Source organism: Ammodytes marinus, assembly GCF_949987685.1.
Source record: "Ammodytes marinus genome assembly, chromosome: 12".
NCBI lineage: Eukaryota > Metazoa > Chordata > Actinopteri > Uranoscopiformes > Ammodytidae > Ammodytes > Ammodytes marinus.
In genome coordinates, this window is record NC_137216.1 from 21,939,814 (window position 1) to 21,995,949 (window position 56,136).

The 56,136-nt window shown below is 39.8% G+C and overlaps 3 protein-coding genes and 1 long non-coding RNA gene across 5 annotated transcripts; 1 reads left to right on the forward strand and 3 right to left on the reverse strand.

The window, feature by feature from the left end:
- Positions 1-766: 766 nt before the first annotated feature.
- kpna3 (karyopherin alpha 3 (importin alpha 4)) lies at positions 767-15,432 on the reverse strand. The gene is made up of 17 exons (XM_080037495.1): positions 15,301-15,432; positions 12,342-12,386; positions 10,279-10,368; positions 8,830-8,859; positions 8,654-8,706; positions 8,472-8,567; positions 7,144-7,229; positions 6,054-6,140; positions 5,786-5,955; positions 5,461-5,505; positions 5,216-5,347; positions 4,944-5,072; positions 4,223-4,327; positions 3,836-3,907; positions 3,369-3,531; positions 2,994-3,088; positions 767-2,863 (listed from the first exon to the last, which is right to left on the reverse strand). The coding sequence occupies exons 1-17, from the start codon at positions 15,367-15,369 to the stop codon at positions 2,765-2,767; spliced, it is 1,566 nt and encodes a 521-aa protein (XP_079893621.1). The 5' UTR covers positions 15,370-15,432; the 3' UTR covers positions 767-2,764.
- Positions 15,433-16,038: 606 nt separating this feature from the next.
- Positions 16,039-21,534, reverse strand: spryd7b (SPRY domain containing 7b; the record flags this gene model as incomplete). Its single annotated transcript, XM_080037479.1, is given in 7 exon segments — positions 16,039-17,227; positions 18,260-18,362; positions 19,375-19,541; positions 19,922-20,038; positions 21,213-21,336; positions 21,338-21,432; positions 21,435-21,534. Coding segments are annotated over 7 exon segments (804 nt in total). The 3' UTR covers positions 16,039-17,129.
- Positions 21,535-22,274: 740 nt separating this feature from the next.
- trim13 (tripartite motif containing 13) lies at positions 22,275-26,291 on the forward strand. 2 transcript variants are annotated; one of them, XM_080037476.1, is made up of 2 exons: positions 22,275-22,309; positions 22,971-26,291. In XM_080037476.1, the coding sequence occupies exon 2, from the start codon at positions 22,977-22,979 to the stop codon at positions 24,156-24,158; it is 1,182 nt and encodes a 393-aa protein (XP_079893602.1). In that variant the 5' UTR covers positions 22,275-22,309; positions 22,971-22,976; the 3' UTR covers positions 24,159-26,291. The 2 variants fall into 2 exon arrangements, with proteins under 2 accessions (XP_079893602.1, XP_079893603.1); XM_080037477.1 differs by lacking the exon at positions 22,275-22,309 and adding an exon at positions 22,400-22,867.
- Positions 26,292-27,133: 842 nt separating this feature from the next.
- Positions 27,134-38,154, reverse strand: LOC307258332. Its single transcript, XR_013845124.1, has 2 exons — positions 38,036-38,154; positions 27,134-27,963 (listed from the first exon to the last, which is right to left on the reverse strand). It is a non-coding gene; the product is annotated as an uncharacterized lncRNA (long non-coding RNA).
- Positions 38,155-56,136: the final 17,982 nt, after the last annotated feature.

The window sequence follows — 56,136 nt, forward strand, 5'->3', positions numbered from 1 at the left end:
TGATAATCAAAATCCCCGGAATTAAATATGGCAATGATGGTTTTTTGTGGTGTTTTTGGAGGGGAAGGTAGAATGAGTGGGGAGAGTAATGGTGTGTTACAATGTTCAGTGAATAAGATCGGAGGGGGGGCAGAAGTTACTCTCAACAGCAGAGAGCAGCATTGACCATTCCCATGGCAAACTCCAACAACAGGGAGAGCACACACGACTGCAGCCACATCTGATCTCCCCTTTCCAAAATGTTCTCAAAGTTGCTCAAAGAATCGTTTCTATTCAATAAAACCTTGTTTTAGTTGAAATGAAAAACAAAAGGCACAATGATTTTCAACTCATTCTTGTCTTTAATATGCACAAGAGTTGAAAGCATCAATGAGCCACCTTAAAGAGAGAGGAATTCAATCTAAAATTTATAAAAAGATATAAACAATCAGAGGCCAAAACGCTGTCTGTTGCTTTTTTTCTCCTATTATTTCATTTAAAACAACTTTTTTCATTTAGCAAGTAAAAATCTTGCAACAAACATAAGCTTGTATCCAATGCGGATACAAGGCAACAAAATTGTAAATCTTTAAAGTGGCTCGGTCTAGTCTGCTAGTTCATGACTGTACACCCTCTCTATAGTTTTGTTCAGTAATAAACAGCTAGTCCCCCCAAAAAAATAAAACAAAAAAACAAAGCCTTGGCTGCTCAAAACAACCCCCACCCAATATTTAAAAACCCAGTGTAACCCCCCCACCCCCGCTCTGACCCCCTCTCAGTAGTTAGCAGCCAACCAGGGGATCAGAAAAGTCTTCGAAGACCAGGGCTATAGGGTCGGGTTCACAAGTTTGACATGGTGAACCCTCACCGCAAGCCAACTGGGACATGGGACGGTACATTTTAAAACAGCCCGTCACCAATACGAAGAGAGACAGAGAGAAAATAAAACAGCCTGTTCCAATTTATCAGCATGTCATCACAATACATATGCAAGTCAAAACAATGAAACAAAAGAAATTTTGCTTAAAAAAAAAAAAAATCCCCAGCCATCTTTGACAGTAAGGTTATCGTCCATCCAATGACTGTCAGCTGCAGCAGCTTTGTACAGGCTTTATGTAAATATATTCATATAGACGGCAAGGAGAGATTACGCATCACTTTTTTTTTTTTCATATATTTTTTTTCTTTTTCTTACAAGTATTCAAATTGAGTGATGACATGTGACCTCTTCATCAAAAAGTAGTTTAGTTACTGTAAAGGTCAGGACCTGTACTCTTTATATATAAGTCTAGTCTTCAAGGAGTATAGGTGCCTTTCTGCAGGCGGACATCAATATGCCTCTCAGACGTGTGCATAAGACTGAAGAAAAAGAACAAAGTAAAAAGACAAATGGAAGCTCCGCAGACTCAACCAGGAGAAGCTGAAACATGAACCTAAAAAATATTTGTTTTTTTTTGAAGAGAGAATTTAAAAAAAAATATAAAAAAAAAAAGCTTAAGGTCGGATAAGCAAATTACGCCAATTTAAGCTCAACGTTTTACAACCCCCCCCCCCCCCTGCTTTTCCAAGTTTCACATTACAGGGGAGTCCAGAGCAAATAGTTCACTGCATGACAGGACATGACCGAACCCATGCTGCAGAGATGGATATCCTGTAGGGTGATAAACGCTACAGCTGACATGTTCCTCTTCTCTTAAGTCTCTGCACCTTCACCTAAAAAGGTGTTTACTCCCGTGACAGATGTCCACATCCGTTAAAAAATAAAAATAGTTGCAGCTCTGCTGAATCAGAAGCAGGCAGTTAGCAGGTCTTAACAGTTGAACTGGGGGACAAAAAGGAATTATGGCATTTTCTTCACATTTGATTATTATTTTTCTTTTAACAAGTTTGATAATTCAACAGAGGTCACGTTAAAAAAAATGAGTGACGTCATTGAGTCCTGTCAGTCAGTTTTTGCCACGGAGTCCTCTTTCTGCCTCGGAGCCCTTTCTCCCCTCCACCAGTGGGAGTCCGTGGTTAGTCATGGCTTAGCTCTGGGATTAACTCTTTAAAGTGGGTGAGAACAGTGTTATTGGGGTGCCCGGCCATCGGGGAATCTGAGTGACTATAGGTAGGCTGATGTGTGTGTACTTTGTAACGCCAGTGTGCGTGTGCGCTTGGGTGACGTAACACCAGAGGACAATCCAGGGGAGGGAAAGCACAAAAAATAAACCACAAACAAACAGCAGTATTTCTTTCCCCATAAGTGATATGACTTCTAACAGAAGTATGCACACAAATTCTAAGTGTCAAAAACTGTGTGTGTGTGTGTGTGTGTGTTTGTGTGTATATATATGTGTTTGTGTAAAATGTGCTTGTGTTTTAGTCATTATGAAGAATTGACATTTGGCAAATAAATCTTGCCATCGAAGGCTTTTTTCCCTCCTTCTAGTATTATCTGTGTGTGATATTGAGAAGCAATGGCAGAGACGGTTGACAATCCTCAGGGTAGCAAGTTGCCAGATGTTGATGTTGCCTTGTTCAATGACCATTAGTGCTTATGTAGGATCGCTGTGTTTCGGTGAAGGACGACCACTCAAGAAAAAAAAAGAAGAAGAAAAACAAAACACCCCGCAGTGCAGAGGGTAGGGGTGGGTAAATCCTTCAGTGGTGAGTTTCCATGTTGAAGTGATGCTAAGTAAATCCTTCGGTACCAGGTTGCCAGGTTTGGAGGAGAGATGGATGAATGTCTGGGGTGATTACAGAGTAACCCGTGCAGCTGGTTTAAACCAAACATCCTGGCCTTTTAGAAATTGAACTCCTTCGTTTGCATGTTGGAAGCTGGATCAAAGTTGAAGGTCCCCCCTTGAGTGGTGTCCGGGATCAGGCTGGGATCTTCGTCAATCTGGAAAAGGGACAGATTTGGTGAGTTCACAGCGGACAAAAAATAAAATGAATAAATAAATAATAATTAAATGAATAAATAATTATGATAAAGGACATTTTGAGGTGGAAATAACTGGTGGAAAACTTACATCATCCCCTGAAAAGTACTGATCAATAATCTCAAAGGCTAGTTTGTAGATATCCTCATTCTCGTGCTGCTGCAGATTTTCTATCTTCTCCAAACCTGGAAAATCAAAACAGTGACAAACATAAAATGTCTCATTATGTAACAAAAGTAACAAAGGGAACTGAATCCAATACATTTTTTTAACATGCACTTTTGCTAGATAACAATAAAGAAAATACTATTAAAAAGAAAATCTTACAACTTGTCATTAGGGAGAAAAACAATCCCAAAATAAAAACAGCTCACATTTATGGAGAGGACAAATACTAAATGCAGAGAGCAGAATAAGGACAAAAAGGCAAGGAAACAATTGGCCACAATCAAGCCAGACACAGACCTCCACACTCTTCTATGATCTCAGCGATAGTGCTGGCTTCATCTCCGGCCATGATGAGGATGTTCTTCAGGCCGTCCAGAACCACCTGCACCACCTGGGAGTCCTTCACTGACAGCAGGCTACAGAACGGAGGGATGACATTCTGCTCCACCAGGAACTCCACCTACACGCACACACATAACGCAGCGATACTTGATTACAACATAGGAACATGGTTATAAGAGTGAAACACCTTTCATATCTCAACAAGTCAAAATAGCCTAGTTTCATCCTTTAATAATGGGACAGTTCTGCTTATTGTAAAGTGTGAAATGGTGAGGTAAACGATTTACTTTTGAAAAAAAAAGTAGGAATATTTCTGCAGTTCAATAAAAACCCTTATATATTGAATACATTTTTTTTTTAAATTAAATCAACCCTGATAGCAATACAATTATTTTAAACAAATGTCTTGTTCTCCAGCTCACCTGGTCTTTTCTCCCACTGATGGTGAGGTTGCTGATGGCCCAAGCTGCCTCCTTCTGAGTGCCAAAGTCACCCTGTAGAGAGACAGGCTGTCACTGAGATGTCGACATAGCAGGTCATTTCTAAAACAAGCATTATGCCAAGGCATGCTGAAAATCCAGGTCACGCTTTGCATTCGGCGTTTAATTCATTTGTCGAGAGCTGCGTTACTCCGACCTTAACCCCTTCTCTGGTTACAAAACAAGTGTGCCACTGAAGATTCATGCAAAGATTAACCACATTTATAAATCTGTTGAAAACATTTTAAATAAATGATGTACATAAAGAATGGAGAATAAATATATAAAAGTATAGTGAATGTATTTCTTGTTCTTCCACAATGCACAAACCTTAGCCAGTTGGTGAATGATCATAGGAATCAGGCCAGCATCGATCACAGCCTGGACCTGCTGCTGGTTCCCAGCTGTAATGTTGGACAGGAACCAGACTGCTTCCTACAAACAGACCAATAACAAATGCTCAAAACTGGCACCACATCTCCCACATACATATGGGTATTCTTCCAAAACCCCATGAATGACTCTTCCACTGCGAGAGCTTTTCCTCACTGGGTCAGTAAACAGGGGATAGAGCAGATGATTGGCCTTCCAAATAGCTTCCATAATAACCTGGTGTAAACCTCCACTTCAATCTTTTACACTTTTTGTGCACATACATCTGGCTTCAGCTCTAAGGCATGACTTACAACAAAGGCTAATGTGAGATGGGTGTTTGTTCACGCTCATGGTGAGTATGTGTGCTTTGAAAAGAAACCAATAGATAGTATATTTTTCCATTAAAAAGAAATTAGAAAAAAATTAAATAATATGTATTGTATGCTCAAAGATGTAAGACAATACATTCAGTGACAAACCTGTTCCTGATATATTATCCTTCCTGACAGTGAAATGGATGACTCTCATAAAAAGGTCATGAACTTAACTGCAGTTTGCAAGGCACGCACACATCTTGTTCATATTTGCTCGCCAAGCCATAAGAAACTGCCAGACTTTAAAAAAAAAAAAAAAACACAAAAAAAAAAAACACAACTACATTAAAAGGTTGTGGTACCTTGTTGATCTTTTCTTTAGGGTGTGTGAGCAGGTTGGGAAAGTGTGAAAGGACGTCGCAGTTGAGCACAACCTGCGTCTGCTCATCCGTCCCTGTCACGATGTTACCCACTGCCCTCAGAGCTGCCGTCTGCAGGGTGGAGAAAAAAGGAGAGCGAAAAATGTATTAATTAAATGGCATTACTAATTCATTAAGACTAATACTTTTACTGTCATCTCACTGTAGACGTGTGTCCCGAGCTCAATAAAGCCATCGATAAAATAAAGTCTCACCTGAACTTTGACCTCCTGATGACTGAGGAGAGGCACAAGAAATGGAACGACTCCAGAATCAATGACCATTTGAATTTGCTCGTTGCCCCCGTCTGTCAGGTAGGACAGGGCCCACACTGTGTCTACTAGGATCTAAAAAAAAAACAGACACATGAAACTGGTGAGGCTGTGTACAGTAATTATGCTGAAAAGGGCATGCCAACAGCACAAGAAACAAGAGATTTTTACTTAACTCTGATACTTACATTTATATCGGTGTGATATATTAGCACACAGAGGGCGGGCAAAATCTGCAAGGAAAGAAAAGTGGGTCGTGAATGAGTTGGATGTTGGCAGAGTAATAGATAGATAGATAGATGGATGGAAGAAACAGGGCAGACTGCAGGAGACAAAGAAGCTTTTTACTTTGTAGATAGAAATTCCCCTGGGCGACGAGGCTGATTTGGCTAGTGAAAAGGGGCTTTAGAAACTATGTGTGTGACTCAGCCTGAAGTGACACGGTCAACTGCGAAGAAACATCCATCTGTCTGGCAAACACACACACACGCACGCGCACAAACACACACCCACCTCTTGCACAGTCTCCATGGGCGGTGGTGGATCCTTGTTGCGGCAGAGGTTGACAATGACCCAGGTTACATTGCGGAGGAAGGTGATAGGGATTGATGGGTTGATGAAAGAAAGCAGGGGCTTGACCACGCCCAGGGAGATGACGTAATCCCTGCACTGTGGACCGTCACCTGGGTAGGAAGGGGGCAGGTCAACATAACTCTTAAAACTTGCTTACACACATTACATATACACACACATACTTTTTCAATTAGAGGACACTGCTTACCTATAATGTTTCCTAAAGCCCATACAGCCTGTTCACATACGTTCTGGTGGGGAGAGTGCAGCAGTCGCAGGAACAGGGGCACTGCATCTGGACACATAAAAAGAAAAAGTTCTGGTCACAACTCCTGAATAAAATAGTATCAACAAATGTAATAACTCAAGGAATTGGTATAAGGAAACATATATTGACGCCTCTTGGCAGTCAAACGATTGCAAAGTAAAAATGCCCATTTGAAGACACAAAACTAAAGAGGTACACGTTAAGCTAATTAAATATATATACATTTTACCCAATTAAACCTCTTCTCTGTAATGTGGGACATTTACAGACAGTGCTTGATTGACATTTCCCGTTAGTTTTAGTCACACCTCTTCAGCGGGATAACTAACTTTATCTTAGTTACTGGTTAAGTTTTGGTAACTGCATTCAATTCCAAGAATCTACAAACAAAACGTCCAACTAAAGTGCAATCTGATCAGCCAGAATAAACGCAAATAGCTGTGTGACGGTTCAAGATAATCAGCCTTCAGATAGTATGTGGATATGGTAGATGTAGATGTTGATGCAGTCATGTGAATACTTTGGGTTTATTAGCTTTGTCATAACCAAACAATTTGAAAAATTATGCTCGTCTATAAACTCATTTTAAATTCAAATGATTCTTCTTTTCCAAAAACAACAACAACAATATAATATAATAATAAGAATTTGTTTAAAATAAATGTTAAGCTATTAGGAATGTTTTAAAGATATCAAATATAACAATATTCAAACGCCTATTTGCGGTCTTAAAATCTTAACTAGGGTGTGTTTAGATAAGTGACATTCCTCCATTGTAAGCTAACTTGTGCCATCTCTTTAAGAGCTGAATGACATGAATGGGGGATCATGGTTATCACTCTCTCCAGTCATGTTGGCTTTATTTCAAAATAAGACTGCACTGTTATCTAGTAAAAACATAATCTCGCAAAAAACAGCCGACTGCCTCATTGAGTGAATAAATAAATAAATAAATATGTTAGCTGGGCAGATTGCAGACAGTACACAAACACAGACTGCAGGGGGAAGACAGAATGTCGGGTCAACTTACTGGATTTAACCACAGCCTGAGTCTGTGCTGACGTCCCAGAGGCAATGTTGGTCAGAGCCCAGGCTGCCTCAAACTGAAGAGAGGGGCTGTAGGACAAACAAAGAAAAAAAAAATGTAAAAGACATAACGAAAGCCAATTCATTTTCCACCGTGCAGTGGGGCTGAGACTGGGGTCTAATAATAATGATAAATGTTGATGTAAAACACTTCCAGAGTTACTAGATGATATGTTCCATTTTTTTCCATGGCCTGTTTTTTTATTTCCCTCTAGCACCTCTCAGTGCTAAAAGGGCTTTTCAGAGAAATGCAACTCAAAGCTTATTTATTTGCTACAATGGAGCCATGGTCAAAAAGGAAGTCTATGGCGAAAATGATATATAAAAATAAAATAAAAATTATGCAACAAAATAGAAGGAAAAAATCACACAGTGGCAAGTGATCCTCACACCACCCACCAGCCAAATGCTAGTAAATCAAAAGGTAGTAAGTCTGTCTACACCACTAAATATTTAAATCAGTGAGCCAACCATCGATTCCAATTGGTTTCTAAAGCTTTAGCCGGGATGTCAAACAGGAAATGGGGTGAGATGCTATTTATGATGCAACCAGGCACTTTAGTTGCCTATGGACAGACTAGTTTAATTTTCTTCTCCTCTCAGGGATTCACAATTTTAAATCTGAAGGTGTCTATTCTTGTTCATGTGAAAGTTGCTCATTTCCATTCTGTACATTGCATTGGGATCTTGTAGCTCATTGTCATCAGGCTGAGCTGACTGGCTTCCTGCCATAATGCTATGGCAACATAGAAGACAATTATCTTCTCTTTATGAGGGAACATGGGTTATACTACATTCTGCACATAATCGAAAAATAGCAAACATTTTCAATATAAGATGGGTTTGGATGTTAACATGACGCTGTCTGTTGTTGGTTTCCATGGTTAAATCCTTGACAACGTCTCTCTTTCAAGATGTTCCACCCCAACTATTCAGTATCCCCCCTCAGTGAACATAAGGTCCTGGGAATTTGGGAACTCCGAGAGGCAGGAATGCCGTTATATTTGGCTTGGCCTGGACTGAGAGGACCAGCCAACTGTCCTGCATACCTCCACACACTCTCACATGTAGCCGCAGTGTGCGACACTGACGTGCGTGCGTGCACACACACACACACACACACACGCACATGCACACACACACACACACGATGTAGCACTGTCAGTAATCCATCACAGCAATCTGCAGTCTTAACGGCATAACACTCAGTTAATTGCGACAGATGAAAATAACACTGAAGACAAACACACTGAGTTGTGGGAGCAGACTTACTTGTCGTCCCTTTCCAGGCATTTGACTAAAATGGGCAAGATGCCAGACTTTATCAAGTCGTCGATGGGAGGGTTTCTGTCACTCGAGAGCAGTTTCCTGATTAGGCAAGAAAGAAAAAAAAATCAAATATTCCATAGTGCACATATACAGACGGCAGCTGTTTTTGTATGTCAGTCACTCACCTTGCTGCCTGTACAGCACTGAGCTGGATGACTGCATTATCACTGACAGCATTCTGTAGAGACAAATAGCAAAGGCCATTAAAAAAAAGTTAGCACAGAATGATTTAGCAACAGTTTAAGAGCTATTTCTGGTGCATATGATTGAAGGCTTGACAAGGAATGATGTGAGCCATTACCTGTAAGATGGCTTCAAGCGTAACATTTTGCTGCACAAAGAGAAAAATAATCATGATTAGCACACTATCGTTGAAGATAAACGACAACCACCAACTGCAAACCTGGGAAAACAGTGCTTTTCCCTTATGTCACAAGAAGTCTTTTCTTTTCATTTTATCTGATGCTGCGCAGATATTATTTCCACAATGTAGAATGAAGGTTGTATGATTGATTCAATTTATAATACATGAACAGATGTGAGGTTGGTGTTAATCATTTTGCAGTAAAACAAAGCACTGAAAAATAGCAACTTAACTTACCCTTGACTTACAACATCTCATTTAGTCTATATTGTGACTTAGACAATTGCATCTTGGTGCCTGGCTTAATAAAAGTATAATGCGGAATATGCAAAATGTCTGGTGGCTTTCAACTGCAACGGATGAAGGGATTTACAATGAGCTGCACCCTTATCCTTTCCCTGGAGGGTCTTTGCTTGTGCCTTTGAACATCGTATAGGGCTGAAAGTAGATAGCAGGGACTTCCCACCAAGATCACGTGTTTGAGAATCAGGGTCAAGTGATATTTTTGATTATCTGCCAATATTTGAATGCCAATGCCTCTCTACACAATCGTATTACTGTACTGGCACTACACATGTAAAACCTAAACATTATGACAATGACAGCACAAGCTTTCAATCACAGCTCCCATCAGACTATGACCGTGCTAAATATAAAGAGGTGCCAATAACGTTGCATGGACCAGTTTGATTGTCTCTGTAGATATTTGTAATTGAGGTCAATGGTATTTTGGTTGTAGTGTTTAAAGCAAGGGATATTATGTTTAAAAGACACTTAACAGAAACTGTTGTTTGTCGCAAAAAAAAAATAGTAAAAAATTGTCCTCATTTCTCAGAATCATTTTTTGCAGACAAAATGTAAATTATTACATAACACATCATTATCCTGAGAAACTAAAACTTTACTTTCTTAAAAGATGCATTGATGTAGAGTTATTTTTCCATTGACAGGCCAGGTATAAACAACCAAGAGCAAAAGACCTAGCTGAACTACACATCCTGTAGCTTATATGGAGCATCTCCAAATAAAGAGGTAAACCTAATCTGCTGAGGAAGAATGTGCGATATGCACCAAAACAGCCACTAACTATATCAAGATTCCAATATCAAGAAATACACTTTTAACCTTCAATTAAAGAGAAAATATGTTTTAGTCTGGGTGGCCTGGCATTGACTTCAATCTATTTGCAATTTAGATGTTTTTTTTTTTTTTTTATTATTATTATTATTTGGGAGGAAATCCCTTTAAAACCACATTGAATACACTGCTCACCTAACATCAACCCTTCTGACCCGTTATCTAGACAGTCCAGTCTCACTACATCTATCTCTTGCTCAAGTACGCAGCCACACACACACACACACACAGTCACACACACAAACTTACTCCTTTGAAGTCTGAGTCGACATCAGAATCTTCCAGACTTTCCTCCTGAGGGACATTTCTCTTCTTCAGTAGATGTTCGTCTCGTTTGTTCTGACAAGAAGAAGAAGAAGAAAAAAAAAAGATGATGAGCAATGAGGGAAGGGGGATGAAAGTGTTTATTAATGCATTTAGAACTTCTTTAAAAAGTAGCACAGAATCTAGGCGTACATCAAAAAATCATTTTCCAAAACTTGAATTTTTCTAGATTATAGCCAAATCCCAGAAATCCAACCTGCAGGATAGTTCATGAAAGCAAACACAACTTATCTTTGAAGGACACTGAACCTTGACACACTCTGCAAGCCCTCTGTAAGCATTCATGTAGCGTGGAAATACTGCCCCACACGTCTCATTAATTTGCAGGGCATGTGAGTCAGTGGTAGGAGGAGATTCCCTTGCCCTACATTCCCGGGGCATCGTGCTGCTGTGCGTCACCAATGACTAATCAGCTAGTGCAGTGCTGCTGCTCTGGTCCAGCTAAATTTTAATGTGCTAAACTTGAGAACACCTCAGCACTGCACTGCAAAGCAATGACATTCTCAGTTTTTTTAAGCATCACTACATGTGCCAGTGCTCTCCTGCTGATGGCTCTGCCTCTTCTACATGCCTGTTTAACAGATTTCTCAGATATAAGTTTGGCCGGCCCCTGTACCAAATCATCACTTTGCAAATTAAAAAAATCGGCCCACTATCTAAATGCTAATCAAAATATGTTTACATGTAGCAATTTTTGTTCACCGAGTCAATTTTGTCAACAAAAATATTTTTTTTAAAGAGCAAATACTTAGCAATCGTTCATTTTCATTTCTATAATTTTGTCTTTAATTTGTGTTTTAATAAAAGTGCACCTATGCACCTACGTCCGCAGTGCAGCCCCCCGTCTCTGATGGTAATGGGATTTTCTAACCATTACAAAATATAGGACTGACTTGAGCTCAATATTGGTATCAAAAAGTCTGTAGTTGGGGGCGCCTTTAGCTCAGTTGGTAAGGCGTCCCCTCCATGGGCCTCGGCCAGCAGCGGACCCGGGTTTGATTCCAGCAAACCGTTCTCTGCATGTCACTCCCCTCTCTGCCCCATTTCAACTCTGTCTCTACACTATCAATAAAGCATAAAAATGCCAAAAAATATCTTAAAAAAAAAAAAAAAAAAAAAAAAAAGTCTAGTTATTTACTCAGACCACAGCTAGCATGGTTTTTTCACATATTTTAATGGGATGTCTATATGTATCTTATGCACCATCAAATCTATTTGGACAGTGCCTCCATAAAGTGCCTGCAACAGGACAATTATCCAAAAATATCTTAAAAGCACATTCCCACTTTGTTCATGTGTTTTGGCAACATAAAGATAGACGATAGAACCACATCTAATTAACGGTAGCTCCTCTTTTTTTTCCAATCCCATCTCCGTTTTGGAACAGTGGGAGTGCAGCAAATAAACAAAAACTTCAGTTTGGTACAACAACAAACAAAAAAATCGATCCTCATCCAACTTTTGTTGCAACTCAAAATAATTTTGCAATTAAGTTGCTCATACTGAAAACCTGTTTGTGCTAATTGTACCTTGCCTGTAATGTCATAATACAATCACATTCTGTCCTTTATAGGCAATTTAGATTAATACCCCCATTATAATAAAAAACTTCTTCAACAACTTCATTAGCGTTCTTAGGGTTATAACAATGCAATTTTAATCTAAAACTAAGTTTTCTTGGAAAACTTAATCAGTTGTAGCAGATTCATCTTAAAGCAGCTACGAGTAACATTTAAATATATTTTAAACAGCCCCATGTTTCCTCTGATAATCATAAATTACCTTTAACAGCAAACGAGACCATCAGTGCAAAGAAAGACGTTTTTATATCGTTTTTATTACTGCGTTTGGTCTGGTCGCACACCCAGTCCGATTTTCGGTTCGCGCATTCAGGCTCTATGGTCACATATCCGTATTGGTCGCAGATTTCAGAGTAGACGATGAAATGTGTGCGAGTGTGTGTATACAGATGATGCAGCTTCTCTCACCTTTCTCAACTCAACCGTCACCTCATTTCGATGTCTTCGCATAGTCTGTAACAAAGGAACAAAAAGAATGACAATTAATGAATATACATTGACTGTGTTTGCATTTTGACATTTTTGACAAATTCAACTATTTACCGCATTGGCAAATATACATTGTAGCAGTTTACAATGATAACATAATGGACCTTATTCATCTAAATATTGGGAGCAAAAGATATGAAATTCTATGTTTCCTATAAGATTACGTATCTCATAAGTAAAATAAATTTCATTTTGGGATCTTAAAACCATTTCAATTGACACAACATGGGGCTAGCAGATGACGTTTATTTTTCAATAAAAAAAGGCAATAGATCTGTTACTGAAAACAACAATATATGAACACAAGTCAAAAAAAGCACAAGTGAAGAAAGACAGTTTGCTTTACAAAATGCAGGATTTGTGGCCGTTGAGTTTGGAGTTGATCCTGAACCGTTTGAGATGGTCTCAGATCTTGTGACCGTATGAAGAGGTTCATGTTGCCTTCCTAAATAGCCTCTTACATAATCTGGGACAGTCATAACTCAGATAGGTGTCTCCCAACCACTGCAAAACAACAATAATGCCGCTACTTTGAGCCAAACGAAAATATCCCTCGACAGACCAGCAGAACATTAAAATACGATAGTGCGTGTGTCAAGAGAAATCTAGCCCAATACACTTAAATTGGCTTCATTTGCCTTAATATGTTGGTTGGTGTATAGAAAATATGAATTGATCCTAAAAGATATATATGTATAACTAAACTGTAGGAGCCAATAGAGACACCATGCTATAAAAAAGAAGAAGAAAAACAGACTGTGAAACCTGGAATTCTGAATCTGCCTGGCAAAATATATTTACTATTTTGGGGGAAAACAATGTAAAACCATAAGCACATTCTCTATAGAATATATAGGAACACAGAGGGGGAATTTCAACCAGCAGCATGTGAGACTTTAATGCTTTGCCGGTAAAAGCTGTTCCTAATGATGGCAGAAAGAAATTTTACAATTTGTTATGCTTGACCTACATAAATAAAACCAATACGGGCATTTCCTCTTTTTCTTCCCTTCTGTAGTCTGAGTCATCCAACTCAAATTGAAGACAAGGCTCTTAGGAGGACCCAGGTCAGACAACCAAGATGCCTGAAATAGCATCAGGAATGCAATTGGCAAGGTCTTGTCTGTCATAGTAGCCATGTGCTTGTCACACCGACTCCAAGTTTCAAAACAACCACCTATAGGTCATCAATCTGGGCTTTTAGGCAGTTGATGGTGAATAACCAATCCCTGATGGACTTTGAAGGGCCATTTATGCGCGCACACACACACACACACACACACACACACACACACACACACACACACACACACACACACACACACACACACACACACACACAACACACACAACACACACAACACACACAACACACACACACACACACACACACACACACACACACACACACACACACACACACACACTACATGATTGTTAAACCCAGAAAGTTGAAAATACACATTAACAAAACCTAAACCAGACGATATGTGACAGTAACATCTTTCTTTGGTTGACCACTGTTTGCTCTTGTCCTGACTTGTCTGAACACAGTCTTTGCCAAATGGTTTGGTCATCAAGTCAACAGAGCATTACAGACAAATGCTGCCCCACAGAGATTTAAAATTAGACTGGTTAGCTGAATGATGCTGCAATACCCAGAGAGTTTTAGGACACATAGTACACTGGTGATGTTTTCTAGAATATGTGACTTGCCAATGAAGTAACCACAATCATCCTTCACATTTACATAGCACTGCTATCTTGGAAATCGTTTAAGAGTAATATGACACATGCCACATTTTGAGAGGTGGCATTACAGCGTTAGACCATTAACAATAGTACTATTCGCTCAATGATGAACATAGTATTCGCCAAAAGGCTTGGTGATCATGTGAATACAGCATCACAGACAATGCTGTCAGAGAGATTTATAATTAGACCTGTAAGCTGAATGATGCTGCAATACTCAAGAGTTTTAGACTGTATAAGCCTGTAGGACATGGCATACTGGTGGGTGTTTTCTTGAATATATGACTTGCCAATAAGGCAACCACAATTATCCTTCACATGTATGTTAATATGAAAATGTCCGAGTGGGAAAAACGTCTAGGTTTATCTATTACGAAATGTGACCAGCTACAATAGTGCTAGCCTGCTCAATGTTATCCAAGTCTAACATGCCTATTTCTCACCGATGGATAATAATCAAGAAGTTCATTCGTTGGCTTAATTAGTATTACATGTGTCGTTTTTCACCTCAACCATTCAGCTAAGTGTTTAGTGGCTTAGCTAGCGGCTCACCTGGCTTGACACGCTAGCTATTCGCTTGACAACGTTAGCAGGCTAACAAGGAGGGGCAATGTTTGGTTAGGGTGGATTAGGTGTGGACCGACCATGAAATTTAATCCAAAGCGATATATTTTTCATCATCACAAATACGCAAGTTACCAATGATGTTATTTAAGGCCAGCTGGCTGTGAAGCGGAGCAAGTGTCAGGATTACCGGCCTGGCCCGGTGTCCATCCCGATAGCTAGTTAACGTTAGCCGGCAGTGACAGCTACACAGCCTGCCCTTAATTCCCCCTATTCCAACGGTCCAACTGTGATGTTACTCACTCTTACAAACATCAATTACTAAATATCTTCAGACCATATGTGTTAACTGGATAACAGCCGCGGGCGTTGATTAATATGGAAATACACCGCTAACAAGATAGGCCAATAGGCACTTTTGATGGCGAACACTTCACGATAGCTAGGTAGCTAGCTGGATGGCATCAGGCTCACCCCCTAACGAGGCCCAAACACTGTGGGTTATTTTACGTAAAACTAATTACAACCGCGTTATACAGACTCGCATTTGTTGTCAGCTCACCTCGACATCGCGTCCCTTGTTTTTAAAGCTCTTGATGCGGTGGTTTTCCAAGCCGGCGTTTTCTGCCATGGCTGTATGGTGTTTAGCTATTACTCCGGCTTTCGGGATCTCCTCGGTGAAAGACGAGGCACGGCAGCTCCTGTGCTGCTGCTGCTCCAGAGAGGGGGAGGACAGTAGGACGTAACAGATCGCAGAGTGAGAGGAGGAGTTAATGCATACAAGCCTCCTGCAAGGGCTGCCCTGGTTTCCAATGCTTTCTCGACGCAGTCTGATATAAATATTAATAATACATTCTCCTAGTCCGACTCACTGGCTAAAGCAGACATATTTAAAGGTGATCTAAGTTTCAGGGGAGGAGGGGATCCGTTTACATTTACAAAACATATTTCTATACCCTACATGGAATTCTTAGTATTGAATAAATCTATCATAAATCAAAACAAAATAATTGAGACAAAACTGTGGGCCCTGCTGATGTAAAAAAAAAAAAAAAAAACACAACAGTGCTTTTCTAACTTCAGTGTTCCAAGGATCCAATTGTCCTGTAGGGAGTTTGTTTTTTCAGCTATAAGAATAACCCTTAGAAAATGTTCACTTCTCTGAAACATCTAAAGTTACATAGTGCACCTCTATACATCAAAAAAGCTGTGCGGCACCAGCACATCTGTCATTTTTGTGAGAAATTGTGAAGATCTGCAATTTGACAACCTAGTATAAAATATGACAGGACTCCAGGAGTATGCATCCAGTCACAAAACTTTAATAAATCAACAGTATTTGGATTATTTGTACAGGAAAAGCATTAGTGCAAACAAAGACAAGCATTTTGAAATATTTTACAGACACACTTCAGCAGCAGATATGCAATGCCAATACAACACAACAGATTGGCTTTTTTTTAACCATCTCTCGTACAAGCACCAGCTGTGATAATGATATTTGGATTTGGAATAAATACAACAGAAAAGATTTCAGTAGGAGAAAGGTTTCGGGGGAAACTTAATGGCTGTCCATATAGGTGATGTGGAAATCAATCATAACGCATATTAGTGTCACCTATTTAAAAAATATTTCTCTTAGTAAAACATTTCCTATTTCACCTCAGTGTACCTCGTTGAAAGCTCAGCTTCAGACCCTGGTTGTCCCCTGAATCGTAGAGTTACTGCTTAAAACCAACTCTGTGATGTGTCAACTCAAATTAAAACAGTGACCTGAATTGAAAGAATTGTTTTTATTTAATTAAAGGCAACATATAAGTTGATGGGTGATCTGTCAGTATTTAGTCCACATATACTTTATGGACAAAAGAATTACACAAATTGTCATACCAGACACAGGAATTTGATCTGTGACTGAAATAAATACATATAAATATATGGCGTACGGTGAGATGTCAGTATGGCATTTAGGAGAGTTCATCATCAAAAACATAAATAGAAACGCAATGTTAGTGTAACATGGCTTATGATCCTGAAACATGGGAGCATTTTACCATTCAAATCTACACACAGATTGAGAATGTCAGCAGTAATTGAAGTGTTTTTCGGTGAATAAAAGGCTGATTGCCACTGAAACAAAAATTATTTGACAGTTTTCCATCTGCACAGACCGCAACCTCCCATCGTAGCCGAAACCCACTCCTTCAAGGATACCCCAACATCAAGCCAGAGCAGGAGTAAAGACAGATTAATCAGAGCAAACAAAACAATGGGCAACAATGAGCCTCACATAATGATATTATCCAATCAAGGTCGAACTGAAGCATCACAGCGGTTGCTAGGAGATATAGGGCAGGGGTTAACAACAAAATTCAAGGCCGAAGGGATCCTTTAGAAGATTTGTTGTTCAAAGAGGATCTTCTCAAATCCTTGTGGAGGTGTGTGGTAGAAGTCACTAAACTGGCAGTCTAAGATGGCACTGTCATCCACTGGAACAAGACAAGAAAAAAACATTGTATGAATGTGAAATTAGCAGCATTTACAGCAAGTTAAGAAAAAAAACATCACATGTATTGGGTGTTTTCTTGCTTTAACCTTTCTCTGAAGTAAAAGACTGTTAATGAAGTCAAATCCAAGATGCATGTTACTTTGGTTGTACAGTACATCAAATGTGTGATTGCTTGGCTACATCATGCATCTATAGTCAGGGTGGATGGGTAGAATAAAATAAAACATACAATAGTTTTAAATGTATAAAACAATGTGACCATTTGTGTGAACATTCTGTGTGTGATGATGTTGACTGGGTTATTCCGTTGAAATAAAGTAAAATTAAGTTGAAATGATGTCATGTCTTACTCTCGAGTAATAAGATGAATATCAAACATTACTACCTTTTTTTTGTTAATTATTTCTTCAAATGATTTGTTCGGCAGAAATGCGGTCAAATGCCTTGTCACAGCAATTATTTGAACAGAAGTTCTCAGTATACATTGGAACATATTGTATAAGCTTACTAATACTGAAATCTTCAGTGTGTGAATGTTATTAACTCGACTTTGGCCTGGAATCCACACTTAGTACTAATCTTATAAATCAGTTCTTAGCAAGAGAATTAGCATCAACAACATGCATTTTACTGACTAGTTCAACATCAACCAGAGAGGAGAAGCCATTCACTAAAATCATTTGCCTTTGACCAGCATAAAAACGGCATGTCATGATCCTTTCGTTGCAGAACGGTCCCTTTTTTGCTACAGGCTTTATATTGTTCTGTCTCCATTACTTACTATTGGCTCTGTGTGAATATAAAAGTGGTCAAATATGCAGATAAAATGAATTTAAAAAACATTTTAAGCTTGACCAAGTCTAAAATGAGCAGCATTAAATACAAATGCAGCCCTCTAGTGGAATACAATTGTAATTGTCATAATGGCATTTCTGACAAAGCAGTTTTAGGAATGATCCCAATTTTCACAAACCTTGGTGATCCGAGTCGGTATGACAACAAATAATCTTACCGTAGACAACGGGGTACACAGTGCCTCGGATCCCTGAGGCAGGACAATGCATGTTCTTTCCGTTCAGATATAAATTCAGCTCCACGTGGTCGTATGTGATGCCCTGATGAGCACAAAACAGTAGAGGAATTGAATTGCTGAATTTTTGATGATAACACATTAAAACCTGGTTAAGTGGTTAAAAAATAAAAACCTTCATATGTTTAGCCCGGCTAACCAAAGTGTGTGGCTGTAACCTATTCAAAGGTGTTTTTAGTGAAGAGGAGCAGGAAAAGCCAAATAGTATGGAAACACAAGGTACTGTATGTATGTATGTATGTATGTATGTAATGTATATCTTTTTATACCACTGTACGCTATCCTTGTCTACTCCCTTAAGTTACATTCTCTCTAACTAGACCAAGATGGTTGGAGCTTAAATGATCACTGCCTGCATAATTATGTTTCATACCACATCCATCCAAGCAGAAAAAAGACACACCTTGACATTGACACAAAATATAACTTAACATTTCCTGTTGGATGAAAAAAGCCTATTTTTTTCTTTTCTTTTTTTTTTAAATATCATAGCGAATAGAGAATTGATAACAAAGTACATGGGTTTTGCACACTGCTCCATGGCCCCACAGGCTATTACTCATAAACTGTTGTCATTCACTCATTGAAAGTAAGTGGACAGCAAATTTGACAAACATAAACAGTACATTTGCATTCATGTATCCAAGCAGTAAAACTAAGTTTTCTATAAAAGAATACTGCAAGGCTTTCTCAGATAGATTTACGACAGAGTGGCGTCGGCCAGCTGCTTCAGAAACAAACATCTAGGGGTTGATTAAAGATGTGTTCATACACACAATCTACACTTACATGCCAATTGGAAGACAAAGAAATATGTGTACAGACAAACTGGTTAAAAAACAAAGCTCTGGAACTATTATTGGGGCACCTCTAAGATACATTGTTTGAGTATCCAAACATAACACAATCTTTTCCTGTGAAATAGAATTACTACATTTCACAGAAAACAGTTTTTAACTTTATGAGCCACTAAACACTAAAATAGTTTTACGATTAGGTCATCAAACTTTTGCACTTTTGATACATTTTGCACTTACCACAATGTCACCCTCCTGAGGAAGGCTGTTTGCGGGTAAACGATTCTTCTCCTCATTATTGTGGTACACAGACCCATCATGCCTCAGGACTAGGCTGTTTGTGTCTCTGCCCATAGGCACTTGATTAAGATTCACTTTCTGCGTGGCCACACCTATTCCCCACACACCTGAACACAAAGCACAACACTCAGTGTCTGCTATTCTCGCTATACGCACGCGCACACACGCACAAATATAAATGAAAAGGCATGGCACAAAGCATAGGAGATTCAGAAATGAATGCTAGTCAGTGGCTAGTGTGGAGCTGCATGAGGCTAGCTTTGCTTAAGGACATGTACTATATGGAAGAAAGCAAGTTTATTGTGCTGTTAAATGCTATCTTTGTAAGTGAAGATAATTCCACCACTAAGCATGCAGTCACAAGATTGTATCAAAAGCTCCTAGTCTCCCACTAGGAATGCACCAGAAAATGTCTATAGGCGAGACAAGAAGGCAGAAAAGGAATGAAAACAGGATGGTATCTGAGCTTAAAAAAACAAGCGCTTACCAGTAGACTGGATCTTAAACTCAAAATAACTTTTATTCTGGTGCAGTGGAGCAGTGGCCAGACAGCCTCCAGTGCCACAAATCCTCCGGCCGCTCTTCACAATGACCACATCTGTGCCTGCAAATAAAGGGCAAAGGAGCATGAAACTTAATGAAATGGACATTTTCATTGTTGATTCATTCGACCATCATTTCCTTTAATACGTCAGTTGTATGGTCTAAGAAATGTCAGTCAAAAAGATTGCCCATCAACACTATTTCAGAGTCAAGACGACAACTAAGGGCTCAACCAAGGGCTTTGTCTAAATGACTATCCAAAGTTATTCAATTTGCAATCGTTCAAGTCAGATTTAAGCAGCTAATCCTCACATAGTGCAATTTGGAAATACAGAATGTTTGAGATTGAGAGGTTTGCTAGTTCGGGGACAAACCATTCATCGACTCAAAAACGTGTTTTGCCAATCAAGTCAAGTCAACCTTTATTGTCAATTCTTACAATATGCAAGCACACATAAGGATCAAAATGGCGTTTGTCTCTGACCCACGGTGCAGTAGGAACAATAATAATAATAATGATAAAAGTAGATAAATTAAATTGAAATGTGCAATGTAATGAAAGAATGAACAATATTTACAATATGTGCAATATGCAGTCTGCTGGATGTACATCGTAACATAATTGGATGTTTGATCCTCGCTGGGCTGAATGAGCATATGCACAGTTTTTTTAATTTTTAGACCAAAGACGTGTCAAAGACGGTAAATTCTCAGCAGAGGTTGCACATTTGTCCAAAACAGTTCAAATCAAAGATATGTGCATACTGACACCCTGATATAGTTCCCAATTAGGGAGAATGAGTATTTGCTTTCAGAATTTGAATTATAAACAAGGGAATTTAACTGGAAAAAAACACTTCAGACACAATTATTATTCAAAGCATTGTACTTTTGAAAAAAGTGTAGGGATTAAAGAAAGTGATTAGTAAATATATTAATCCTGATTGCTAAACGTTCATATTTTACATGTTGTCATGTCTCTTGGTTCATTTAACAAACAATAATTGTCTTGTAAGAACTATTCTAAGAGAGGGTGATAAAAGAACGCACAAGTGCTAAAACTCCATGCTACCAAAACAAATCTAATTGCAAAGCTAACAACACTACGGCCTATCGGCTAGTTGGCTAATGCTAACGGCGGAAGTAGCAAACAATCACGACACACAGCCAACTAGGCGCGGGTGGACACGAACTACCTGTACATTATCTGTGATAGTTAAAGACAACATACGTACCCATGTGGTGAGTATCTAACTGGACTGTGGGCATTTCTTTGAGGGGAATATGGCCCGGTCCGCCATCCCCGCAGCAGCCTAAACAACACGCAAAAATTGCAGCCATTCTCACTCTGACGCGACTAGCTACACTTCCGGAAACAAGCTCCTACCATCAAACCAAAGAGTGCATTGCGTTCAAGCGTCAATCCCCCACCCCAACCTCGCCAAAAAGAAAATACAACAGCAACACCCCGCGGCGGAGGTCGGAGCTGCATAAGCCCCTGCTACCCAACTGTATCCAATCACAGCAGCAAAGATAGGCAGTTGCTCCTGATGGCATGGAAACAAGGGAAGAAAATCAAGGTCAACATTTCTACACGTGACTAAGTAACTATTGGATATCGATGTTACATAACAGCAAGTGAAGATAAGTTAGTTTTATGACATTTATGAAATCTTTTGGTGGAGTAATGGTGAATCGGTAATAATACCCTTTTAAAACCGAAGAGACAACTGATTTCTGCTGGAAGAAGCGGCCAGCATAATAATGGTAATCTATGATGTATTTGCGGATTCGAGATAACGCCACTTGTCAGCTCGGTGGTGGTGCCACATATTGGAGTTTAGCCGTACTTTTGTTTTATGTCAGTTGATGCCACTGGGCGACTTCATTTGCATCTATTTAAATAGGAATTACCGTATGTCGTTAAGTACCCACACGAGCTACTTGAAGTGGGGCAGTGTAAAAACCTGTGATGCCAAACTGGGACTAAAACCTACTTGACAGTTTTTCACGCTGTAATGTTTTGCATAGCAACAGCCCCTCCCCCATCCAACTGGCAGGGATCCTCTGCCAATTACCCAGCAGGGACAAAAACGAAAACATCCACAAACTCAACATTGGCCTGTCAAAAAACAAACCAAAAAGTATTAGGAGTATTTGCTTCGGTGGCGACACAGTACACACTCTGATTTACCTCCAAGTTATACCGATTCGGGGTAATTTATATGTTCTGTACGCCACTGAAACGGTTAACTCTATACCCGGAAAAGGGCGAAGTCTGCACAGCAACAAGCGCCATGATTGCGTTGCACTGTGTGCGTCTCAGCAGCTGGTGAGTGATTATTTTGGTCCAGTAGTTGCATGTTACTATGCGCTGGCAAAATCTGGTCACAGCTCTACTTCAGTACCTTGCCTACAGGAGCAACGCTTACGCGAACTCTGTTTGTCGATCATTTGTCGCATTGGATTGATTAGTCGGCGGGAATTTAGGGCTGAACTAAGCTAACCGCTGACTTGCTTTTTAAGCAAAGAGGCTAGGAGGAGATCGTTCGCTGTTAAAGTCTGCGTCTTTAAAGTTAAGGCTTTAGACTCTTATTCAAAATAGGTTTGCGACTCGGCTTTCATTTTCTTCAAAAGTCAGCTGCTAACAAAATACATAAAAACAACAGGATGTTACTTGATGTTAGACGGTCAAACAGAGCCTTTGGAAAAGCTCGTGACAAGATTTTACGCGGGTACAGCAGCGATGGAAATCAGTTTCACTTTCAGGATGGGAATATTCCAGACACAGCTGGAACATGACAACACAATATGTATCCTTTGCGATGTATGATACAGCATAACCGTGTGTACTGTATTGCTTTGTGGGGCAGCGTCCCTCTGAGTGTGGGTGCGTATATCGTGTAGCCTACTTTATTAGAGTGTTGATTTATTGGGTTTTTCTTGACGCAATTAGGCACTGATCTGACGCCTGGGTAATGTGTTGTTTACAGGATACCATGGAGCAGCTAGAAGAGGACCTCACGTGCCCAATCTGCTGCGGTCTTTTCGAGGATCCGCGGGTTTTACTGTGCTCACACAGCTTTTGCAAGAAATGCTTGGAGGGACTGTTGGAGGGGATCCGAGGTCCATCTTTCAGAACGCCGTTGAAATGCCCCGCATGCCGCAAAGAGACCCCTCACAACGGCGCAAACAGCCTGCAGATCAACTATTCCCTCCGCGGCATAGTGGAGAAGTACAGCAAAATAAGGGTCATGCCTAAAATGTCTGAATGCAAATGGCACTGCGGTCAGCCTCTAAACATATTTTGCGCCACGGACTTGAAACTCATCTGTGGGTTTTGCGCAACAACAGATGAGCACAGCGGGCATAAATTCTGCTCCCTGGAGGAGGCGTTTGAGCGAGAGGGGAAGGCGTTTGAAGAGCTGCTTCGCGGGGTGGAGAGCTGGCAGAGCGCAGAGACGCTGTCCTGCCTGGAGACACTGCAAGCCAGGAAGAAAAAGGCGCTGCAGTCGGTGACCAAGGACGCGGAGAAAGTAACCGAGTATTTTGACAAGCTCATGAGCTCCCTCGAATGCAAAAAGAACGAGATCCTCTCCGATTTCGAAACACTAAAGCTGGTAGTGTTGCAAGCGTACGACCCGGCGATCACCAAGCTGAGCGCAGCGGTGGAGGAGCACGGACGGGCGCTCAGCATCGCCGATGATTTCAAGCGCGTCTCTGACCCGTTGTGCTTCCTGCAGCAGATGCAGGAGTTTCGGGAGAAGTTGGGGTTCCTCACGGAGACTCCACTGCCCTCCCCTAAAGATGTGGAGGTCGGTCCCCTTGTGGGCAATTTCGATTTGCAAAAGTGGGACTCGCTGACGATCAGAGAAGTGGACAAGATCTCGGTCCCCCAGGAGAGTGCACGCTCCCACCAAGCGGGGGGCTCACGGAAGGCAACGCGTCGATGGTTCACCTTATGTATGAGTGTATTACTGCCGATGCTGATGCTGATGCTGCAGCCGCACAACCTCTCAGCCTATATTGAACAATTGTTCACTACAATATCTGCGCACGTTGCCAACACTGATGTGTACCTGCTGGAAATGGCTCGCATGTACACGAGTTTAATAGGTGCAGGCCAGGAATGTATCGTGAATTTAATCGACTCGACTGTCAAATTTATTAGCAGTTTTTAACTGCAGTGTTTTAGGTACCAGCCTGTAGCAATCTCTGCCGTGCACTCAGTTGCAGACTCTAATTGATATCCAAGTGACCCGTGAGGTGCTTTTAACTAGCGACGGATACGCACTTGAGAACACATATAAACACTATAGGCCTACTTGTTCAGCATGTCTTTTTTTGTCTTTTTATCAAACTAAGTTCAATGAAGCCATATAATCCAAATAGAATGAATCGTTATTCCACAGAGGTTGCAGCCTACATCAGATAGAGGATTGCGGATTCTTTAACCGACATAGGCGACAATCTATTTTCTTTTTACAAATACAATATGACAATTTTATACTTGTCCAAGATTATCTTAAAAAATAAAACTGAGAAAATTGAAGTCACTCCCATGTTTGTTATTATTTAATAGACTAGACAGTCCAAATGAGACCCACGCCAGCCTATCAGCTATAGGCTAAAGAAAGTGAGTAATAAAATAAATATCCTACAGCGTCACCTCTGGCCTCTTCCACACAGAGCGCGTCGGCTCCATAGGTCGGCAACAGGGATGCTGCAGCCTCGTCAAGGTTACAAACGTTGCATTACAGGGCCCATGTGAAATATTCACCATGGCTGCAGACACAGTGCAAAGGCACACGATGTTGTGATTCTGATGTTTTCATTCAACCTGTATTCCCTCGTATCAGTGATAATAAAACAAGGCCCCCTGAACGTCACGCGTGCTCGGCAGTCATTTTATTTCCACACATGATTTATATGCGGAGGTTTATGTGACTCATTCGTTGCATGACTTGTCCAGTCTATAAAGTCAAACATCTGCAGGTTGTTAAATTAAGTACTGTGTTAAGGCCTATGTTCTGCTGTGCATCTGAATGAGTATAAACGTGATTTGGAAACCTAAAATTAAAATACAATTGTATGGACAAATGGAGCTTTTTAAAATGATCTTAAATTCAGGGTTCCTCAGTGTCTTGTCGACTAAATTTATCTGAGCGTGAGTTGTGCAGTGATCGTTTAGTCTTTTATTTATTCTCCCGAGAGGGGCATTTAATGCGGGGGGAAAAAAATCCTAAAATCAGACCACAAAGTGAATCCGTGATGTCAGCACTGACCATAATTCAGGATGTACGTCATGACACTCGAGTACATATATAGCTTTCTGTTGCCAGGCAAATATATAGGATGAAAATAAATGTGCCAGTCCACATTAATATTTGAATTGTCACGGCACGCAAATTGAAATCTAGCGTGATAAAAGTTAAATCAATAGAAATTTAGAACATTTGTGAATTTTAAATAACATTTTCAGTCACTTTTTATCAGAAGTGGCTCTGTGGTTAAGATTAATGAACATAAACTTTAAGTCACAATCTACTCAAGTCAAGGTATGGAGATTATATTTGATTTGATAAGATGGTGCCTTAAATTGTATTTTCATTAAGGCTACATGGCCAATTTAGTGTAGGCTATTTGATAACAGCAAAGACCCGCATTCACACCCTTTTACACCATGTAGGTAAGTGTGGGCTGATTATTTAAAGTAAAGACCTGTTTTAATATTCCTGCGTTTCAAAGAACCTTTTCTTATGTTCCCTTATTTCCTATTGCTATCTTTTTAATGTTGCACTGAAGTGTACGTGATTTTCCACGTTTTCTGGAAAATGTTGCAAATCCTGTACAAGCGGAAACAAAATCGGATTTTATACTATAATTTTCAATTTATTCTAATATGGCACGACCGATATGAAATAAGGTATAGGCCTAAACGTCTAAAAAAATAAAAGATTAACAAAGGCTTAATAAAGGCGTGGAAGTAAAGGCCGTGCATCACAATCATGACTGCTTAAGCATTTTGATGTGCTGTTTTTCTAAAAAAATAAGAAAAAAAGCTAAATGGTTAAAAATACTCTGATTTTAAATAGGACTTTTGATGATTCAATAATCTCCTAAATAAATGATTCTCTGGCGTGGTTACAATTCTCACAGAAACGCACACTGAAAAGGTATTTTCTAAACCAATCTTGCGGCCATGTCATTAAAAAAACATGTACATTATATGCAGGTAGCGTTTAAATTAAAACAAAAATATAAAGGCTTGAATATTATAGAATAGTTTGTGTTTTTATAAAAAGATCTAAGCCCAAAATGCCCTAATACGAATTCAGAATTATTTAAAAGGCCTACAAGGCCATAAGGAAGAAAATGGACAGTATTGTATTATACGTTGGACTGTTATCAGAAGAGAATCAGATCACCAAGAAAAATTTTATAAATAAAGTTATACACTTTTACAAGTATATTTGTATGCCTTTTTCTTACTATCGAAAGCCAGGTCTAGTCCGTACGACTTCGCCAACAATTGAAACCACTCAGCCAGCTTCAGTTATCAAATTTAGGTTTTACAATAAAAGAAGTGTGTGGTACAATTTTATGAAAGCCAAATATTTACCAGTTGATGCCACATTATACCAGGGCCTGCAAAGCAACATACATTTTTATTTTCTTAGTCAAATCTGATTTGGGATTATCCCCGTCGGATGTCCCGTTGCACATAGACGCCTGCATAGGTTCTCCTCGGACGCCACTTAAAATGGAGGTTGTTGGCCGAATTACAGGACACCAATATACTCGTTACAACATCATAACATAATACATTTGTCGGCATAATGCACAATAAACCTTGAAAGACTAGTCGTTATGAGCGGCCAAATAGATAATACAGTCAGGGTTTAAACCGAACAGAACTCTAAAATATTTTCTAAAGAAATTGTTAATTCAAAAATGTAAATCATTTTTTGATACTCTGAAAATTATTCTGGTGTCTAAAGTATGTAGTCTAATGATTATGATCATTTAAAACGGCCGCAAATCTGTGTCGCAGCTCACGCTGAACAGGCCAGACGTCCCCGCAGCGCAGTCACGTAGGCTGACATGTGCATGATTGTGTGAGCGGGCGTACCATTCAAAAACCATGTAAAGCATGTTCACTGTTAACAAGTTTAATATAATTGGAATATGAGGCTAAAAGTTATTCAACAGAAGTTTAGCAAAACATATTACAAACAAAAGCCAATTGATTCGTTTATTTTTTTTCCAGGTGTACATGTGTAACAGTGAAATGTAAAAAGAAAGGGGGACACAATTCAACTATTTAAAAAATATGTATAGTGTGGGAGGTCAAGGCAGTCTGAGTGTAAACAATGTACCTATAAGCATCTGCTAGTCACTGCTGGGGACCCAAGGTGCTCCAAGTACACTCTGTGGTTGGTTGGGCTGATTGTGTGAGTGGTCAACTTTGCTTCAGCAGCACGGTCAATATTGGAGGCTTCAGCAAGAGTCTTAACTCCAATATTTACGTGCTGCTACAGTAAGGCAACCAGCAAATGAGAAAGTCAAATCCAACCAACTTTTCTTTCTTTCTTTCTTTCATCACCAGAAGATGTGGCATTACGGATATATGAAGAATGAATGCAAAAGTGATAGGTAAATTATTCATCTTCAATGAACTAAAAAAGGGCAACCCGTTGAACTGCACGGCGACGGCCAGGTTGTACATTCAGGCTTTACAGCAACAGCACGGTATGGTCTGCATCTCAGTGTGTCCCACAAACCATTCCGTGCTGCTACAGCATTGTCAGAACAAAGTCATGGTCCCTCCGCTTCTGACACTCGTCTTTGTCTGTTATTTGCTCTTCATCCTCCAGGCTTTTGGTCAAAACCACATGTTGGGTTACAGATTTACTACATAAAGACGATCACATGGTAATCAGCATCTGCTGCAGATAGTAGTATTCTGTCCAGGAAGTTCACCACCTGAAACATACAGAGAAGACAATGCAGTTTAATGCAAGGCAACATGTACTATATGGCCAAAAGTAGGTGGACAGCAAAATGTTATATTCAAAGGGGCTATTAAACATTTATTTTTACAGCAATGGGAATTACTATGCCACTATGCAGTCGGGTTACAAAATCTTTTGGAAACTTTTAGCAGAGATTTGCACCAATTAAGCACACTGATGATGGCGATAAGGGCTGGCTCAATGTCAGCTTCAAATTCAACTCAAAGCGGTTGGAGGTTGAGGTCAGGCTCTGCTGGGCCGTAGTTCTTGCGCAGCAAACTCAGAAAAACATTTATTTTGAGAATGATGTGTAATGCACAGGAGCATGTGTTGAAACAAGAAAGAGTCTTCACCAAACTGTTGCAATGCTGGAAGCACACTGTTAACATATTTGCGTATGCAGTAACATTAGGATTTCCCCGAACAGGAATTGAGCCATATGGTATTTAAAAAATAAAATCAAAATAGCATAGGGTTGTGTCAGCTCAGCACTGTGAAAATGATTGAGAGGGAGAACAGCAGTCTGTACTTTGCATGACTCAGATTAAATATCACATTTCCTAAAAGGAGTGTTATGTCAGTAACACTAAGTGCTATTGACAGGTGCTCCATACATCTCAGTGTAAATTGAGCATTTGTGTAGAGTGCATCATATAAGTTAGTGTTTGAGAACTCTTAAGTTACAAAGCTAATTACTGGTCCATCGTAATGAGATAAGTTTTCACACTAGATATGTGGCAAAATCATTTTGTTTTCGTAAAAGTGATGGACTTCCTAGAAACACAGCTACACAATTGAGAAACAAGCAATTAAGCAAGACTGTCAAGTTATTGGAGGGACAGCAAAACCAGAGTTTGCACAAGTGACAGGGGGTCATTTAGCAAATCCCAGAACCCATACCATAATCAGTTGTCTAATAGCTGACCTTGAATGTTGAAGAAAGCAATTAAAAGACAGAATTGGTCCACGGTCGGTATCTGAATACCATACAAAGTAGCTCTTACACTTATACCAATGTGTCTTTTCTAACAACATGGTTTATGCTGTTCTGGTAAACCTCAAATTTTTTTTGAAACTTAAAACATAATCTCCTTGGACAAATCCTAGATTGTAAGAAAAAGAGTTAAAACAAATGTAATTCTGTAGGTGATTGGGTCCAAAGAACGTGTTGCCACTAGAGGTCTCAATGGACCTGTAATTATGAGCCTGGTCTGAAATGGACCCGATAGCCTGTACCTAAAAACCTCTCCAACAAACTTCCCTCCCAAAAGACAAGACAAGCAGTCCCTCCGTCTCTCACACACAAACTACAGTACAGCTCAGAGAAGATGACTGATGTAAAAAAAACCTAATTCAGTTACTTGAGTAAGGTAACAATTACATAAGCTATTCGTTGATTTAATTCTTCTGTCTTGTATTTTTGTTTTTGGCATATGGTGATTAAACTGCATACAGGTATTTAAAAAAAGTATGAAGATATGGGTCAGTTGCACAAATGTATTGCTTCCATCAGTTCTGTCGAGGCTTTTAAACCCAAAAGGTAAACATTGGGGAAGGATATGTGCACTGTGTTTCTTGCATTTTAAAAAGGAGCTGATTTGAATGTTAAGTGTCTCATATACACAAATGATTTTTTCAAAATAGTCCCTTCTTCTAAATATATTAGAGTGCAAAAATAACATAAATGACCAAAATAATAGCCACAAAGTGTTCACTGATAGAGTGCACTGCACACCTAAAGAAACAGCTAACTGATAGGTCACAATCTATCTAAAACTCTTCGGAAGGCTTTAGAAAAATGGTAGGCATTTACATAAACTGTGCAGGTGCAGAAATACAATTTTATACAAGGCATTATAATTGTTATGCTACCTAAAACATTCATTAACTTTTACATTGCATCATTGCATAAAAAGCATTCATCTTTTAAAAGCAAAAGCATTTGTAATTGACAAGATTGTCTTCCTTTTATTTTACTATGTGTAAAGAGTGATGTTATTTTCAGCATTTATAAGATGCAAATAGCATATTTTATCAGTAAAACGTATATGAATTGAATATTAATATCTTGAGGCACAACACATGTCATTCTTGGTGATGGACAGGAATGACTGCAGGTGAAATTTGTTAGGCATGCAAAAGGTAGAGAAGAGAAGGCGCATCAATGTTGTCTACAGTCACACCTGACAGTGGCAGGAGGCTGGAAAGATGGGGTTAGTGAGTGCTCTACTTACAATGATAAATACAATTAAAAAAAAAAAAAAAAAATCAAGAGATTGGTGTTATAGAAGTTTTTTTCCAGCATCTCAAATTCCACAGCCATTACACCCTCTGAAGTTCAAATTATTATTAAAAAAATAAAAGTTACTTGATAACTGATGTCGTGCAAAACTTGAGTTTAAAACATGGTGCAAGGTGTCAAAGTCAACTCATTATTTTATACACAAGACACCACAAGCTATACGGTGGTCAATGTACCGGTACACGTTTACCCGGGGTTGTATAACTGTAATATATTTGTAGGGCCAAAAGAGTCCACAACTCCTGTCAAAAAAGGACATAATGACAACTGTCAAAGGCAATCACCAATAAAATAATTTGAGCAACATAACCGTAAACAACTATTTTAAAATCAATTACTTGTTAGTTACATAAGCCCTACAAACATGAGGATTAGTTTAACCTCTTTTTAAATCGAATCAACTGTTTTAACTCAGGATAAAATAAAGACATTTTAAGACATTAAAAAGGTTAAAGTAAAAAAGGGTGTTGCAAATATTTCTACCATTTGGAAACTGAATAAATACATAAAACAAAACTTGGCTCAATTGATTAATCAATGATAAAAAATAGTTTGCCATGATTTAAAGCTTAAATTGGACCAGTTGAAAAAGCTGATAACTCCCTCCTTATGGCATTTAATTGATAGTGTTTATCTATATTATGTTGAGCGTTAAAACATACACACACTTATACTAACTTGGATTCACACAGAGAACATTTGTCAAGTCATTTCATTATCTTATGTCATGTGTTCATGACATTTTTAGCTTATCCATCTCGAGGCAAACGGTATTGTATGAATGAAACTTTAGTAGAATTTAAGCAGAAGTAAAGAAAAAACTGTTTTACCTTGTCCATCCTTCAGATTACATAACAAAAGGGAAAAGGAACTTTCCAGGTAAGCTTTGTATTTTCCTTTTAAGCTTATAATTTTTTTTTTACAAGTCCAGGTGGAATCAATGACTCTAACCTCTCCCTATTTTTCTCCCTCTCCTTTAAAGAAGCATGTCCAGACATGTCACCTTCACTGCTCAGCCTTTTTAACCCATTCCGTCGACATTTGCTCCCAATACAATTGCCTCAAAGAGTCACCTGACCCCGAGGTTGAAGGTCGAGTAACCTCCTACACCCCATCGGGTAAAGGGACACGGACATGACAACTCATCACCTCCCCATAATTCTGCTGGGCCTCCTCTAGTCTTTTACACCATATTATGCCTGTATAAGCACAAACTACAAGGAATTCTACAATGACATCGTAAACCATGAAAAAAATAAAACCTGAACAACAACCACATTAATCCACATGAAAAGATCCATGCAAATGTGAGCTTTCCACTGTGTTCATAATGTACTCTCTCTATCCATTGAAACCCCTTCAAGTAAAGCCATCAATCCACAATACAATGTACTTTATGCACTGTGTCTTTTTCTTAAACTTTGGCATCCAAGCAACATACACCCTACACAAATCACATCACTTGAAAAATTGAAGCCATACATATACACTGCATTACCAAATCATTGCCGTCTTCTGTTTGGAAAGGCAGACACACACACACCTTTATAAGATGAGATTTAAAAAAAAAAAAACAGCAACTTGGGCAGCATAAATCACAGCATCAGATCTCTCTACAAGTAAAAGAAAATACAAAACTAATTCAGTATCAATCATGTTTCAATATCACCCTTTACCGAAAAAAATACCTTCAGAGGGTGTGTATGTCTAAAACTAACCCATGAGGTGGTGAATAGTTTTATTGTTCTTTAGAGACCAGGGGATGCCACTTGATATTTCAGTTCCACACAGACACAAGTACTGTAATGGCATGTGTTAATCCTAGACATTACATGTGCACACCCAGCCTAACATGTCCAGCACTGCCAGAGAGACTGGGATTCCCTGCAAGCCTCAGCCACATATTGTCAAATGAATTACATAAATGGATTTGAGTGCCTTTTAAAATTTATTTTGAACGTGTAAAAAAGGTCATACAGAAAACAACAATATTACACAAATTTAAATCACGATGCAGTACTAGATGGTCAAACACTTGATAATTTGTATTACATAAATAGGAGTCAGTGGGAAGATGTAAAAACAAATATCTGGGATAAATGAGAATAAAAACCTAATTCCACAGGACAACACATAATGACCCCCAGTTATACACAACTCCTTCCATTTTTCTGTCAGGTGTGAGTGTGACGGACTCGTCAGGTACACAATATCAATTAATAAAATGATTTTAAACTCCAGATTGGAAACTAGGCTTTATAATAAATTAAAAGTACAGCGTAAAACAGTTTTGGTGATAGCACACCACTCATCTAAGAAGTAAAGTCATTTTTAATATGATTCATTGGGCCGTTTTGAATAAGTGAGAGACAGTGTATGTCTTCAAAGGTTACCTAGGTGTGAAATACATTTTAACCACTTCCAATCAAAGTGTGGACCACATTAAAAGGTTCCCTCATGGCCAACAGTAGTGTCTGTCATCTTAACACACCAGTGTGTCCACAAAGTGTCTGGTGACGTATTTAATCTGAACACACATATTTGCTGCACCAGCATCTACTTTATAAACAATGCATTTCGGCTCAATACTACAGATTCCCCATCAAATTTTAAGTAATTTACTGCTTTGTTTGAACTGGCTCAAGCTCCCTTCTACTGACAGCAACAGTAAACAGGATGCAGAGCAAGCAGTACACTGTGATGCAATTTAAAAGGACAACCTGAGAACTTGATTTACACTTGACCAATGGCATGAAACATATTTATGCTTAAATATTATATATTTAAAAAAAGCCTTGGCTACAACCACCCAATTTTATTTTTCAAATGGCTTTATAGTAAGGCTGAAATTATTATCTTAGTGTGTACGTTTTAAATACTTACACATAAGGTAGAGGGGCAAAAGAGGAAGCAGAGCGTAAGTGTGAGAGTTGAATGGCACACCCAAACACTACACTCATGCACCAATTACACAAACACACAGACTGTACTTGGGTTTTTGGTGCATATTTAAACTTAAATGCCTAGGTTGAATTCAGATAATAACATTACTGTGGTTCAGTGTTAAACATCACAACCCTTTTTCCTACTAACAATAATGAGGCTTTCAAAAGACTAAGCCTTGGTGTCACACTTTTGACTGAGTTTACATAAAATGTTAAAAAATTAAATTAAATTAACAAGCCAATCAAAGTGTAATCATTTGATGATTTGACCTACCTGCTTACAACTTTATAGACAATTAAAATGACACACCAGCCGGCAGGCCAACATTTGTTAAAGCAGTAAATCTAAAGTTATGCATGCTGATATTATTGTTGAAAAATATATTTTTTGTAGCAAATCCTAAACACTGACCAAAAGACACTGCTGGACTCACTGTGTATGTGTGTGTAAAAATATCTGATCTCTCTGCACACTACCTGACAGGGGGCAGTGGGTGAGGTTTTCACCCGCTTAACCAAGTTAAGTGAACTCAAATAGAAATACACAAATATGCCACTAATGTTTCAGGATAATTATAAATCTTTATAATCAAACTGTTTATGAATAAATACTGTGGGCTAATCTAGCACCCTCAGATGAAAGAAAAAGGGCTGGTGCAGCAGAAATGGAAACACCATGTGTGTGTAGTCAGGAGGAGGGATACTCTTGCGATGTCAGATCTTACAGCCAGTGCCGTTGCAGGTTATCATATTACTACCTGAAATGTAATTATCAAGCAGAGAATTCACTAGCACTGTAACAGCTGACTTGTTCTTTGTAAACATGCTGTCCATGGCCAGAATATACTCGTCTCTAGACAAAACAACAATAAAAAGGAGTCTGAATTTGACCACTAAAGGTCTGCTAATTGACCACATAAATACATCATCGTCACAATAGATGAGCTTACTTAAGCTGCCCATAGATTTCCACTCACTTTTTCAACGTATCTGACGATGTGGTGAAGCATACACAAGGACCATAAAATAATAAATCAAAAAAATGTAAATACCACATGTATAAACTTTGTCTTTTAACATATTCACCATGTAAGTGAAACAGGTGTAACGCCCTATGCAGCAACTTCTGTATGCAAAATTCAAAGCCAATGCAAAACATGCTTGTACGAAGCATGCAATGCCCTGGCACCCTCAAATGCTGCACTGCTGCCACTGGTGTTATCAGCTTTAATATTATGGATAAATACATCAGGCAAGAATACATGTGACTAAAGTGTACACACACACATAATCACACAAGGGGTTAATAGGTTGATCTATTCTAGATTGACCACTATTTAAACAATTCCAGAACTTAAATTAAGTTTGTGATAAAACTCAATAATGCACATAAAATTATTTGAGAGCTTCTATGTAGTGCTGTTGTAATGTAACCTAAGCCAGGGCCAGCCTCTGGAAAATAACCAACAAGACCTGTGAAAACCTGTTCCCATCATTGCAAATTTGAATACTATAAAGTTTGTGCTGAGTGGTGCAGAAAAAAGGAAGAGAAGGGTGGGGGTTTTGTGCAGCCTGGCTACAACACATGTGAGCAAGTACAAGAAGAGAGGCACAGTTTCACCAGGAAATGGGGGTGGGAGCCCATTTTGCCGGAGGGGTCCGAGAAGACAGAATGATGAGTCACAGAATGTCATGCTAACAGTCTGAAACAGCAGAACAGTGCTCTACAAAGTGAGTTAAAAGGTAAATACAAGAAAAGAGAGGGGAAACATAGACCTGTAGCATTTAAGGGAGATAAACTGAACACAACAGGAAAAACTGTTGAAATACACTAGTACTTATTTAACAATTGCACACCGTGAAAGTTTCAACAATATGCAATCCTCGTTTTAGAAGAATATGAGCAGAATATTTACACTAATATCAACTGTGTGTGTGGGCTCAATAAGCATTGTATACCTAGATAACCAGTGTCTAAAGGTTTATACATTACTAAGATTCTCGATCGTAGGATAATAACATATTTTACAACTTCCCCTCTAGAGATTAAATCTAACAAATTCATATATGTAGTTTAAGAAACATTACATTTTAGCAATAAGTAAATCAATTGCAACTGACGATGTAAAACTGATTGAAGTACCATCTTTAACAGTATATTTAAGCCCATTCACACTTAAGAGAAACTAATATCTTAACACCCTGAACGTTTATTGATATTTAAAAATATATGTATATAGATTGTATCTTCACTTTAAGTGTTAGAGCCATTACATGCCCTGTCCTAAAAACGGCAAACAGCTATCTGGCTGAATTCACACGACTACAGGCAAATTCCAAATTATGGCCCGAAACAAAATCAGGCAGACAGTAAGTATACATACAATGATACATCAAAGTAGTTAAATGTTGTGAATTCGTCCAATTAAAACAAATAGATATGAGATGTGCTTTGAATAATTACAGTTTCCATGCACTTCTCTTAAACCCATCTATCCGGTGGTATGAGAAATAATTCCCCCGAAAACTCATAGGTGTAGACCTAATGAGTTTATAGAAAGCCTTTCTTTTCTTTTAAACAAAGTATATTAATTTATAAAGAAGCTGTTTTTATGTGAATGACCTGGTTTGGATTTATAAAAAACATGTGTTTGACATATTTGAGCATGACATTAGCTACATAGTGTAAAATGGAAAGGTGGGTTAATAATGCTAGTTGCCTTTATCCAGCTTAGACATCAAGTGCTTCATACACCCACAAATTAAAAGTGTTCTTGTCAGTTAGACATATCAGATATTATAGTAAAGTTATGTCATCCTGCTCCTAGTCCTCGTTGTTTTGCTATGTGGCTGTGAAAGGTCCTTTCCTCATAGCAGGTTAGCTAATTTCCCACTAAATAAATGCCCTCCGAAATAAATAAACAAAGTAAACTATAAAAGTTACTATAAAAGTTGGGCGATCCCATAGTGGAAACGCCGCCCCGTTTCTACGACAATTCTTAAACTACAATTTCAAAGAGGAAAACTATGCCTACGACAATGATATTTGGTGGTTACATTTTCACTTAGGTCATGCATATATAATTGAAGGGGAAGCACAACTGTTAACCTTACTCAGAATATGCATGAAAAAAAAATATATTCTGGAAAAAATGCAATTAGTAAGGAGTGGACACTGTCCTTTGTGATGGGCCAAGGGTAAAAGAGGCATTAAATGCTTAAATGCAGTTGATTTAAATTAGGATGTGTTTTCCTTTTTCATTAAAACAGGATACCTGACAACCTGGATACAAATTTGTTTAAATAAATGCAACACTTTAAAATATAGGACGGCCTCACATTATGTAACACATCAAAACGATCTCTACTAAAGAAGGAAGTAGAAGGGGCGGGTTTAGGCACACAATTATATGGAGCCTCTCTTTTCCTCTCCTAGGCTTTATTAGGCAAGAAGTCATGTTCATTATGAGAAGCATAAGGAAGAATAAAATATCACACGTGCAACCTCTCCAGTAATTAATGACTAGGTCCGTTTTGTCACTCGATACTAAACCATTAGACAACGCAGTCCCCCCCCCCCCTGTATGTACTTGAATTTTATCAGGGAGCAGGGCACACAGAAAGTGGAGCGAGGCTAGCAAGGGCAAAAAAAAAAAAGGCAAAAGGCAAAAGGAGACGGAGAGAAAATGACTGAAAACCCTTCATGAAACTACGATAAGCCAACCACCCCCCCCCACACACACACACAAAAAACAGCCAGCCACAAGCAGCACTGCAACTAACGTTACAATTCTTAATTTTAAATTAAACTTTATTGCATCATCAATGGTTACTACAGCCATTTTTTAACGTTTGACAGAGCTATTACAGCTGAACCAACATAAATTGCCACCTATGATTGTCACTTGGATAAGAGACAACGTTGATCATCTTAACGTTAATGTAAATATTTTAAAAGAAACAAATGTAAAGCAAGTATTAACGTTCATAACTCGGACCTAGTCATCGGAGCCATGTTAATACCAGAGGTGTCCTAGTAACGTTTAGACTACAAAACACACGTTAAAAATCATTTCACAACGAAGATAAGGAAATAAAACTCCGTCGTAAGTATTAAGGGCATCACTGAATGTAAGGTAAAACAAGCATGACAAACTTACTAGGTGTTTTCTGTCTAACGATGCAAAACAATGCTTTCAACATCTACCAGCGCGGACAAAAAATCTGCCTTGGACAAGCTTGGTAAAATTAAGTTAACACAAAAGGCACTGTGTCTGTCCCGGTTTCTCGTATCGATTTTTTCCCTCCCAAGCCCAGTGTAGGTGCCGTGTGCATTTGTTGACACTGCCGACTGTGCTTCTCCTCTGCTCGAAACCTGGCTGCTTTTGCACCTCCCGCTCAAAACTGGGCTCCAATGCAAAAAAAATACTCCATTATAGTTTTTTTTTAATGAATAACAGGTACGCCCAAGTGTCTCCCCAATACAAATTCAATTTAAATTTCGAATAAAAAAAAATCGAATTAATTCCCTCACCTCCTGGATGAAACGGACCCCTCTATGAGCGCTTTTTCCTTACCGTGGCAGCGAAGCAAAGTCAGAAATCCCTCTATATGCACTAGCACGCTAAGCTAAAAGGCTAACCGCTTTGAGTAACGTTAGAAGAAGCTGGCAAGCTGGACAAACGGCTAACGTCTCACCGCCACGGTTGGTCTCTCCTGTTTTTCACGTATTTCTCTTCATAAGTCCGCTCATATTAACCAAAAAGAATATTGAAATACTTTGTTGCTTCAATTACCTGTGTCTCCACGACAATACGCGACTCTCCTCTGTAAAAGCGCAGTTAAATTTTGAGCACTTGGTTTTCTCGTCCGTCTCAGCGACAGCTTTCTATATTCGCAGCATCCTCTCCTCTCCGCAGCTGCTGAGGCAATCGCTGCTCACTCGAAAATGGCGCCGAAAGATACACTCCTCATTCAAATTCGATAGAGCCTCCCATTCTCCCTATTGGCTGAATGCGGAGTGGACTCTGGGCCGCTGATTGGACAGTGAAAATGCACTCTCGAATGATCTCGCACTCGCAGCCCACGCAGCGTTCAACAGAGAGGGGGAGAGAGAGAGAGAGAGAGAGAGAGAGAGAGAGAGAGAGAGAGAGAGAGAGAGAGAGAGAGAGAGAGAGAGAGAGAGAGAGAGAGAGGGAGAGAGATTAACTCTTTAGGTCCCTCAACGACTTTTACAGTAAAGATCACCACCGCTAAAACCTTTACGTGCAAACTTGTTTAAACCAAACCAGTGTTTTAGATATGGACTCTACGCGACGGTAGCCTACCAGGTAATGACTGTGCTCTATGAATGATAGCCTGTACAGCTTTTACAAGTTACAAAATGTAGCCTACCACAAACAACAGCAGATTGAAATAAATTCAAAATCAAGTGACATTAGGCACTATAGACCTAGGCTGCCATAGCCTACCAACATAAATATTGTATAGCCTATACATATTTAAAAAAGCATATTGCATGGAATTCCTTGACTTTCTTATGACTCCTAAATATGAATGAATACAACCTTTAATGAAGGATATAGGCTACAGCTTGTATTCTATCTTCATGAGCATAATATATGGCCATTATAATTACTTAAATTAGCAGATGCAAAAAAGTGGTTAATTGACAGTTTTAATTGTGGTTAAAATAGCCTACACTGTCTTTGAATCAGGGATGTCCTATCAGAAAGTGTTTAGCCTACTCTATCAGTAGGCCTAATCTATTTAAGGCAAGGCCTACTCAAGAAGAAAGTTGAGGTATAAGCAACTTATAATGTAGGCCCTTACCCCATTTTCTTCTACTTTAGGCAGATACTTCTACTTCACTACATTAATGTGTTGTACTTTTAATTCCACTATCTGACAGCTGAAGTCTGTAGTTATAGGCTATATTTTTAAGACAAAGATTTTGAATTAAAATGGCAAATCCTAATCTTAAAAACCTTTATGGCTTGAGACCTCTTGCAAAAAAGCCATGTCTGGTGTCCCTTGCTGTGCTTCAGATAATCATTATCAGCTCCACCAAAGAGACAAATCCCCCTAAAACATCTCACATAACGTAATTTTAATCAACTTGAAACACAAAAAGATCAAAATACCCATTATATTTAAAAGAGAAAAGATAAAATATTTTTTTAAGTGAAAACAGATGTGTCAGATTTATCTTGTGACCTTTTCATGAGGGGCCCAGCCTCTGGTTGGGAACCACTGGAATAAACTACTGACCCGAATATACATTAAATGTGTTCAATTTGCTGTACCTCGTCCAGCTACAACAGTTAAACTCTACTTGTACATGCATCAGTGTTAACAATATAATTTTGTAAGATAATAATAATAGGTTTAAAATTCACAGGGGCCATTCATTTTCTACCCAATACTTTTTCTATTGATGCCTTGGGCTACACTTTTCTGATAATACTTTTGGATTTTAAATGGAGCTACTTGTTATAGAGCATCTTCATCTTGTTACTTCTACCTGAGTAAATCGGAGAACTTCTTCCACCATTGCATTCTATGTCAAATGTGACTTAAGACCTTTAACATGCTTTTCATAAAATCACCTTTTGAACATAGACATTTAAACACACTATTGGCAGTTTACATAATGAATACATAAAGCCTCTGCTAGAGGCTAGAATTTTCCACATGCCTTCATGCAATTCCATTGTGTTCTGGGCTTATAAGGAAGCCGAATATGATCCAATACTTCTTGCCATCATTTATATTAGTGCAGTGAATTAACATTTAAAATGTGTTCCTTATTTATAGAATGTGTAACTATCTGCAGAGCTTAGCTTGTAGGGATAGATTATCAAAAATAATCAAAATATGGCCAAATTAAAGGTGCTGTAAGCGGAATGGTTCTTTTAGCTTACTTCCTGTCAGTTACTGCAGTTAGCAGTCCCCTCGCTTGTCCCTACGTCACCACATTAATGCACTGCGGTCTTCAAGCAGCGAGTTATCTAGCATCATCTTAGATCCATAAGTGTGATAAAACATGATAAAAACCATCAAAACAGACATTGGGAAGGATTTGTACCTGCTCCGCCATTGTACGCGCATAAACATTCACCCATCTGTTTCTCTGGCATGCACCGGCAGTGAGAGCATGAGTGAGATGGGTGTCGGTTTGTAGCGTTCTCTCTTGTGATTGGATAAAAATTTCGGGATCCTCCAATAAGTTTATTTGCCGATTACATGCAGAGCAGCTGACTGAGAGATCGGCTTTATGAAACGCGCACATTATGTAAGTGATCACTCTATGAATAAAGAGCAATTTAACACTTTATATTAACATAAATAAACCGCTTACTTCACCTTTAAACACATTTTATAGACAGTTTGCGAGTATAGGCCTATAAAGGTCAAGAGGTCAATAAATGTTTCATATTTACTCCTTAGGCCAAGGAGATGCAACCCAAATCACGAAGGATGTTAGGGAAGAAAAAAAGCAATAATTGGCCTTAACTTTGAGTGAGTGGGGTAAATAGGCTGCTAAACTAGGCTCAGTTAAGTTTTCCTTCCATGATCTTCTTGGTCACAATGTGGAGCTGTGTTTTAAAGACACTCTGTCATAGATGATTTTCCTCAGTTCGAATGAGGACATTGCTTCCTTATCTTAAATTGCTGTGGCATCACACTGCTCTCCCCCTTCTCATTTTAATGAAGTTTCCTTTTCAGATGCCCGGTTTTTGATGAAACTTTTGACTGATTTGGTCGCGACACCTTTCATACGAGACTTGGATATCCAGCTTTGAAAGGAACAAATTCCATAAGTAAATTATATGGCTTAACCACCACATCTACCTAGTTCAAGATTAGCTTGGCAACACCGCAGAAGTACACACTGCTGTAGTGTACATGCAAGGGCCAAAGCAGAGACGGGATGGGCTCTGCCACAATAACCCTGCTGTTATCATATCTACCGTAGCATAGTGTACCTCGGGCAATATAAACAGAGACAGGCATTTCATCCCAATGCACACATGATAACAATACATAACATTCACCTGGTCTGTCGGTAGTTGGCTCCTTCAGGCCACATTGGAAAACAGAGTTAACTGCTGCAACCTGCTAATAGTCTTTGTAAGGGAATAGAGGCCAGTATTTTGGACACAACTTTAACTCAGTTAATATCACTTGAAAATGATTAGATATGCCGATTCCTTTTTTTCATTTACCGTTATAGCGTTTTAAAACTTTTCATTTGTTAAGTCCTCATCAAGAAGCGTATATCGTTTCTTTGCATTGCTGTGCGCAGTAGTAAAAACATAATGCTTTTTACTTTGCAGTGCAAAGGCGGACTGGGAGAGAGAGGGCGCCCATTGTGTATGCATTCTGGTGTAGTGTGGACAATGGGGCGGAGAGGAAAAAAACACACTTGTTTACAGATAAACTGGTTTGGACAGGAAGCCAGTAAGGAGGAGCTCTGTGTTGTTAAACAGGCATGTGGAGAGGCAGGGATGAGCCAGCAAAAACACCACCGCCACCATAGGGAAGATCATGATGCAGTACTCAAAAGACATCACACATGTGCGTACACACACATTCATATCTTCAAAATGCACATTTGCAGGACATACGGCTTTGCAGATTGCTACGCTGTTGAAAACCACGTTTTGTCAGAGTTTAAAAAAAGATTACACAGTAACCACTTTAGCCAAAAAGCCTTCAGTGACATGAACAGAAATTGTGTTTCAGTTTGACAAAAATTAACAGGATACAAAGATGCCCATGGATTCCTATCAGCAGTGCCAAACAGTAACCAAGCTAAGCTCTGGTGAATACTATACAGTTCATCCTGCATTGTGTCACTGTCACATGAGCACACACTGCCTTCCATTAGGCAGGAGATCCTTATGACTCACGAAAACACAAGTCACATGTCACTACACAAATGAACCATGCTCCTCAGACTGCGCTGTTATCCACGGCAGCTTTTCTGCAAGCCCAAATGAAATCACATCATAATGCATCTCTTCATTAGGAGGGTTAAGACAGAGTGGAGCTCTCCCTTGTCTTCTGCTAGATGAGTTGAACAAGAGGCACAGTGTCATGCATGGTGGTGTTTGGCCACAGCAGGCTAACCCTGTCTGCAAAGTTGCCACGCTGGGGCACTTTTAGTTCAATGTAATTTGATTTCATGATAAATGACTTGCGTGCACAGTTGGCTGTTACACTCAGCTGCTTCTTATTCAAGAAGGAGTTGAACCTAATTTTTTTATCACGTTCTCCCTCTTGCTTCCTTCATTGGACTCAAAAGATGTGGCCTTTCACACCGCCACCACACATGGAACTGTGTCACATCAAATGATAGGGAAATAGACAGTATAGCCAAAGCTCAGCTCGCGATACACTTCAAAGCATGGACTTTTGAGCAGATCCCTATGTTTTATTTAAGTGAAGAAAATGTCAACGAAAGATGATGTTGTGTAGAAAGGTTGATTTAGGTCAGGGGCGAGGGATAATAATCTGTGTACTGGGTTGGTGTACCACAGACTAACAGTTTACAGCTTTTAATGTCAATTTAAGGCAACAGCGGGTGTTTTTACTCGACTCTTGTTGGAAGTGCGCTATACAGAGAAATCACCTTTCGTCGTTGGAGCATTAGGTGATGGCTGAAATGAGAGCATGCACCAATGGTCAGCTACTTATGGCGCAATGCTGCCGATCCCTGAAATAAGTTAGGCATTACAAACAAACAAAATGTGAGAAACATTCATACTTTTCTCACTAGGTGAATTTGGTTTGTTCTGCAAACTTTTTAGATAAAAAATATCAAACCACCACCACCAAAACTATATGTCTTGTCATCATTCAATCCACATTCAATTCACAAAGAGTGTGAGAGGGAGGGGGGGAATTACCCATTCTTCATTTATTCATATTAAATATCAACCTGGAGCTAATATATAAGAATATTTGGTGGTGTTAAGAAGACAATTCTCTCCTTAAGTTACACATGCATTTAAACAAAAACAGCAGTCCAAATGAGCAACACCCTGAAACACAGTACAAGAGACTATAGGCTTACTATATTAATGCTGCCTATTCCCTGGTCTTTAGAGAACACAATGAGCCCCACTGAGAACTCCATAGTAGAGAGAGACTCTCCATTGATGTCTCCTCAGTTCCCCTCCCCCTCTCTCTATGAGACATCTGTAGCAGCTGCCCCCTTGTGCTCCTGTCAGCAGGGCAGAGTGTGTGTGTGGTTGCGTGTGTGTGCACTAGTTGAGGTGGGGTTGGCTGAGAGGTTAGTGTGGGGCGTGTTTTGACACCTCCCCCTTTGGAGGGGTCCGGCCCGCACACTTGTGGGACATCACATTTATCAATGGCTAATAGTCACTAGCAGGTCACCCTGAAAACACAACAGAGACCTTTGACCTCTTTTTAGCACAGAGGCTGTGAGGTGGTGTTCACATTAGCCTCTGGGCACAACAAAAAGGGCACGCACTCACGCACACGTTTGCATCAAGAAATTCCCATCCAGAATTATGTTACAATATAATGAGTTATTTTGCTTTCTAACAAACTTTGGCCTAACCTGGCCTGATCCCATGACAAATAAAGTGTTCATCTTAAAGTAAAAGCATCAACAACCAAGTCGTATAGTGCAAGGTCCTGCTAAACACTGTCACATGCTTGGCCAGCAAGTTCAGATATTACAGCACAAGAAGCCCTTTTTATTTAGTCTCCGTATAATCTCATGGACCTTCTCACAGTTGGCAATCAAATTCAGAGAGTACTAGTCTCAAATGACATTACAAACGGGGGACAGTTACGGGTGAAAACTCGGCTAGCCGCATTGGTAAAAAGAAGAGAGGTGAGGAAGAAGTGTTTGGCTGTAGAAAAGGAGGGCAACCTGAGGAGAGAGAAAAGCGATGTTCCACTCAGAAAATGATTTGGTTTGCGACTGCCCATGAAAACGTTGTATGTTACGTAGCAAATGGATCAGCAGAAACGTCACTGTAAAGACTGCAAAAGCTGTTAAGTCTGCCTACACACAGGACTGTAACTGACAACGTTCTCAAGAGAGGCTTGATTTCTCCACAAAATTGATTTTAGAGGCCTTTTTTATGTCCATATGTGTATTAAATACTGCATTTTCCAGACTAAATGTGGGGTCATGTGCCAAACGAACCATCGGATCCCATGCACGAAGCAATAAAATTCGACCAATAACCTCCGAGACATGTTTTCGCGAGTCAAACATCCAGTGTTTCAACCTGATGGGAAACGTTTTCCATTGAAATGAAATGTTATATGATGTTGTTTTTGGGGCAGGTTTAAATCACCCAACAAAACATTGTTCATGTCACTTCCTGGTATAGTATTTTTTTTATCTTGCTGATAGTCCACACCCTTCAGTGTTTTTTTTTCTTTATTGAGGCAGACTGCTGAGAGGGATTACGGAGAAAGCTAAACACAAGCAAGATCTAATCCTAGGCATGCAGGGTTACAGAATGGCCACGAAGAATAAGTTTCGGAAGGCTGATTTTAATAGCGATATTTTGTGCTGAAAGCTTATGATTGTGGATAGTTTGTGCCTACATGCTTGGTCTCTAAATTTGATGGTGGTGGCGCCGAAAAATAAAGCCAACTACGGTATAAACAGCAGCTGCACTACCACCACAGGATTAAGGTTCTCATCTTGGACCTGCATGGAAACAATATGAATAAATGATGAGTGTTCAATTTGATCAAAATACTTTAAAACAATAAACATGTTACAGTCAGTGACGTAACATGTTTATAATCAATTACCATAAAAGAAATATACAAAAAAGTCTGTGAAGATGTTTCAATATCTACATATCCAATAGACATTTTGCAAATGAATTTACCCCGGGATCATTTTAACATTATATGAGCTCTAGTGACATTCAAAAGGCTAAATAAGATTCAGAAATAGACTGTACTGCCCAACAAGACACAATTTTATTTGGTATTGTTTTCATTTAGCACAATATGCAATATAACTTTAGGTCTAATCCAGTGAGCATTTCAAAAATACCAAAGCATTTGTATTTCTTATTTTGCATGATTGAGAATCTTGCCTATGCTCAAAGGAAACACAATCTTTCCCAAAGTCTTTGCCAATATCTCACTTATCACATTCAACCAATGAGCGGACTTTTAGGTCATGATAAAAACTGGTATGTTTCTTCACACCGCACTGTAGTTCTATGGCAAATATCATCCTGTCTGTATTTTTCTAATGCTGCCTGGGAAAAGTTGTTTTCATTAAACATTAATCCAATATTTACATTCAAGGGATAGACAACCACAGCTCCTGCTGATTGTTTCACCATGGTACAAGTACACAGCTTGTGTTTGACGATCATGCTCTCGTGATTAAAACTGTCCACACTGTAGAGAGTGACTCCCTTGTTGTTAGTAGTGATGGGCGATACCGTACAATTTGGTTTTCAACTTGACCATATCATCACAGGTAGAGCTTGATACTTTGCATGAATAAAAGTGTATTTTTATCTAAACTAAATAGTAAAAAATAATAACCATGCTCACTGATGGTCACTTCTACTCACTCACTGTGCTCACATCTAACTTGAAGAAAATGCATATAAATAATTACATTAAGACAATTGGAGATTACTGTCTACACTCTTATTAATATAGCTTAATACAGTCTACTGCTACCCAGATTGCTATGGCTACTACTGATTTCAAAGCAGTAATACATTTTATTGCAATAGCTCTTAATAGTTCCAAGATATTCTAAAAACAACATCTATCAGTGAAAATCATTTCGGCACAGTTCCCTCTGTTGTTGCTGCTTCGTAGTCATTTTTTCTCATGATCAAGTCTGATGCAAGTGTGTAGGCCTACTGCTGAAGCCGAACCTCTATTTTGATTATCGACTACAGTACTATCAATAGGTTAGGCTTCTGCTAAAATCTACTCTTCAAAAAAAAAGTTTACTGGACTTCTGATATAATATTTCCCATGGCTAGTTAGGCATCGTGAGGGGTCAGTAAACACTCATGAAGCAGGCTGTTGCTGAGAAATTTGATGTAGGCCTATGAATGAAAATGTAACAGCAGCCTGCAATTAGCCTGTTTGAAAGTCAACTATTTGCATCACACTGGAAACTGGAGGCACATTATTGACAGATACTAAGGCCTACATTTTCCATTGAAAAAATAGAGGTGTATAGGCCTATCAAATGACAGGTTACCTGACCTGCCTGCACTGTAATGACAGAGTAATAATATGCATTGTTTATTGCGTACCAAACAGCATCTCAGGAAAATGTTGATGGAGATCTAAAATCCAGAGTTCAGCCTCCGAAGACAAAACTCATCTTATTCATTGTCCTGCTTCTGGACTACAAATTGAAAATTCCTGCGGAAGTCCCTCCCCCCACGGCCCACCGTTGCGCCTCGATGATGTAACCACTTTCCAAATATAGCGTGTTGCTGATGGCTGAGCGGCTCCGTGACTGGCCGAGGCCGATGTCCCTCACGTGACGTCACCACGACCGTGTTATTATTGTAAACAGCCCGCCTGCTCTCCACCGACGCTCTGTGCCGAGCCGACTACTCCATCCAGTCCTTTGTTCGTGCAGCGAAAACACCGACGCGACAAAAGCCCAGCGACCGTCCGCACATACTGCGGCTCGAAGCTCAGAGCAAAGTTACACATATGACCGGAAAAGATGACACCGTGTTTATTTCATTAAAATGATGCCAACTGCCGCACCGTTGTGGACGTGTTTGTTGAGCACCGGGATCTTCATGCAACCGGCGACTGCTCAAGGGCTGCTACATGAATAAAAAGAATAAACTGGCAACAGAGTGTCGGTGACTTATAGCCTAACACATTTACGTCCACTCGGATAGTGGTTGTTCACATTCATCTCATATAAAGTGATTTCACGTTCGTATTAAATTGAGCTCACAATCACATCGTTTTGTATTTGACAGCTTCGTTGCCAATGATTCCCAAATGTCAAATTGTTGAAAAAGACATGTCATTTTGTAAACAACATGCACATCGACACCCCTCATAATTAATAGGCTAGCCTTTATAAAAAAGGCCTGTAACTTATATTCTGCCTCGCCTGTTCGACAGCGTTGCCTTCAAGGGACTTTACTTTGTGCCCCTTTATATAGGCTACTATGTTTGTGCCCCGCGTCGCAGAGAATCGTCCAAAGACGACTGACACCAAACGGCAAAACTCTACATAGTCGACATGTCACACATCAAAAAGTTCAACTCACTCCACTTCATGTTTTAATGGCACTTACTCGATAGCCTGGATGCCATTCCTGAGTGGTCGCCTGCATCTCCCTCGCTGCCAGCCCCGGCCACTGGTGACACCCTCACCTCGACGTTTCCATCCAGTCAAGTTGACAACATGCGTCCATTCTCCGACCTAAGTGCAGTTTCAGCAAAGCTTCAAGGAAGTTGTTTCTTTTGTTCCAGTGTTTTTGGTTGCGTCAATGTTGCGAAAAGGGGGGAGGCGGAGCGGTGGATAGGCTACGGAGAGCGACCGAGAGAGAGAAAGAAAGAAAGAGAGAAAAAAACACATCTGAGCGCCTCATATAGCCTTGTTTGCACGCCTGGACATTCACGCACAGACAAACACCTCATCCAAATCCGCGTTAAACTCGTCTCATCAGCTCAGCTCACGTGTCAGGGACGAGCAGCATCCCTTCAGAGTGAACTAGACCAAGCTATACAGTGACACGGTGTCCAGGTCCGATAGACTATTAGCCAAGATCCGGCTATACCACAGCACGGTGCGCCCCGTGCGCGCGTAGAGGAACGGATACATATGCATAAGCCCGGCTCGGTAGGTAACTTGGATTTTCACAAAACTACAGATTCTGAATCGTATGCGGGCTTCGTTCCTTGCCTTGCAATGGCGCTCACATGCAGGGTTTCATTCTGTTACTTCATCAAGCCAAGATTTCTTCTAAACGAGAGCGCACGCAGCCTATACTATACACGCCATTCGACTTCAAACTCTGCCAGTTCCCGGACAGCGCAGGGCGGTAACGAGATGCTCAGTAACGCGTTATAGCCTATATCACCAATATGAGTAGAAGTATAGAGACTTACGGTTTCCAAATTTGCTGTCAATTCGCCATTCCATTTTCCCCCTTCCATCCATTCCCTTCTTTTCTTGACAGGTTACTCGCTCACTGTCAAAGACTATGTGACAAGAAGTTTACTTTCTTTCTATGGGAGCTTAGTTTGATAAAAAAAAAAAAATGTATCAAACTAAACAGATGGACATCACTAACAGGGCCAGGTAATTGGATTTCCTACTTCCTGACTGGCAAAGTCAGAACCATAAAAGCAATGCAACAAGTAGAGGAACGAAAGAGGCGTTTTGCCCTCCTGCTGCTGTAAAAAACTGAAGCACAAACAGACTTCTCTTTGATGTAACAACGAGACCGTCACTGAACCGAGGGGAGGGCGAGCTGAGACGGCTTACTATGCAGAAATAGGATCATGTGGGTTCATCGGATAAAAAGGTGAGCTCCCTGTTCCCCCGCCGCTGTTACAGTAGCGTTGCGTCAGGTAGTTGCTCGTGTCAGTGAAGTCTCAATCAAGGCGCCCTTTCTCTCCATCCAGACAGACGATCAACAGCAGCATATATATGTATGTACGTAGCAGAAACCACGTTAGGTCATTTATATATCAAATGAGAATTTGCCAGTGGCTTCAGCGCCTTGATGTCCTTGAATTCTTTTTGACCTCGCAGCGCCAGAGGCTGTGGCAAAAAAAAGAAAGTTTGGCACGGTAGAAGTAAGAGGCTGCACGTATCAGCGAAGAGGAAGTCAGTTTCAAAAGTTGTAGAATCATTTTATGTCAATAAATGAAAGAGCCTTCAAAAAAACGTGACCAACAGAGATATTCCTGGTGCGCATAGGCCTGGAGTGTTTCTGCTCTACATAGCCTATATCCTGTCTTTACGCAACCCTTTTGAAACTCTATGAAATGTAATGCTTAACAGTAACATGAAAGTCAAGGCCTGTAGGGGATCAATTTGAAGCGATTCTGCAAAAGCAAACTCCACAAGTCCATCACCTCACAGGCTGCACGAGGGAGCGATTACACTCCAGTGGGTCTGCATGCGTAAAAGGACGCCGTGCGCGCGTGAAAAACATCTGATTTCTCATAGTGTAAAAGTCTGACGAGAAACTTTTTGTTGAGTTTTGATGGCATACAAGAATTCAAGTCGATCCTATTAATGGAATACAATTTTACTTGTTGCAGAGTTTGTTTTAACGATTGTTTTTTTAAGTGCCATGTCCGTTGACAAAGTAAAGTGGTAAGGCAGTCATCTACGCTATATGAGCCTGTGAGGTCGACATAGTGAGAGAGGAAAATGTGATGCTTTTGATCAGAGGCATAGGCTACATTCCGTAGTTCATTATTTCATTATAGGCTAACTTACTGAAGATCAATTAACTGACAACGTCCTTTTTCTCCAACACGCATTGCGCTAGAATAAATGAAAACGTCATTTGATTAGCCTCAAACAATCACATTCATGTTCAGAAAAACTTCGACCAATCCTTGTTTTTTTTATCGCTGTAACAGCAGGTGCCTTTCCAGCCAAGGCACGTCTGACGGTCATCTGTTATAAAGAAAAGGCAAGAATTGCCTTCGTCTGTTTGTTTTACAAAATTACAAGTATTATAATAAAACAAAACATACAGCAAATTACAAAAAAAACGTATGAATACGTGTAATATCGAATGTCTTCTTTGTATAGGCTTAATATGCCAATTTCACAACCACCAAACATTGTTACTCATTTGTTTTTTTAGGCTCATTTGCAGTCTTCTGGAGAAATCTATTTGGAAATACATTAACATATTTGCCTAGTCTGTATTGTGCATGTGGACGCTTAAATATCCCAAATGTCTGGTTATTGGAAAGCTCAAGCAATGACTTTTTTTCTTTGAGAAAAACTGAATATTTTACCGGAAAATTAGACTTGATTAGCCCTTTAAGTGATCAATATCAGCAATCTGTTTTAAGACTGCTAATACTAAATTGTCATCAGCAGATCTGTTGAGGTTGGCACGACATAAAGTTAAAGCTTTAAGCTCTGAGGGCTGAAAAAACAGAACTAGTCCTTATACATACACAGTAGCCTACAAAATGCAATTCTCTGCCAAATCTATTTACCGTTATTAACTTATATTGAATGTGTATAACTGCTAACTTACCTTTGGTTCCTGTGCGCAAATTAAAGTGATCAGCTGGCAGAGAAAGTAACATAAGACGCTTGCTCTCTCTGCGTGTATGTGTGTGTGTGTGTGTCTGCGTTTTTGGGAGTGTCACGCTCACAGTTATGCAGCAGTATTTGAATATTTGCCCGATGTGTGGGCTGATGCACAGTCAGAATGCAAAGAAGAAACAGTAAACAGGCTCAATAATCTGATGTGTTGCGGTTATCCCTTAAAGGTCATTGACGAAGAACAAGACAGCGACGAGAGCTACAAAATAGTTGTGTAGATTTCATAATTTCTACTTTGAAAGCTCGTCCACCACCTTTGTTCTAAAGTTTATGTAGGCTATCTCTGCCTTTCTTCTCTAACATTTGACATATGACTTTTTGGAAATAGGAGACAGATGCGCACAAGACACCTTTAAAACTTTTTTTTATGGCAGAACGTCCGAGTTGTCTCTCCTGAATCTCCAAGAAAAAAATGTCACACGCTTGCGTTTGCAATCGACGGTTAATCCCCTTTAATTTCCCCTCTGCGCTTTAATGCAATTTTTTACTAAATGTCCTTGATTTCACTTTGTAATCGATTATCTCTCTGAACCATATTCAACATGCAAACATAGCCGAGAGTAGGCTATATAAGGTGCGCTTTTAATTGCCCACGAGGGCTGATTTAAAAAATGTAACACCTCACATTTTTTTAGTTTAAATATTTAGAATATGAGTAGCAACTGAAAGGTCATATTGTGTGGGAGGAATCTATATGACTGAAAACGAAAAACCCAGTAGCCTGTGTATGTGTGTGTGTGTGTGTGTGTGTGTGTGTGTGTGTGTGTGTGCGTGCGTGCGCGTGTGTGTGTTTAAATTGGGCACATGACACACTGATACAATTCATCAGCAGCTTTTCACACTGTAAACAGGTTTATAGGTTATGAGTCAAGTTAGTTAGTTTATTAAGATCCATAACTTCTATCTTAAACATATACTACCTTTCCTAGGGTATCTAGTATATCATAACAATATTACATGAGCTGGATTAGATACCAACAAAAAGTGAGTGAAAATGTTTTTTCTTAGATGATCTGTCTCGATATATAAAAACAAAACAGACCGGCTGTAATGTTATTTGAAGTCCAATCTTACACGTGGCCCGATGTTAGCCTCGACTCAACTGTAGTCATCAGTCTTTGAATTTCTCATACACTGAATCAGTCATTTACATCTCAAAGAGTTTGACAATTGCACCACCACACACTCCATGCAACAGCCGTGCCTCTCACTCATGTTATATAGACTCAAAATGCACTGCCAGCATGCAAACACAATCACTGTCATTCTGTCAATGGTATATCCTTGTCAGCTGGGGGACGCATTCAAGATCAATAATGTTCACTCAATTAACCTGATGGATAAAATGTCAGGGGGGGGGGGGCTTATATGGATGCGAGTGCAAAAGGCTTTTTTTCTCCAATGATGTGTTAACGTCCTGCACTGTCGACGGGCCCAGTCTGACAGGAGACACTGTGGGTGAGGCCTGTCCCTTCCAAAGCACCCTGTGTCCCGAGCAGAACTAGGTCAATACAGACCGCTGGTTGGTGAGTTGGAACGATGCTTCTCACACACACACACACATATACACACACACACACACACTCACACACACACACACACACACACACACACACACACACACGGAAAGAAAAGGAAAATAAAATAGCAGGAGAAGAAAATCCCTGCCTTTCGATTGAGGGATAATTAGAGACTGTTTGACCTGTTTGTCCTCCTTAAGTAAACCGTTGGCCATTTAGTTGGGAGTGGGTTGAGAGCGTGTGAAGCCCTTCGCTGGACCCCTCCAATTATGCTTTTTTTAAATGCCTGACAAAAGTCTCCCCCATTCTCTTCCCTGCCTTTTCTCTGTCACAACTAACATTTGGAGAGGTTCAGTGTATTACACATTATTTGCAATTACATTAAGCAGCAGGGTGTATTTAACAGTCCGGCTTCACTTGAGATAATATGACAAACTAGATTGAATTAGCAAGTGCTTTGTGGAACAAATAAAGTAGAGGAATACAATTGTAATGGAAGTACAGTACATAGAAAAGGAACAAGTACCCAAAAGGTACAACCAAAGAAAAAGGAGATGGTCAGGAATAGATAACAATTCAGAAAACAAGAAAATAAAGATATTTTTCTGTGAAAGTTTGAAAGATGTCCCTGCAGATGTTTTGCAGAATGAAAAGGTCTCATATGAGGTCTAAAGGCAAGGTCTCCAACTGATATGTTTGTCATAAAATACTACTCACGTGCCCATATGGACATCAAACAGGTGTTAGACGCTGTAATTATCATCTCATTGGGCTTAAAAAGAGATCAGTATAATCTTAAAAGCAAAGCTGACATGCATCCATCGCTGCTAATGCATGCAGCTGAGTTTTCCGGATGTGGAGGGCAAGTGTCAGAAATGTGTTTTTAACATAGAGGGAGAAGAAGAAGTTGCCAAAAAGCCAGAAGCGAATTAATCGATTACTGACACATTGCAAATCTGTCACCTTTGCTTGTTATCTCAGATTTAGTGTATGGTTACACAAGCTGACAGGAAGTCATAAACATACACACATATAGACCCTCAATGCAAAAATGACTGTATGCACAAAAGGTGTCCCATATTCACAGAGTACTTATAGCTGTGATGTCCATAGGCCCTAGGGACAGTGAGTGTTCTTGTGATAAGTTCCCTGACCTGCCCTGCTCAACCCGTCAGCACAATGGGGTTCAACAGGTAACTTAACGACCCGAGACAAAAACATTTTCCACAGAAAAACCAGAACACAATGGCTATAGTCACAATACAAGTCCTCTTTATTCTTACATGAGAGCTGTACTCAGGTGTGTGTGTGTGTGTGTATGTGTAAGTGTGTGTGTGTGTATGTGTAAGTGTGTGTGTGTGTGTTTGTGAGTGTGTGCATGCGCGTGTGCAAGAGTGATAAAGGTGCAGGGAGAAAACATATCAACTGTTGGAGGGCTTCAGCTGGTGCCTCATGAGTTAGGCCTATGACTAAGATCGGAAGAGAGTAGGAGTGTGGCCATGCTAATGTTGCCATACCAATACTGCAGAGAAAAGAAAGAAAGAAAGTGGAAGAAGACGGCGATTGGCCCCGGGCACGCATACACCCAGTAGGACCCAAAATAGGCAGTGTGTGTGGAGTGGGATGGCAGGGCAATTCACCGTCATTTATGTAAACATTTACATTTTAATGAGCACTCGTGAGCAACAATCATACTTAATGTTGTGTGTGAGAGATCAGAGTGCTGCTCATACATTATGTACATGAGTGTAAATGCATTTCTGTGGTTGTAAATGATTAACTTATTGTGTTCAATCAGACAGTCTGTGGGACATGCACTGTATACTTTTACAGGGATGGGATAGCATGCAATCTTTCAATCCAACAGAAAAAGCAACACGAAGTGCAGGGACTCAAAGGGGAAGTAATCACTAAAATCGTCCGCTTCCTCTTCCTTGTTCTAAGAATAACTTTTCTTGTTAACTTAGTTGAACACAAGTTGTGGCACCGACAGCCAGCTATTTATTTAAGTTTTAAGGAGTGACCTGATAAGGCTGTGAAAAAAAGTACCGGGCCATTAAACCTGTGTCAAGCCTCATGCTCTTGCATCATATTTATGCTGTTGTTTATTTTGTGTGTCTGTGTGTAAACTCCTTGCCCAGAATAGATGCTGGTCAGGGGCAAAAAGAGAATTTCACAGCTTCATCTTTGCTGGTAATTTGATTTGATTATCCCTGACCAAATTGTTCCTCCATTGTGTGGACTCACACCCTCACATCACGACCAACCCTCCCTCCCTCATTCCCTTCCCCTCTCTCATCCCTCCTTGCTACTCTCTCTGTCCCACACTACATGCCTCCCTATTTAGACTGTTGAGTCAGTATGCCACTGACAGAACAGGGCGATAAGGAAGATTGAATCATAGCAAATTAGAAAAACGCCAGCTTTTCATCAATAGACTGTCTTGAAAGGAAACACTCACTGGTGTTACTGGCAGTTCGTCAAAGTGCTAACAAAGACACGGCCAGCTTGCTCCGTGCAAAATGGACACAATCATAACATGGCTATTGAATAAATAGAGTAAAGTGAGATTTTTCTTTCTTTTTTCACACATCAATTTGTGCCAGGTGGAATGTCCTCAGCATCTGCAATGCATGGCTCCAGAGAAGGAGAGGTGTTTGACTCCTGGTCCATAGGTGTCTGGTTTCAGATGGCTAGGCACGCTGTGAGCACAGTGTGGAGCACAGCACAGCCAAGTGGACAACAATGGAAACACGCAGAGACACAGGTGTCCCCACTAAGAACCCTGATGTGTGCGAGAGTGTGTTTATTTGGGAGCCCATGCCCATACGTTTATATGTTTTTTTGCCCCCACACAGTGAACGCATACAAGTGCTGGCATGGCATGTCTGTGTTAACTGGCAGCAACATATATTGTTGTTGTGTGTATGATGTGTTCATGTGTGAGCTTGCATTAGCTCAGTGGTATTGATTCCCTTTTCACTCTAGCATGCACTCATGAATACTTCCCTCAGGACGGTAACACCTGCAAATGGAAAAGGATGGAAGTATTCCTAAAAGAGAGAGAGACACGTGGCTCTGAAGAAGATGGCCAGAACAAGAGGCAGGCAGTGTTGATAAACCAATTCACATCATATTGTCATTGCCTCTCTCACAGTATCCATTCCACCTTTTTCCTTCTCTTTATTTATCAGACAATCTCTCTCTCTCTCTCTCTCTTCTTCTGGCGCTTTCCCTTTAACTCACTGGAGGATGCTAACCCATCAGGTCCCTTGGCTCCTCTCCATGGGATGATGTCATTTCAGATGACATCACCATGCAGTGTATGTGTGTTTGTGCCCCCCTCCTCCTCCTCCTCCTGCAGCCCTCCCTCTGTTTCTTCACTCAGAGGGAAGGTGCTGTTTAACACACACCCGCTATACCCAGACCATCAGCCAAACTGCCTCGCTAGCACAAGTAGAGAGGGATAACGGGGGAGAGAAAGAGAGAGAGGAAGGCAGAAACACTTGCACAAAGGAAGAGGCGAGCTAGTCTTTGGAGCTGTAGTGGTGTGATGTGAGGACAGAGAGACAGAAGAGTGGAGGTGTGGCGAAGATAGGCTCTGAGGGGGAAGCTACTTTAATTGCACAACATTGCTGCTACCATAACACCACACATCCCATACAGGCATACACTGTCAATAAGATTGTAAAACTACAGTAGTAGAGAGCAGAAAATCTAAATTCTGTTTGGCACTAGTGTCTGCTGTTAACCCTCATATGTGTAGGACTTCACAGCTTGGTGCAACATTCTGTCAAACAATTGAGAAAAAGGGAATCATTTTAAATTTAGGGTAATACGCTTATTTACTTTTCAACAGTGAATGTCTGTATTGTACATGTAATATGAGGCTTCTGCAGGCAGCCAATTAGTTAACCTTAGCACAAAAAGATGGAAAGTCTTCTAGGTGTTTATGCAAATTTTGCTAACAAGCTACTGGTGTTACTTCATATCCAATAGACATACAAGCGGAATCTCTTTTCTAAGTCTCAGAAGCAATGTGAAC

Coding starts and splice junctions, on each gene's coding strand:
- trim13 (XM_080037476.1), top strand. CDS start 22,977: ATGGAGCAGCTAGAAGAGGACCTCACGTGCCCAATCTGCTGCGGTCTT.
- kpna3 (XM_080037495.1), bottom strand. CDS start 15,369: ATGGCAGAAAACGCCGGCTTGGAAAACCACCGCATCAAGAGCTTTAAA. Junction 8,860..10,278: donor TCGACTCAGACTTCAAAGGA/GTAAGTTTGTGT, acceptor CTCTTTGTGCAG/CAAAATGTTACGCTTGAAGC. Junction 5,506..5,785: donor CCATGGAGACTGTGCAAGAG/GTGGGTGTGTGT, acceptor CTTTCCTTGCAG/ATTTTGCCCGCCCTCTGTGT.